This window comes from Zingiber officinale, chromosome 7B, assembly GCF_018446385.1.
Source record: "Zingiber officinale cultivar Zhangliang chromosome 7B, Zo_v1.1, whole genome shotgun sequence".
Lineage (NCBI taxonomy): Eukaryota > Viridiplantae > Streptophyta > Magnoliopsida > Zingiberales > Zingiberaceae > Zingiber > Zingiber officinale.
This window is the reverse complement of record NC_055999.1, coordinates 109,120,349-109,192,437: the sequence shown is the minus strand read 5'-3', so window position 1 is coordinate 109,192,437 and position 72,089 is coordinate 109,120,349. Positions and strand designations below refer to the sequence as shown.

The 72,089-nt window shown below is 36.7% G+C and overlaps 3 protein-coding genes and 2 non-coding genes across 7 annotated transcripts in view; 1 reads left to right on the top strand and 4 right to left on the bottom strand.

Annotated features, from left to right (window-relative positions):
- Positions 1-17,511: 17,511 nt before the first annotated feature.
- On the bottom strand, positions 17,512-17,596 carry TRNAY-GUA. The gene is given in 2 exon segments: positions 17,512-17,547; positions 17,560-17,596. It is a non-coding gene; the product is annotated as a tRNA-Tyr (tRNA).
- Positions 17,597-24,871: 7,275 nt separating this feature from the next.
- LOC122004664 lies at positions 24,872-28,741 on the bottom strand. Its single transcript, XM_042559516.1, has 2 exons — positions 28,539-28,741; positions 24,872-25,319 (listed from the first exon to the last, which is right to left on the bottom strand). The coding sequence occupies exons 1-2, from the start codon at positions 28,739-28,741 to the stop codon at positions 24,872-24,874; spliced, it is 651 nt and encodes a 216-aa protein (XP_042415450.1).
- Positions 28,742-31,717: 2,976 nt separating this feature from the next.
- Positions 31,718-31,801, bottom strand: TRNAY-GUA. Its single transcript is given in 2 exon segments — positions 31,718-31,753; positions 31,765-31,801. It is a non-coding gene; the product is annotated as a tRNA-Tyr (tRNA).
- A 2,336-nt stretch (positions 31,802-34,137) lies between these two features.
- Positions 34,138-42,792, top strand: LOC122006838 (S-adenosylmethionine mitochondrial carrier protein-like). 3 transcript variants are annotated; one of them, XM_042562490.1, is made up of 9 exons: positions 34,138-34,412; positions 34,528-34,622; positions 34,943-35,146; positions 35,243-35,318; positions 36,037-36,132; positions 37,562-37,621; positions 37,718-38,090; positions 41,538-41,673; positions 42,318-42,792. In XM_042562490.1, exons 3-9 carry the CDS (start codon positions 35,027-35,029, stop codon positions 42,504-42,506), a joined length of 1,050 nt encoding a protein of 349 aa, XP_042418424.1. In that variant the 5' UTR covers positions 34,138-34,412; positions 34,528-34,622; positions 34,943-35,026; the 3' UTR covers positions 42,507-42,792. The 3 variants fall into 3 exon arrangements, with proteins under 3 accessions (XP_042418424.1, XP_042418422.1, XP_042418423.1); XM_042562488.1 differs by having other exon boundaries at positions 37,562-38,090; XM_042562489.1 differs by having other exon boundaries at positions 34,525-34,622; positions 37,562-38,090.
- Positions 42,793-72,039: 29,247 nt separating this feature from the next.
- Positions 72,040-72,089, bottom strand: part of LOC122004053 (E3 ubiquitin-protein ligase ATL42-like) — a 1,446-nt gene continuing 1,396 nt past the window's right edge. The window contains exon 1 of the mRNA XM_042558995.1: positions 72,040-72,089. This exon is cut by the window's right edge and continues 1,396 nt beyond it. Within this exon, the coding sequence (XP_042414929.1) occupies positions 72,048-72,089 (42 nt within the window). The 3' untranslated portion in view covers positions 72,040-72,047.

The following is a 72,089-nucleotide window of genomic DNA, read 5'->3' as shown; positions in this document are numbered from 1 at the left end:
ATGCACGTAGGGGGGGGGCTTCGTTTTTTCTCCACCGCCACCCACAGAAAAAGCTTCTTCTTCTTCCCTCTCCGACGTTGTCGCCGGAGCTGATGCCGGCCACCCCCTCTTCTCCACTCCTCTCCTTCTCTTCACCACTGGCTGCTACCGTTCCTCCCTTTCCCTCTCTTTCTCTCCGCCGCCAACAGGGCTGCTTCGTGGAGGAAGCTGCCGCCAACTCCTTTCTCCCTCGGACGTTGCTCGTCGGCGCCGACCGCCTCCTCTTCTTCTCCCTCCGATCATCTCTTCTCCTCACCCACGCGACCCTCGCCTCGAATGTCACCGTCGTTTTCTCCAGCGATGCCGCAGCTCCTTCCTCCTCCTCGCAGCGCCGGCTGTAGCGACGGCAGCCACTCTCTTCTTCCTCCTCCTTGCAGCGATGACAACCTTCTCGTCCCCCTTCTCCTCACGACGCTACCACTGAGCAGCAGCACAGCGCCGCCATCCTCCTCTCGCCGTTGCCGCCGGACAGACCGGCCACTGCTTCCCTTCTCCTCCTCAAGGTGCCGGCCGCAGCCCCCTCTGCTGTTGGCCATCGTCGGCACAGCGTTGCCGCCGTAGACTCGTGCATCTCTCAACCCCCTATGCTGCTGGTTGAGGCCATCCACAGCCAGGTGGCACCGTCTTCGACGGTTGACGATGTCCTCCGGACCATCCTCATCAGTGTGTGCCCCTCCGATCCATCTGGTCATACCTGTTTGATTACGGTCCAGCATACCGTGTGGTTCCTCTCATTTAGATTGTCTCCGGCCTTCGTGCCATTACTGTGTTCGGGTCTTCATGCCTATCTAGCTTGTGCACTATGTTGCAGTGTATGTGTTGATCTCGTCTGTGTATCGTTTCCCGGCCTGCGTGCCGGTCTAGTTTCCCGGCCTGCGTGCCGATCTCGTTTCCCGGCCTGCGTGCCGGTCTCATTTCCCGACCTGCGTGTCGGTCTCGTGTTCAGGCCTGCGTGCCCTAATACCCCCGGCCTGCGTGCCGGTGTTTTATCCCGACCTGCAGCTCGTCTTCCGAGCCCGTGCCGCGTCCAGCTCTTCGCCGTCAGATCCAGCTATATAGCCTGATTTGAGTCATCCACTCTTCCGGGTCGCGACAACTCGAGTCGCGTCCCATCCGAGGGCGCCCCTCTGGGCCAGGGTACGTTCCTCGTTCATATTTCAGATGCATTTTCATTATTTCATGGCTTAGTCTTGTACTCATATATTCGTCGGATCTGCCTCGAGTATCGGGGTACCGGGGGCCGGGTCAACCCGGTCGCTGGCTGCAGGTAGCGTTGACCAGAGGACTTCTGAAGACCTGGTCAACACGGGAGCCATCTCAGCACACCCCCTCCGGGACGTCGCGATTCCGTCAACATTCTCGACACCTCACCTGACGGTCCATCCGACTCAGCTTCCGGACCGGATCATATATGTTGCTCAATAGAAGTTGATATATTATATTATAAGTTAAATGTTGTATATAAAGTGAGCACACGATAATGAGAAGAAGAGAGTTGTAAAAATAATGATGTTAAGATGAATGTACAGGGATGAATAGCATCAATAAATTTTATATTTAAACAATATAAGATTATGATAAATAAATATATTATATTAATAGAGAAAGAAGGAGATTAAAAAAACTTAATTAACAATGATAAAATTTATTTAAATATATATAATGATTTAATAGAGAATAGAGTTTAATAGTCTTGTAAGGTAATTATAGATATTTTAAATAATAAATTTTTAAAAATATATCATTTTCTTCTTTATTATTATTTTTAAAATTTATATATTTCATTTAAAAATCATAACTTATATAATGATAAATTTACACATTTTTATTGACTCCATAGTATTTATGGAAGCACAATTTGGTGAAATATTTTTTAATCTTTTTAGTTTTAAAAATAACATCTCTTAAATAATTTTTCTAAGAAAGACAACTAGTTTAATTTCTGCTCATATTCCAAAGTCTAATAAAATATATATAATTAATTGTTAAAATATCATGATGCCAATCGCGTCATCATGCACTCTTTAATCAAATTAATAATAATAATAATTTTGCAACTAAACTATTACAAAAGCACCGACTATTACAAAAGAATAATTAACTTGAAGATGGATGGTTAATTATCTAAATTTTGAACTCATTGGTCCCTAATTAACAATTATTCTTTATAGTTACTGGACCAAATTAATTGAGTATATATGTAAACAAAAGTTTAGTAGTCATAATTATGCTCCAAATTAGATGCTCTTCCACCTTCATGTAAAAAAATAAGATCATATTATTTAAGTTGATAAAGAATTATATAAAATAAAGCATTATCAAATATATTTATAAAGTAAGTATCCAAAGTAACATCTTTATTTCGAAGAATAAAGTTACCATTAGCTTTGCGCCGCATCAATACTAACTTAGAATTTTTCTAATTATTTTTTAATGATATGCTTCATAAGTAGGGCTGTTTGACGACTGACACATGGCAAAGCGGACCGGTCCATTAAAACTAGGGGCAGTTTTAGGACCTATGCCTAGGACCCTAATTTTTATTGGGATATATTATTTTTAATATATTAAATATATTTTTATGTGTTTTTTTAAGAAAATGAAAAAGAATATGATACATGTGATTAAAGATTTACATGATCTCAATCTCTACTCAAAACTTCGGATTTCGTGCAAAAATCTCATCATGCTTTCAATAGATATAGTCATAAAAGAGATCTTTTTATAACAAATTAAATTTATTTTTAATTATAGATGTTATTTTATAAGATCTAATCTATTAATCTTCAATATCTCTCAATTCTACTCATCTCTTATTACGTTTTTCTTGCGTTCCTTTCTCATTTGATCAACAAGAATATGTATTAGAAATTTTTTATCTTATCCATATAATCTAAAATAAAAATACTAGTTTTTTTTTAGTTCTCTCTCTTCCCTATTTCCAACTCCCCCTCTTCTTTTGCTCATTAAGATTGGAGAAAAGAAACCACACCTAATACTAATACGTTGATTCGGTTGGTGGTGCTACTATGCTCCTTACCTAATTAAATTCAAATATTAATGTATTCATTCATATATTGTGTAAATAGATGATTTTATTATTTTTGAATAATATCAAGTTAAATACTTTTACCATTTTGTTTCCTTAATATGCCTTAAGTTTAACTTTTATTTAGATGTATTTACTATTATAAATTATTCGATTTTACCTTTGTCTCTATTCTATCATTTACAACTATTTTGGTTTAGATGATAAAATATGATTTTTTTTTTCTTTTGCTCTGTGTCTAAAAAGGCTCCCATTTAATTCTGGATAAATAATAATAGATAGTTTGGTATCGTTGGGATTTTTATTTTTTAAGGATTGTATCGTGTTTTTTCATTTTATACATATATATTTTTTATTTATTTTTTATGCTTCACGAATAATGATAAGTTGAGGGAGCATAATTTTTTTCCTATTATTATCATATTCCATTGTTATTTTCTCAATTTTATTTCCTTTTGTAAGGGTTGTTTTTTTTCCAACTTTTATTCAAGTAATTAAACATATATACTTCCATCTTTCTTCATTTTTAAACAATTTTAAATACACTTATTTTTAGTTAAGTGAATTGTAAATTTATTATCTCCTTGAGGTATATTATTATATCTACTCTAGTTTAATATCTTAAAGTCTATACCTCTCTAAATTAGGTTATTAAAATTTAATTAATAATTTTACATCTCAACAAGTGAGAAAATTATTTTATAAAAGAAATATTTTTAAAATTAATATTTTAATTTGTTAAAAAAAATTAAACGGAATAAAAAAGGCTGAGGGGAGTTTTTATTTTTAAACAATATCAAAGACTTAATTTTTTTTTTTCACCTAGAGCTTTAAATAGGTTTGAACTGGTCCTGCATTAAAAAATTATCATACGACGAGACAAGACCGAATGGTCTGCCACACCATCTTGATAAGAAAATCCTCAATCCAAGATAGATTAAGTGAATTAGCTCATGAGTCCCTTGAAAAATATAAAAATAAAAGTTAAAAATTTTAAATTTAGGTTATGGATTAGATAGATCAACTCCGTAATTTGTTAATTTTTTAAAAAATTATATAGAAAAAATTAAAATATTTAAGTTTAATTGTAAATTAGATAGATTAGTCCACGAGCCCAATAAATTTTCTATTTTAATTTTAAATTTTAAATTTTGTTCTCAATCTACGGATTAACTCAAGTTTACTCCGGACTGGCCCACAACCCCTATAGGTCGGCCCTCTTAAACTCACCTTCAAATCAATAAAATATTAGGACAGAGAGTTCCGGTTTGGATACGAAACAGGTTGGTGGCCGACAAGTTTTTAGGAACGTGTCGCTGTGAGAGGGAGAGAAAGGGTGGGAATCGGTTACTATCAGAGTCCCACCTCGTTGGATACAGGGAATTTAATGGCGCACTAGTTTAATCTTAATATATAATGTGGTGCACAACCGACCGTTCATGGGACTGTATGTTAAAATATGGAATATTTCTATGTCTTGGGTTAAAATTTGATACGCCTAAGTATGTTTTTTTTCATATAATCATATATACTAATGATTAATAGTTATTTGTGTTAGTCTAAAGAAGACAAATTGATTGAGATACTAAGGTGAACAAATCATATTTTACTTTTGTGTTAACTTAGTGATGGATTAATACGACTATTAGGGATGAACAAATCATATTTTACTTTTGTGTTAACTTAGTGATGGATTAATACGACTATTAGGGATGAACAAATCACATTTTACCAAATGTATTTTCAAGATTGAGACGACTTGGAATACCTCAAATGATTATAGGCACCCCATATCACCCCGAAAATATGGTCCGGACAGCTAATCGACACTATATCCGTGCCCTATATGTATTCTTAACTAACATCTCTTTGTATTTTGAGAGCCACTTCATTCTGTGCTTCGACTCTTAAAGTTTTTTATTTAAAAGAATAAATCAACTTAAAATAATATATTGATATATGTATAAGTGATAATATCGGGTAAGTTCCGATCAGCACGCAAAGGGTAACAATCTGAACATGTCTTGAAGAGAGGTTTGATGAAATAGATATGTTTAGGAAGATACTACTATCCGGACGTAGACATAAAGGTCCTATGAAACTATATTATTTCTTGATGGGCTTTGGGCTGCACAGTTTGGATTAAAGCGAAGAAATCTCAGTTAAAGTCATCGACTGATAAATTACGTCCCTCTTATTTCTAGTTTTTTATGCTTATGTCCCTCAAATATTTTTATTTCTATTTATATCCCTCCTCCTTTATTTTTGTTCCGGATAAAAATAGTTCCACGTCCCATGCAGGATTCATGGTGCCGCTGTCGGCGGCGAACTGTGGCAGCGCCGCCATTTATGATCGAGCTCACCTGGAGGATCGAGAGATTGTAGGGCATATCTATCCTTTATGGATTTGACGAAGGCGGCTGGCGGTGTGCCGGCAGCGTCCTCGGAGAAAAAGGTGACCCTGCCCTTGCTATGCTCAGTGATGTTGATGAAGCTACTGTGATCGCAAATGGCGGTGTTGTGGCAGTTCCTCGTCGACAGCGGCGCCATAAATCCCGCATGGGCATGGGACGATCGAATGACTCAACCGTCTGATATTTACGGAGTAGTAATTAAAGAATGGATATTATTTAAAAAAATATATAAAGGATGGGAGATGTAAATGTCCCTCAAAATATTTGAGGGACATAAGTGGAAAAAATAGGAAATAAAAAAGACATGATAATATACTTCCCCTCATGAACTTATTGACAAGTTGATTGATCAGAATCAAAATATATTAAATTGACATTTACACTTTCAAAATCATTATAATAAGGGAATTAAAAATAATAAGTGATGATTATATATATTCATCCAAGCGCCTCTTACTGTCGTTTTCTAGATTATATTAATAGAGATAAATCATAAGATTAGTTTATAGTCGACCGTCAAATGGACTAAATGTGGAAGGTGTTTTATTTTTTCCTAAGGACATATGTCTATTGAGAATTAATTTCTTACCATATTATAACAAGTCTATCATCCTAGAGTTAAATGTTCTTTATAAGTTGATTGACCAAAATCAAAATATAGTAAATTAACATTCACATTTTTAAAATTATGTGACAAAAGAGGATTCGCTCACTCCATCATTTCCATCAATCCGTCCCTAAATTAACATGAAGAAGATAAATCACGAATAACTATTAATCATTAATATATCTTAATTATCATCGCACCGTCAGAAAGGACCCCACATTTTCAAAACCAGGTGGGGCCAGAGAAGATCAATAAATTATATCTTAGCTAATATTCATCACTAATGACACAAAAGGCTCTATAGTTGACTGAAGGGAGTGACAAGGTAGATATGTATTTAGTTCAATGTAATTATATTAATAATAGAGGGAACAAGTAAGATGTTGTGACGAAGAAATCACAAAAGAAAAATGAGTGATTCACACTATGGTCTTGTCATTGGCTATTGCCTTTATATAAAATATACACCTTTTAGGAGAAAAATATACATCTAAGAACTCCACTTGAGACATTGAGTTGAAATGCATACCATCATATAACTAGAGAAATTGATCATATAACAATATTTAAACTTACTATAGTAATTGGTTTTGTCAACGTGTCTTCAATATTGTCAGAAGCATAGATACTTTCAAATAATATTTCATAAAAGAAATCAACTACCTGATCTTATGAAATTTTATGTCTATATACTTGGTCCTCGTATGATCCATATAATTTTTTGCCAAATATATGACACTCTCATTCTTTCTTCTTCTTCTTATAACACATGATCTCCTTCTTCTTCTTTAATTTAAATTAGATTTTATTGTTACCCGACTTATACCCAGAATTGCTTTTCCCACGTTCTTGGTTGCCTCTCACTATGAGTCATTCACCTTGAGAAATCTCATCACTAGTTTTCTTTCTAAGATGAAAATCCAATAAAGCACTTGTGACATCTTCCAACTTAAGAGTTTCCTTGCTCCATATCAGAGTTGTAACTAAATTCTCATACATGGGAGATAATGATAGATAATTCAACAACATCAGCGTCTTATCTTCTTCTTTGATCTTTACATTAACACTGATGCAGTGATGAAGGAGGGCCCACCCGAGGGAAGTTAGAGTCAAGAAGGGCAGCCACGATGTGGCAATCAAAGTCAACAGTCAAAGGGCAAGCCTCTGGTGGCTGAGCGGTCGGCTTGTCCGCCCGATCGGACGACTTCTCTAGTCAGGTGGAAGACAGTTTTCTACGCTCCCGTCAATATAGGAAGGGCGGTAGGTTCTCATGTTCACAGCGACCACAGAAGGGGTACCCACCCATATTGACTGTCCGGTCGAACTGGGGAGAGCTACTCAGCCACGCGTCTGTAATAACGGATTGCCCAAGTGGTAGGGCGGTGGCCCCAAGCCGAGCGGCTCTCCCGCTTGGCCAAGCAATGGGATCCCTTGCCCCACTTAACATACCTTCTTGGGAGTCCGTGCCACTGACATGGGGCATGGTCAGGAGGCGAATCATACAATAGAAGATTCTACCGTTGCGTCAGGGATATACACGCCCCATTAAGATAAGGTGTCGGAGATGCTTTACTGGCACGCTCTTTCATAGGACGAGTATGGAAACATGCAAGTGCCTTGGGACACGTGCTTACATGTTTCTATTGTCAGAGTGTATACTAAAAGTCTAACTTTTGTATAAACATTTATTTAGAAATAAGAATCACATTGGTCAAATGTCTATATTTATAAGTTAAGTGTAGTTGTTCAATTAATTTATATTATAGATAACATGGTGTGTAGTGTCACACACAAAAGATCATGTTATCAATTCCTTGTAAATTATAAACAGTAACTCACGACTAAGATGGAAAGGAACAAACCATTGGAATAGTCGTAGTGTAATTTGATATTGGTTTATCTTAACTATAAAATTACACTAGTACACTCTGAGTATATTAAGCAGGACTATTTAAAGTAAGTTCTTTTTGTACTGACTACATAAAAGAACAAGACCGTTGTTATTATGGAAGTGTGTACTCTTAATCTTGATATAATAGCAATCACTTATCAAAGGGTGCGATTTAGTTCGATAAATCAATAGACCCGATAAGTTGGGAAATGATGTTATTTATAGTGTGTGTTATTGATTATAGAAGGAAATTGTGTCCTAGTAATCTAGGTTGATGATGCCCCCAAGAGGAGCTCATTAGTCCGACATGACGATAAGGTTGAGTGATACTACTCTTGGAGCTAGATATTAATTAAGTGAGTTGTCAGTGACTCATTTAATTAGTGGGCATTCTATATCTTAAACACAGGGAGACTAACACACTCATGATAAGAAGAAGCCCAAAATGTAATTTGAGATTGGTGCGATAGTTCGATAATAATTCTTTAGTGATATGAATTATTATTGATGAAATTAAGTTGGGTGTTCGGGGCGAACACGGGAAGCTTAATTTCATCGAGAGACCAAAACCAATTCCTCCTTTCGGTCCCTATCGTAGCCTCTTATTTATAAAGTATTATACCCATATATACCCACCTTCTTACCCATCCTTATGTGACCGGCCAAGCCAAGCTTGGGGCCCAAGCAAGGGTCGGCCAAGACATGGCTTGAATGGGATGAAGTGTGGTCGGCCCTACCTTGAGTCCAAGCTTAGGTGGTTGGCCACAATAAAATTAAAAGGATTTTATTTTTTAAAATTTTTCTTATGTGGAAGCCATGGTTTTAAAAGAGAGTTTAAAATTTAAATCTTTCCTTTTATAACATTCTACAAAAGATTAAGTGAAAGGTTTGATATCTTTCCTTATTTGTAGTTAAAAGGAAGATTTTAATTTTTGATAAAACTTTCTTTTTTTGTAACCATTCTCATGATTTAAAAGAGAGTTTTAAAATTAAATCTTTCCTTTTATACTTTCTACAAAAGATTAAGAAAATATTTGATATCTTTCCTTATTTGTAGATTGAGAGGAAGATTTTAATTTTAATTATAACTTTCCTTTTTGGAAATCATCTACATGTTTTAATAGATAGATTTTAATTTATAAAATTATCTTTTATAACTAACCATTGAGGGAAAATTAATAGAGAAATTTTTTATTTTAAAAATTTCCAAAAACAAATTAGGAAGTTTTAATTTTGTGTTTAAAACTTTCCTTTCTTGGATGATTAAGAGGTAGCCGACCACATTGAGTTTGAAAGGGAAATTTTTTATTAAACTTTCCTTTCATTGGCTAAGAGAATAAGGAAGTTTTTTATAAAATTTTCCTTATTTGCCAAGACCAAGGAATATAAAAGAGAGGGTAGATGTGCCTCATCTTATACCTTATGTTCTAGTTTTCCTCTCTTCTATTTCTTTGGTTGGTGGCGGGCCCTTCTCATCCTCTTCCCCTCCTCCTTTTCTTCTTCATTGGTGGCTGACGACATCAACTCTCAAGGAGCTTGTTGGTGGCCGGATTTTGCTTGGAGAAGGAGAGAAAGGAGGTTTTGTTTCTTAGCGTCCCTTGGAGCTTGGTGGTGGCCGAACCTCATCTTCTCTTGGAGTTCTTGTGGTGGCCGAAACTTGCTTGGAGAAGAAGGTAGCTTGGGTGGTTCTCGTCTCGGTAGATCGTTGCCCATACGACGTCCGAGACAAGAAGAGGAATACAGTAGAAGATCAAGAAGTTGTTGCGTACAAAGAAAGGTATAACTAGTAATTGTTTTCCGCATCATACTAGTTTTCTTTGTATAGTTTTTGAAATACCAAACACAAGAGGCATATGATTCTAGGTTTCGAATTTGTGATTCGAGTTTGTGTTTTTTATTATTTTTTGAATTTGTGATTCGATTGTTCATTTTGGTTAAACCTAGGGTTATATAAGGAAATTAAATATTAAATTTCTTTAAAAGGCTTTGTCTAGGCGGTGGTGGATGATCTCATACCCAAAAAGGCCTAGCGCCTCGCCATATAGTCCTAGAAGCCAATTTTAGAAATTAATATTTAATTAAATTTGTAACATGGGTGGATTTGGATCAATAATGTTAAGCATCATTTGCGATCCAAGTCTAAACCATTAAGAACAAATAAGTTAAATTTGGAATCAATAATGTTAAGTATTGTTTGTGATTCCTAATTTAATTTCTAAAGAACACAATAGGTTGTTAGTAAAGGTTCAGAACTTGTACAAAAATTTTGTACAGGGGAATCGGTATGATATTCCGTATAGCAACCAACAATTGGTATCAGAGCTAGGGTTTGCCTCTGTGTGTTTGGTTTTCAGTTTAATTATACACATGTCATACATAATTTAGGCAGGATAATAGTAGGATGTGCTAACTTTGTAGTTGTAGGCTCCAACTATTATGACTTATAGATATTGTGTGTGATTGGACCCTTGGGCATGTCAAGGGTATTTTATTGTGTATGCATGATTGTAATATTAAATACAGCAGGAGCTATATTAGTTATTAGGATTTTACATTTTTGTTTAGATCTAGATTACATGTACATTCCTTTGTGAAATATAAGATTGATATATGTAAAATTTTATTTTTATCGCGGATCGTATACTTGCAAGACGTGGTACTATTTGTGGACCGGAGACGCAGCGGAAAAAGAAGCAAGATAGATACGGCGACTAGACCTGATTACGTTGGCTAAAGATGGCAGCAGCTAGGATTGACAGCACACGAAGGACAGTGACGGAAAAGGACATAATAGTTGAAAAATTAATTTCCATATTTATTGCTTTTATTTACTGTGATGTGTGTGTGCATAGTTTAAAATTCCTTACCTTAAATAACTAAGTGGGAGAGGGATTAGTAAATAAATTCCATGGTCTCCATTACTGGTTTGTAAGTGATGCAACAAACTTGCGTGTTGGCTCTGAGTGCCTCCCTCCCCATCGAATGAGTTTGTTTGCAGATTATTAAATCAAACATTCATTTTGGATGATTATAGGAAATTAATTAGGAGCGTGTGATCTTCCCCATCGGAAGGGGCACAATCTTATTTAATAGACTAAGTATCAAGTAATGGTATACGCTTAGGCACACTTAATAGTATCCTCCCCATCGAAGTCACTGCTATTAGTTGTGTGACTAAAGGAAAACCAACTATTAATTTGTCATAAAGATAGTTTGATAAGATAATAAAATTAAAACCCCCTCTTACAAATGTTAAGACTTTGTATACGTCCACACTATCGTGGCATACAAAATTCGCGGTGTTTGAGGTAATTTTATTTGTCAAGTTGACAAGATAATAAAATTAATGGGTAAAACCCCTCTTACAAATGTTTGAATTTGTATACATCCACACTATCATGGCATACAAAATTCACGGTGTTTAAGGTAATTTTATTTGTCAGGTTGACAAGATAATAAAATTAATAGGTAAAATCCTTCTTACAAATGTTTGAATTTGTATACGTCCACACTATCATGGCATACAAAATTCACGGTGTTTGAGGTTATTTTATTTGTCAGGTTGATAAGATAATAAAATTAATGGGTAAAACCCCTCTTACAAATGTTTGGATTTGTATACGTCCACACTATCGTGGCATACAAAATTCACGGTGTTTAAGGTAATTTTATTTGTCATAAAGAATGGTTGACAAGGTTATTAATGGGTAAAACTCTCCTCTTACAAATGTTTGAATTTGTATGCGTCCACACTATCGTGGCATACAAAATTCACGGTATTTGAGGTGTTGGTGAATTTAAATGATATTATTTTGAGGAATCAATATTATTTTAAATTCAAAGTTTTAACCAAATATTTGATCAAAGACAGACCAACTATTAATTTTATTTGTCATAAAGTTAAGTTGACAAGATAATAAAATTAATGGATAAAATATCCTCTTAAAAATTGAATTTGTATACGTCCACACTAACGTGACATACAAAATTCATGGAGATTTTGAGGTGTTGGTCTTTATTTTTGTGATTTTTAGGATTTCAAATGTTAATCAATCCCCTAGCTGTTATACTATAAAATAGACTTAGTAGTCTTAATTATGATTGGAAACAAAACTTGGACTTTAAGGTATACTGTCCTATCAGAAATGAGAACAATAAAAGTATATTTTATTCATTAGTTGTTGAAACATGTTTAGTGGTGTTATCTACCGGTACCTGGTATGTAGATATGAGAGCACTGATCATGTCTACAATTCATTGCAGAGGTTCTAGGAAACTCGACAACTATATGAAGGGAAAATCACCGTCTACATGGGCACTGCTGCAAAAGTAGCAGCTGTTGCAGTGGGAGATGTTTATCCTCTGATAATAATAAAGCATGGATTTTGAGAAATTGTCTTTATGTACCAAGTTTAGAAAGAACTAGATTTCAATTTCTAAACTATTCAAAGAACTTGAAATTCTATTTTTTTTATAACAAAGTTGTTATCAAGATAAATAGGAAAGTTTTCTGTTCTGGTACGTTGGTTGACAATTTATAATTCAATAACTTCCACGATGCAACAAACGGTAATTAATAACACATCTTCTAACTATAATAAGAGAAAGCAACATTCGAAAATGAATCAATTATATCTTTGACATCTAAGGCTATGTCATATTAACTTACGTAGGATTCAAAGGATAATAGCCGATGAACTTTTGGGTTCATTGGTGGTGGAAAACTTTCCAACCTGTGAGTCTTACTTGGAAGGAAAAATGACCAAGAGACCTTTTAAGGGGTATAGAGTCAAAGATGTGTTAGAATTGGTTCATTCTGACCTTTGACTATCCAGGCAAGAGGTGGTTTCGAATATTTCGACTATTCGAGATACGAGTACATTTACTTGATGTGCCACAAGTCTAAGTGTTTTGATGAGTTCAAAGAGTACAAAGCTGATGTGGAGAAACATCAAGGTAAAAGTATCAATACACTACGGTAAGATCGTAGTGGCGAGTACCTCTTAGGAGAGTTTAGGAGTCACTTATCAGAAGTCGGGATTCAATCCCAACTGACTACACCTGGTACACCCCAATAGAACGGTGTAGTAGATCGAAGGAATAAGACTCTTATGGAAAAAGTTAGATCAATGATGAGTTATTTAAAATTACCAAATCCGTTTTAGGATAAACTCTGGAAACGGAAGTGAACATAGTACCTTCTAAGTCAAAACCCTCTACTCTCATAGAATTGTAGAATGGGCGTAAGCCTAAAGCATATTCGAATTTAGGGTAGTCCAACACATATGTTGAAGGGAGACACTGATAAATTGAAATTAAGAACAGGAGTTCACTTGTTTGTGGGTTATTCTAGAGAAACGAAAGGAGGTTATAGTCCTAAAAAATCAGAAGGTCATGGTTAGCACCAATGCCTGATTTTAGAAGAGAACTATGTAATAAACTACAATCTCATAAGTAAATTTGTAATAAACCACAATGCTCGTAAGGGTATGGTTGTCCAAGTGTTTTGATATGAAGGACTTGGGAGAATGTGAATATATTCTTGAGATCAAAGTAATAAGGGATCGTAAGAAAAGGATATTGTCCTTATCCCAAGTTTCATACATCAATACTATCCTAGCTCATTTTAGCACGCAAAACTCCAAGAAAGGTTTTCCACCTTTTCGGCATAGAGTACCCTTATATAAAGAGACGTCTCCTCAGACATCAAAGGAGATAGAGGAGATGAAGGTGGTTCCTTATGCTTTGGCTTAGGAAGCCTAATGTATGCAATGCTATGTACGAAACTGAATATCTGTTTTACCGTGGGCATGATTAGCAGATATCAAAGTAATCTAGGACAGAGACATTGAACTACCGTAAAACATATATTGAATTACCTAAAAAGGACTAGAAATTATATGATAGTTTACAAGGCAGATGATTTGTTCCCTATGGGTTATACGGATTCAGACTTCCAATCAAATAGGGGCAATAGTAAGTTGACCTCGGGGTTTTGTGTTTACTTTAGAGGTGGAGCCATAACAATGGAGGAGTGTAAAGCAGAAATACCTTTCAGACTCCAACATAGAAGCCGAGTATGTGGCAATCTCTGAGGCAGTCATAGAAGTTGTATGACTCTGAAACTTCATGATGGGCATAGATGTGATTCCTAGTTTGCCCAAAATTATTACAATTTATTGTGATAATAGTGGTGCAGTAGCAAACTCGAAGGAACCACGAGCCTATAAGGCAAGTAAACACATAGAGCATAAGTACCACCTAATACGAGGAGAGGTTGTTGTCGCCAAGATTACATCAGTAGATAACCTGGCAAATCCTTTCTCTAAGGCCTTTCCAGCGAGAGCTTTTGATCGACATGTTGAGAGGATGGGAATCAGATGTATAGCAGTTTATATGGCAGCATAGTCTTTTAGTATAAGTGGTAGATTGTTGGGATGTATACTAAAAGCCTAGCTTTTTGTATAAACATAAGAATCACATTGGTTAAATGTCTGTATTTATGATAAATGCAATTGTCCATTTAATTTATATTGTAGATAACATGGTGTGTGGTGGCACACAGAAGATCATGTTATTAGTTTCTTATCAATTATAAATAGTAGCTCATAACGAAGATGGAATTGGACAAACCATTGGAGTGGTTGTAGTGTAATTTGGTATTAGTTTATCTTAACTATAAAATTACACTAGTACACTATGTGTGTATTGAGCAGGACCATTTGAGGTTGTTTCTTTTTATATTGACTGCATAAAAGAACAAAACCTCTGTTATTATAGATGTGCGTACTCTTAATTCTGATATAATAACAAGCATGTATACTTAGTATTTATTTCTTTGATCTATCAATGGGTGAGATTTAGTTCGTTAAATCAATAGGATCGATAAGTTGGAAAATAATATTATTTATATGGTGTGTTGTTGATTATAGGAGGAAACTGTGCTCTAGTAATCTAGGTTATGATGTCCCCTTGAGGAGCTCATAAGGATTGTCATATAAACCCTGCAGGTGAACTTAGCCCAACATGACAATGAAGTTGAGTGGTACTACTCTTGGAGCTAGATATTAATTAAATGAGTTGTCAGTAACTCATTAATTAGTGGTCATTTGATATCTTAAACACAGGGAGATTAATGCACTCATAATAAGAAGGAGCTCATAATGTAATTTGAGATTGATGCGGTAGTTCAATAATAACTCTTTAGTGGTATGAGTTATTATTGATGAACTTGAGTTGGGTGTTTGGGACGAACATAGGAAGCTCAAGCTCATCGAGAGACCAAAATCAATTTCTCCTCTCGGTCCCTGTTATAGCCTCTATAAAGCCTTGTATCCATAAAGTCCACTTCTTACCCAAGTAATGGGCCGGACACATCCTTGCTTGGAGCGAAGGGGGCCGACCAAGAATTAATTTGGAGCCAAGTAGTGGTCGACCAAGCTTGGTGTCCAAGCTAGGGGCTGGTCACATAAGAATAAAAGGGAGTTTTAATTTTGTGTTAAGAACTTTCCTTTTATATAGTCATCCTCGTGGTTTTAAAAGAGAGTTTTAAAATTTTAAAATCTTTCCTTTTATAACTATCTACAAAAAATTAAACAAAGATTTTAATTTTGTTAAAATCTTTCCTTATTTGTAGTTATCTATAATGTTTAAAAGAGAGATTTTAATTTTTGATAAAACTTTTCTTTTTTTGTAATCATGATTTTAAAAGAGAAGTTTTAATTAATCTTTCCTTTTTTTTGTAGATGTCTACATGATTTAAAAGAGAGCTATTAATTTTAAAACTTTCCTTTATTGTCATGTACAATAGAAAATTTAGAAAAGAGAGATTTTAATTGTTGTTAAAATTTCCTTTTTTAAAGGGAGACCACAAATAAGGAAATTTTAATTATGTTTAAAACTTTCTTTTTTTACCATGAGCAAGGATTATAAAAGAAGAAGAGATGATGTCTTATGGTGTAACATATATTATTATTCTCCTCTTCTCCTTGCTTGTGGTCGGCTCTCTCCTTCTCTCTTCCCTTAAGGCCGATGACATCTATATTCCCTTCTTCCTCCTTTTCTTCCTTCTAAGGTCAGAGCTTGAAGAAGAAGAAGGAGAAGACAAGAAGTACCTAGGTGGTCGGTTGTTTGAAGGGGAAGAAGAAGAGAAGGAGTTTCCTATTTTGACATCCCTTGGTGACTCGAGAGTCTTGGAGGAGAAGAAGTGGTTTGGGTGGATTTCATCTTAGTAGATCTTCGTCCACGTGATGTTCAAGAGGAGGAGAGGAATACAACAGAAGATCAAAAGGTCATTAGCTACAAAGGAAGGTATAACTCATTAATGGTTTCCACTTCGAATTAATTAGTTACTTTTCTTTGCATGAATTCTGATACACCAATACAAGAGGCTAGCGATTCTATGTTTCGATTTCATGCTATCGATTTTGTATTTTGATTTTGCGTTTCGATCTTGTATTTCTATTGTGGTCTCTGTAGTTAAAGCTAGGGTTACTGTAAGAAGTTAAATATCCAATTTCTTTGAAAGACTTTGTCTAGGAAGTGGTGGATGATCTCATAACCAAGAAGGCCTAGTACCTCGCCATGTTTAACCTGAAGTCAATGTTTGAAATAAATATTTAATTAACTTTTGTAATATGATTTAACTTAGGAAGGTCACATCGGGTAAACTTGGAGTAACAATGTTAACTATCATTTCCAATCCAAGTTTAACTTCTGAAGAGCAACTTGGATTAATAATGTTAAGTATCGTTTGCAATCAAAGTTTAACTTCAGTAGAGCACATGGGTTGCTAGGTAAAGTTCTGTACTTATACAAATTTTTGTACAGGGAAAACAGAACGGTGTTCCGAGTAGCAAACAACACTCCAAGCTCCTTTGCTCCGTGATGAACTTATGGTGATCTTGGCTGCATGGGCACTTCGCTTGGCTCAGCTCTTTGTCGATCGAGCAACATATGCTCGGTCGACCCTTGATGTAGGGCTCTGTTCGGCCACCATTTGGTAGCCCGTCAGTCTTCTCGAGTTGACCGCCTTAACTTTGACCTCCACGTGAACTGCTATCTTCCTCCTTTGATCCACACTTAGTAGGTCTCCTTTATCACCGTATCAGAAAGTGTAGAAAAGTTTTTTAAAATACGATACCATAATAAATACATATAGAATATTTGATTAATAATGATAAAATAAAATTTATTTAAACATAAATGAGAATAATAAAATAGAGTAAAATGGATTTAAGTATATACACGAAGACATAAGAAAATTTATAGAGTTACTCTATTTACTTAGATAATAAGTTGATTATTGTTGTTGTTATAGCAATGAGATGAGTTGTTTTTTTTTAAAAAATTAAAAATAAATAAATAAATAGTAAAACATTTGGTATCATGTTTTTGTAAAATGGAATTTCTACAAAATGTGTGTCAAAATAAAAAAAAACAAAGAAAAAAAAAGGTATTTTTTTGCAATCAGTATCAATTTTTCTATCAATTTGTTTAAAGGAAAAAAAAATCCGACCTGCCGGATTCGAACCAGCGACCTAAGGATTACCTGCACCAACTACAGTCCTCCGCTCTACCAACTGAGCTAAGATCGGCTTTGCAGAACAGGGCGTTGTTATAATATATATTCATTTGCTAACCTATTTTCATTTTCAATATGAGACCATTTACTAGATCCCACAGACTGGCCTTATTGCATAGGCCGTTGCTATTAAAAGATTTGGAGGCCCATTTCTAACCGTGAAATATTTAGCAAGTTCTTACTCTCTCCCATATAATAATCAGTATTCAAAGGTAAGGTCACTTGTAATTTATCTTTCCACACGTGATTGTGAGACGAATTGTGCAGGCTATCCGGATCAAAGTATGACCTTTATGCCACTAAAATCATTGACATTACTATGACTAGAGATATTCAATAATATTTACCAAAATGTATCACTATTGTTTACTATTTTAATTATTAAAATCATTTTAATTACATGAGAAAAAAATAATTTAAAAATTAATCATTAAAAGTGCAACAACAAATTGTGTGTTCATAGCAAAATAATATATTTTACTGTTATATTTCAAATTAGAAAGTATATATAATTTTTAAATCACTAAATGCAAGCATTCATTATCTTTATTATTGCTTCCATACATTGGTGACAGAATTTTGACAACTTAGCTCGTAAGAATTTCTCAAATGGTACATTGTTGAATGAACTCTTTCTCCGTCTCCGTTGCAATTCTTAATCACCTTCCACTCTTTGTATCTCCCAACTAATTGAAAAGTTTACATCCCAATTCGGCAATTCCAACCTAACAAATTAGTAATCACATTACCTATCATACAACTTTGTCATAGTTCATAGTTCATAGTTTATGTATCTATAAAGTCAACAACTGAATTAGGGGTACTCTGGTTATGATGTTGTTACCCATTGACTGAGGTGTCAGGTTCGAGCCCTCACCTGCGCATGCTCTTATCAATTTAAGTCCCTATTTTGGACACTATTGACTTAGGTGCCGCGTTCGAGTCCTCTTATCAACTCTTTATCCGTCGGATACGTGGTACTAAGACTCCCCAAAAAATTCCTTCAGAGGTTTCTGGGGTATGGGGCCGCGGAGCAGTGGGCCCAGTCATGTTAAAAAGTTTACCCTACCTTAGTTTTATCCCCTCGAATGGGTCTAGTGGCTAGCACATGAGGTGTTGCCACCATGAGGTCTGGGGTTCGAATCTCGGCAAAGTCAGGTAAATGTCTCCCTTATGTACTAGAATTTATTCCAAAGGCTAGTAGCCGCCCGTAATTTACCTCCTCTGTGTTGACCATGGAACGGGTTGACGGAGGCGCTGGGGGCGAGCGTATTCGCCTTTTACCACCATGTATCTATAAAGTCTTCTTGGCAAAGCCGAGGTAAATATCTCCCTTATGTGCTAATCACTATTCCAAAGGCTAGTAGCCGCCTGTGATTTACCTCCTCTGTGTTGGCCTTGGGACGGGTTGACGAGGGTGCTGGGGGCGAGCGTATTCGCCTTTTCGCCATCATGTATCTATAAAGTCTTGCTGCCCCTGAGACGGGTCGGCGAGGGCGCTGGGGGCGAGCATATTCGCCTTTCTGCCACCATGTATCTATAAAGTCTTTTATTATGTTTTCTATTCCAAAGGTCAGTAGCCGTCCGTGATTTACCTCCTTTGTGTTGGCCCTAAGACGGGTTGGTGGGGGTGTTGGGGGCGAGCGTATTCGCCTTTATGCCACAATGTATTTATAAGGTATGTCCCCTCGGTTGGGTTTAGTGGCTAGCGCATGAGGTGTTGCTACCATGAGATCTGGGGTTCGAATCTCGGCAAAACCAAGGTAAATGTCTCCCTTATGTGCTAGTCACTATTCCAAAGGCTAGTAGCCGCCCATGATTTACCTCCTCCGTGTTGGCCCTGGGACGGATTGGCGGAGGCGCTAGGGCCGAGTGTATTCACCTTTTGCCACCATGTATATATAAGGTTTTGTCCCCTCGGATGGGTCTAGTGGCTAGCGCATGAGGTGTTGCCACCATGAGGTCTGGGGTTCGAATCTCGACAAAATCGAGATAAATGCCTCCCTTATGTGCTAGTCACTATTCCAAAGGATAGTAGCCGCCCGTGATTTACCTCCTCCGTGTTGGCCCTGGGACAGGTTGGCGGGGGTGCTGGAGGCGAGCTTATTCACCTTTTTTATGCCACCATGTATCTATAAGGTCTTGTCTGGGGTTCGAATCTCAGCAAAGCAGAGGTAAATGTCTCCCTTATGTGCTAGTCACTATTCCAAACGCTAGTAGCCGCCCGTGATTTACCTCCTCCGTGTTGGCATTGAGATGGGTTAGCGGGGGCGTTGGGGGTGAGCGTATTCGCCTTTTGTCACCATGTATCTATAAGATTTTAGGGTCGAAACTCGGTGTGTTCAAGCATGTCTTCCTCATACATTGCCACTTATACTAATGGCTAGTAGTCACCCGTGATTTACCTCCTTAGTGTTGGCATAGGAACGGATTGACGAGGGCGTTGGGGGTGAGCAAATTGTCTTTTGCCACATGTGCATGTGAAATATTGTCCCCTCAAGGAGGTACAGTGGTTAAGACATCGGATGTTGTCACTTGAGGTCTTGGGGTCAAAATTCGACACTAGGGGTGAGCGAATCACCTTTTACCATATGTCATATGTACTTATGAAATGTTTGCCCCGAGACAGGGTTAAGTTAGTTATTGCAGGCAGAACTTGCTATAATGAGTAAAGGTTGATTCTTGACAAAGCTGAATGAATAATCCTCCTCCGTAGTGACTAACCACTGTTTCTCGATTTATCTCCTCATAAATGGTCATAGGATCGACTGTGTAGGGCCGCTGACATGACATATTCCACCTTTTACTATAATGCACCTATGAAATACTTCTTTGTGAGGAGTTGATTACCATTGTAATTTTCATCCTTTCTAACCCCAACGAAGTGATCTCTTACTCTTGTTCTTATGTTACCACCACTATAAGAAAATTACTTTTCCGCAGCGCGCTATTAACAGCGCACATTAAAAGCACACCGTTAATAATATTATTAACGGTGTGAATATTGATGTATGCTGTTAATAGTATAAAACTTGAGGAAAAAAAAAGACATTAACAATGCACATTAAAAGTATGCCGTTAATATTATTATTAACGGCATGCATGATAACGTGAGCTGTGAATAGTAAATAATAATAACGGCATAAAAAAATGACACGCTGTTAATACATCTGTTTATTATCAACGAGTGTGGTACGCCGCAAATGAAATTACAAAAAATGTAATGTTTATTTTATCCAGCCTTTTTCTTTTATTTCTGCCTCTTTCTTTTATGTCTTTCCCAAAACCCTCGCGCCTCTACTCTCCTCGCGCCTCTAATCTTTGCCTCCTCCTCACCGCCTTTCCGCCATCTTCTTCTTCGTGGCTCAACCTCCGAATCATTCAGGCGATTAATCCGTCAGGCGGTGTAATGATCGAGTACCAGACCCTAATCACCTTCCGCCAGACCGACAACAAGATGGGGGGTGAAGACCTACAACATCACCAAGTATGAACCCATCTCTGAGGGTCCGATCGTGTACGAGACGTCGGATTTGGTGACGGAGTTCGCCGATGGTGTGGTGCGGATGCTCAGGTAAGGTGAAGCTGCCCAAGGGGACGACGATGGTGAACCAGGTGTGGCAGATGGGGGCAAAGGTCATGGATGGTGTGCCCCGGAAGGACAATTTCAAGCCTTTGAAGTCGATGGGGAAGGTGGATCTCCTCAGTAGAGAAATCACCGCCACTGGGTCTTCAACATCCAGAAGCAAAATTGTGAGTGAGATTTTAGCGATTTCCATCTTGTTGTTTACTCAAAAACTCCTCTCTGGTAGCAAAAATAACTTCTTAGGGTTCATCGTCGATGTCATCTTGTGCACTGATCTTGGGGGAATTTGTGGGCGAGCTCAGCTATTTCATACCGCCACGACGCCATCCAGAGATCTAAATCTGCAGCTTGGAGATTTCGTTTCAGGCGATGTTTCTTACTCCCTTTCACTTTCTATTTTGATTTCATCCATTCGTTTTGATCCGTGTGCTTTTGATTGAGGAAAGTGGCGATGGGTGCGAGCGAAATGCTTGTCAAAATCTATCCTCAGGAACTCAGGTTCACTTTGGACGTTAATAATATAGAGTACATGTTCTGTTCAACTTGTTAACAATTCCAAAGATTTTATTGCATTCAAGGTTAAAACTACATCTCCTAAGTGATATTGTGTTCATTCAAATGCAGGAATCATCTACCAAGATCAACATGTGATTTCATAGTTACTACACAAGCATCAAAGGACACCCCATCTAATATGCAGTTAAAAGATAAGTTCCTGATTCAGACCACAGTTGTTCCTATGGTTGTATGGATGAGGACATCATTCCAAGTTTTTTCTGAAAAGAAACTGGCAGGTATATCCAAGAGAACAAGTTGAGAGTTGTTCTTGTCAGTCCACCACATTCTCCATAGGTAGAAACAAACAAAGTGGTTTTCAAGCAGGATCTGGCCTTTAAAACTCTTGATTCAGCTTACCCTATTGTAACTATCAAGAGTGAGCTAATTAAGGAAGTTCTTATGGTGAGAGAAACTTCTGTTCCCAACTATCAAGAGTGAGCTATTCTGGACTGTACACACTTAACAATGATAGTTTTTCATTTTGGCTGAAAAGAGAGTCCGCAGACCCTGCATGGTTTACCTCCATGTTTCTTGCCAAATCCTTAGCTATGACATTGGTGTTAGTGGCTGGACTATTGGTCTTGCCCTTGGGAACAAATCCAAGGGTATTGTGCACACCACTCACAGGAACATTGGCATCACCCTCTTCACTCTTTGCACTTTACAAGTAAGTTGCAACTCCCATTCCTTTTCCTTATCAAATCAATTGAGTTTTGGCACATATTTTAACTTTAGTGAATGAAATATCTATAAGTTAGCTATTAGTTCTTGTGTTTGAAGAAATAGGGAACTCTTTGGAGTTTCATTTAGTAGTTTTAAATTTTGAGCAACTTGAAGTGCCTCTCTAGAGGTGTCATATTTGCTATTATAAACTCTTCTAGATCTTACAAACGATGTTGCACATTTTTTTTTAAGTTTAACAAGATAAATGAACAAGAGTAGACTATATTGAGCTCACATTATTAATGTTCATGAATATGAACAAGCTTACATATTTTTAAGTCTACCCTCGTTCCTTCTTTAGTAGCTACCAAATAGATGTACATAGTTAAGGTCTATATCATACTTGCATTATTGCTTTGTCTGATTATTTCCCATGTTCCTGTTTTGAAATTGCTTTGTTTGGTAGTTATTCAAATAGTTTGTTACCTATGTTGAAAATTAACAATTAGATGTACATAGCTACCCTTGTTCCTGTTTTGAAATTGCTTTCTTCGGTAGTTATTCAAATAGTTTGTTAACTATGTTGAAATTTAACAATTAAATAAGATAAAAGTTCTTGCGATACTATGATTTCCAGTTATTTATGTTGTCAAATGGAAAAGAAAGCAATTGCAATTTTGGAAGTATCTCTTTGAATATCAACAAAGTGCTTCATTTTGGAGTTGATTCCTCATGCCAAATCTTAAGCTGAATTGCCTTTTTGTATCAAACGTTTTTATATAAACTTTAGATGCAAACTGAGTTGGTTGAATTTGATCCAATCACAAATTAATTTAAAAATCTTGATGTTACTTTCTTATAAATTAGCTCTTGTTATCATTTTATATGACGATCAAATCTTGATGTTGCTTTCTTATGAATTATCATTTTTTTTTTACAGAAAGAAATACAAGAATGTCCATCCGAATCTATACTTCTTCTCTGAAGCTAGTTAGAGAGTCTTAATTAGCTTCTTAGTGTTATATTATGATACTTGTTCTACAGTACTGAAGGTAGAGAATTTTATTGTATTTTTTCCTACAATTTGTTCATTAATTATTAGAATTTTGCTGAAAAATATATTCAGGTTGACAATCATGAATTCTGGTTCATGGGGTTTCTGAACTACGACATTGCTGTGCACCATATGTACGAAGCTTTGCGCTATATGCAAAAGGAAGCATCGCCGCAACGATAGATCTAGATGTTTCAACCGTGTAACTTTGGTACTCGACAATAGACTTAGGGACTTTCTTTAGTTCATGTCAATATTTATAATGTTGTTTAGAGAAATTGATGAGCTTTGTAAAATGATTATTAGGTGAATAAAAATTATGTATTCACATTTTGATTTTATTTTATAATTTTTTATTCTATTTTAAGTGGTGTATGAATTGGGATAATGTCTAAATTTTAAATTTGTATTATATATTTTAAATAAATATTAGTGAAAATTATATGTATTTTAACCGCGGTGCACAATGCATGCTGCAGATATTATTTTCCACAACGTGCATTGCATGCTGCGGATAATAATATTTGCGGTGTGCAACGCATGCTGCGGATATTATTTTTCGCGGCGTGCGTTACGCGCCGCAAATAATAATATTCGCGGCATGCAAGACACGCTGCCAATAACATAGAACTTTTAACAGCTTTCAATTGTGCAGCATGCAATGCGCGCTGCGGAAAGCGAATTTGCGCGCTGCGAAAAGTCATTTTTGTTGTAGTGCACATGTACATATGAAATATTGTCCCCTCGGAGAGGTACCGTGGTTGAGACATCGAATGTTGTCACCTGAGATCTTGGGATCGAAATTCGATACTAGGGATGAGCGAATCAACTTTTACCACATGCCACATGTGCTTATGAAATGTTTGCCCTAAACTGTTGAAGGCATATACAGGGTTTTATAGTCATCACTCGACTATTGAAGGCGTAGACAGGGGTTTATAGTCGTCGCTCGACTGTTGGTGAAGACTAGGGTTTATAGTCGCTACTCGACTGTTGGTGAAGACTAGGGTATATAGTCGTCACTTGACTATTGGTGAAGACTAGGGTTTATAGCCGCCACTCGATTGCTAGTGAAGGCTAGGGTTTATAGTTACCGCTCGACTGCTGGTGAAGACTAGAGTTTATAGTCACTGTTCGACTTTTAACTTAGCCGAACGACACAAGAGTCTAGAACACTTAGGAGTTTTATTCATTGTCTTCCTGCATCCACAAGACCTACACTTACACAAGTACATTCGGATTTAACCATGCACCTCTCACCCGGTCTTATATAGCTGGAGACGGTTCGCGCTCCAAGGCCGCTCGAGTTTTCACCGATCCTCATCCTGTAGGTAATAGGCTCCCAAGCGGTGCTTCTGAATGACTTTAAAAGGTCCTCCCCATGGAACCTCCAATTTGGTGACATCGTCGACTAACTTCACTCTTTTTTAAACCAGGTCGTTGACCTGAAATGATCTTGGGATCACCCTGCGATTGTAGTTCTTCTTCATGCGTTGTCTGTACGCCATCAGCCGGACGACGACCTTGTCCCGGGCTTCGTCCACTAGGTTGAGCTTCATGAGTCTCCGCTTGGCGTTTCCATCGTCGTAGAGATGCACCCAATCGGACTCTACCCCAACTTCCACTGGAACCATCGCCTCACCGCCGTACACCAGGTGGAATGGTGTGATGTCGGTCACCTCTCTTGGTGTGGTACAATGAGCCCACAAGATATTTGGGAGCTCATTGACTGAGTTGCCTCCAGCATGATCTAGCCGAGCCCGTAAACCCCTAAGGATTTTCTGGTTGATGACTTCCACCTGGTCGTTGCTATGAGGATAGGCCACTGAGTTGAAAGCCTGCGCAATGTCGTAGCCCTTAGTGCCTCCTTGGGTCCTTGTTTCAAGGAAAATAGATTGACGCTCATCTTCTAATAGAGGTGGCTGCTGGCGAAGTGGTGTAAGAATGTCACTCGGAAGTCTTTGAAGCTATGAATCGAGTCGATCGACATTCGTCTGAACCAGCGCTACACTGACCCATAAAGTGTAGTGAGGAAGACCCGACACTTCACCCTATCGGTGTACTGATGAAGTGTGGCCGCGTGGTCGTCCGGATCGTTATCAAACTGAGCCAGGTGGTCGTCCGGATCGATCGTTCCGTTATACTCAGCGATCATCAGTGCGGTGTAGTGCTTTGGGAGAGAGTCGTCCAAGATTCCTTGAGAAAACTATTAATTGATCTGCTCAGGTGAATCATCATTCCTTGGTGCTTTCCCTTTACGTGCGTACCGAACGAGCATGTCATCCGAGGGGCACGTCTCTGTATGTGTCGACCAGCTTCTTACTATGCCCCCCCCAACAGGTACATGATTCGCTCGGTCTCTATATCTAGCTGGATGACTCGTTGCTGAGGTCGCGGGCTCTTGTAACTAGCGATCGGCTAGCACTTATTGCTGTTGTTGCTCCACTATTTTTACCGCTCGGGCTTGTATCAGTGTATCCAGCTCCTTCTTTGTTAAAGTAACTGTGGCAAGTCATCCAGCGTCCTCCATCTTCGCGTTTTGGATTCAGGCTATGTTCCCACAAACGGCCCCAATATGATTCTGTCTGAAAATCGTAGAGACGGAAAGCTGGGAAAGTGGCTACTACGTAAGTTAGGGATGTGGTTACTGTGTTGACTGGATGTAGATCGCGCTCTAATCTACAAGCACAAGAAATGTCAATGCCGAGTCAGGGAAGAGGTTCCCGGCGTTGGCCCTCTGATGCTCAAGTCAGTCATTGACACGAAGAAGAAGATGGAGCAATAATAGCACAAGCGTAAATAGTGAATAATACATACATCCGTCGGTGTACGAACCCCCTTTTATATAATACCATGGTGGGTGATGTGTGCGCTTGTCAAGGCATGAACACGTTCTCCCATTGGTTGCAGACACGTTCCTCAATTGGTCCTGGGCACATGGTCATGAACATGTTCTCCAATTGGTCGTGGGCACGTCCTCTAATTTATCCATCATGCCATCTGCCTATTGTCCATGCCCCGTGTTGGCGGCACCATCTCCCAAAAGTATATCCAAAGACACGTCAGCGTTCCCGCTAATCGACCGAGCGGGATAGCCGCTTGGCCAAGTACTCCTCTGATTGGCCAAGTACTCCTTCGCTCGGAAGGACTCGACTGCTCTTCCATGCGACGACGAGTTTCGATAGTACATTATTACCTGATTGGAATAACATTTTGATCATCTCCAAGCTCCTTTGCTCCGTGACGAACTTCTGGTGATCTTCGCTGCATGGGCACTTCGCTTGGCTCACCTCTTTGTCGGTCAAGCAACATATGCCCAGTCGGCCCCTGATGTAGGGCTCCATTCGGCCACCCTTTGGTGGGTCTGTCGGTCTTCTGGAGTTGACCATCTTGACTTTAACCTCCACGTGAACTGCTATCTTCCTCCTTTGACCTACACTTAGTGGGTCTCCTTTATCACCGCATCAGAGTGTAGAAAAGTTTTTTAAACATGATTAAATAATCGGATATTTAGGTATGATTATGGAGACCGATGTAATAAAATCTATCTATATCCTATCTGATACTATATATATAAGCTTTATGTTTTATTGAGAAACAAAAAATTTTAGCTCGCTTTCTATATAAAAAAATTTAATTTATTACTCAGTCATCAACATGTATTTAATCTTCTTTTCTACACGAAATCCTCATCTACATTTATTTTTTAATGATTTAATAAATATTTTATTAAAAGTTATTTATTAAAAAAATGAGTAATAAAGTAGTAATAGGACGATGGTAAAGTATGAATACTCAACCCTCTAACGGATATAAAATGAAGATGAAAATTAAATACTTGATGGATATGAAGATGAGTATAGGAGTGGATATAATAGATAGAGATAAGTATATAAAATTCTATCCAAATATGATCTATTGTCATCCACCTAGATGATTGCTATAATAAATTCTAGAGTTTTCAGTAGGTACAAAATATCTTATTTGGTATCTAATCTCACTCATGCAAAGGGTTATCATGCTAGAACAAATATCCCTATGAGAGACGGTTAAGATGATAATTTTATCTTTCGTTTAATACGATTAAACCCATTTTGCTCCTATAGATTAGCACGGTTGATTTATATATGGGTGGTTGATTGAAGTCAATTCTCAACGAGATATAAAATATTTTATTGATATCTGACCTTTCTCAATGTAAAAAATCATTATGGTAGGCCTTACGACAAATTTCTCCTGTGAAGTGTGACGACAACCTCACTGTTTTTTTTTTTGTATATTTTATTTCTGCAATATGGTTGAATCCATTTTGAATGCGAAAGCCCTTTAAGTGTTTCTCAAGAGTATTTGTGAGTAACAAACTTATCTAATTATCGATAGGGATGAAATTATCAAATGTGCTTAAGAAGATTCTATAAAAACAACCACAAGGATCAAGTCCTTTTCTCTTTCATACCGATGATCTTTTTGTTAGTTATTTATCATTAATTTCATTGTGTAATAGTATCTTTATCTCGGAGATTGCGACATCAAATCTAAATGAAGAAACCAATAAACAAACCAAATCTATTGTTTTTTTTAGACAAAATCTTAACTCATTGCAGCGAGATTAGATTGTAATTTATTGACAAACCATGGTGATTAACAGAGATAGTCCTATGTTTCAGAGCTCCATGGAGGTCTCCGCGATGCTATCTAGGTGCAGCCGCCACACGCCCACACGGCCGTGCCACCTCCCCCTTCCGACAGGATCTCCGATAGCTACTGTTCGTCGAGCACTCGCATGACCTTCTTCACGGGCGTTGCGGCAGCATTGGTCTCCACCTCCTCCTTCCACTTTATTTTATTCGGACATGGAGTCGAGGGGAGTTTAGTATTTACTTCACAAGTAAAAATACTGATGATGCATATCATGCATATATATATTTAATATATTTACAATATACAAACAGATACATCGAAATATAGATTCGTATCTCGGATGTTTCTACGGATAGTTAGTGTATCATATAGTCATATTCCATTTGTAGGAATAAAATCAAAATGAACTCCGGGAGAGATGGTTGAGTGGTTGATAGCTCCGGTCTTGAAAACCGGCCTCCTCCCTTTCCTCCGCACCGCGCCGTCGTCTCCGCGGCGGGCACCAGGAAGTAAGATTTCCCCTTCTCGAGCTCGGCCTCCGGCGGTAGCGTCACGGCCTCGGTGGCCTGGGCGCCGTCAAGCAACTGCCGGAGAACGTGGCCCGGATGTGCCGGCGTGACGTCGCCGGCGGTCACCGCGCCCCTGAGCTCCTCCATGCGGCCAGTGGAGTGCACGATGCGCACCAAGTCAAGCGCATCGCACGGCAGGATGCAGGCGATGCAACACCGATAGCTTCACGGTCGTCTCAACCGGTTCGGAGGCTCTAGGCAAATTTTAAATTTTTATATAAAATTTATTTTTTTTATTTGTTTAGATAAAAAAATTTAATTAAAATTTTATATTTAAACTTGCTAATAATTTTTTTCCTTGGATAAAATTGTTAAATTATTTATTTTTTTATAAGATATTATTGAACATAAATAAAATTTTATTAATTTTAATTTTGAAAAAAAATTTCAATGACTTTATATTAACAAATATTATTAGTAGTATTCTATAAGTTATTCATACATTAAAAAAATATTTTTTAATATTTTAAGTATTGATTTTAATTTATATATTTTTTAAAGTATTATCTTCTAAGAAAAATTTAAGTGATTTTTCATTTCAAGTTTCAAGTGATTCTTTTGATTTTTAAATTTTAATATTAATAATAAATCTATATAGTTCACATTTTTAATTGAGTAATGTTTTTTTAATATCGGGAATCAATTTGATGTTTAAAAAAACTAATATACTATTTTGCATCAAATCAAAACATCAAATGAATGAATAAAAATATTTACTTTAGGTTCTTATCTGAAAAAGGAAGAAAGAACGCATAAGATAGATCATTAGTAAGGAAAAAAAATGACGTCCTTTAAAAGTATCATTGACAAGAGAAAAGAAAGACACGAGATCATCGAGATCACCGAGTGAGAGAGAAAAAAAGACGTGAAAACACTAATAAGAAAATAAAAAGATACGAGATTATCAATTATTAGAGTGTATATTTTTTTTAGAGATCAATGTGGAAATGAAAGAATTAATTGGGGTTTTAAAATATAAGATATACAATTGAAAAAATTAAAAAATAAATAAAATTAGAATAATTTAAAACTTGAAATTGATAATTTTTAAATTGATCTAAATTTAAGGATGATATATATATATATAACATAATATAATATAAAAAATTAGGACCCCAATTTTATTAGAGCCCTAGGCATAAGGCCTATGCCTTCAGCCGGCACTGGATAGCTTCCCTCATGGCTTCCAAACAAATAGGGGAAGAAGGCACTGAATTGAAAAAACAAACAAACAAACAGGACTTCATTCTGTACAAGCAACTGACTAAAAGACTCAAGAGCTCAAGCTCGGGTTCGCGTTCTATTCATACTCGACCTATTAGCAATTACGCATCGACTGAAAGCCCTTTTGAGTAGGTTGGGTTGGAACGAAGAGGGTCTTCCTCCTAGTTATATCTCACAAACCCTCAAAAAAGACGGGTCAAGTCCATCGGAAACAACAAATTGAACTTTATGTGATTGATAGAAGCCGAAGAGCCAAACTCAAGTAGAAAAATGGCTGCGGCTCTTTGGGCACATAGATGTGGAGAAAGCAATGCATGAGATTTGTGATCGCAACTCTGCTCAATGCAATGCATGAGATTTGTGGATCATGAGGAGATTGTTGACTCTCCCTGTCAACATTAACAACCATGGAGACTGATCAAGGTCACTGGAATCACTGACTTGTTTAATGGAGTGCAGAAACAGAGGCCAACCTGCCAAGGGCAACCCCTAGTGTATTGTATTTTAGCTCACATTTCTTTTTTATAATTTATTTGTTCTAGAATAGTGCTCCCAAAATTTGGAGACTTAAATAAAGCCACTCACTCTTTCCTAAGCAGTGGTGTTTTATTTTATTTATGCAGATCTTGTAGGTTTAGCAGTTGAGTTAGTAGGGGGGCTATCGGGAGGTAGAATTTTTTGGATTATTTTTTATAGTTCAGGGGATGTGTTAGTTGTATTTATAATCAGATCATGATCGTAATCTCGCCGTAAATTATTGTGATCCCTTCATGGGTTCACCGTCCCCATCAGGTTATAGTTTTTGTTCGGAACGGACGGTCGGAGGACACCCTCGCTCGACGCCCAATAACCTGACCACTTATCCATCACCGGAAGCCTTCGGGCGGCCTCCGGCCATCCGTTCCAAACAAAAATTATAACCTGGTGGGGACGGTGAATCCAAGAAAGGATCACAATAATTTACGATCAGATCATGACCATAATCCAACTGTAAATAAGAGTAACATATCCCTTAGATCATAAAAACAGTGGTCCAACAAATTTGTGCTCGATTATCAAGGGCATAAATTATCCAAAGAATGCACAATGATAGGACAGATGTCTCATTCAATTTTTTTATTCATCAAAAGTTTTAAATAATATTTTATAAATCAAAAGTTTGATATCAATTATGTTATATTTTTATTTGATATATACATTTTTTTTTAGTAGGGTAAAAAGAGTATTTTATTTGATTTTTAGCGCCACTTATTCTAGTGATGGTTATGGTTGATGTAATACTGTGAAGTAATTTTTATAAAATTAGAATACTTTCAATTAAATTTGAGTAATTTAAATTAAGTTTTTAAAATGTATTTTGATATAAAATTCGATGTATAGTAATTTTATTTTATATTATAATTAATATTGAGAAAAAAAATTCTAAAATACGATACCAGAATAAATACATATAGAAAATCAAAGAATATTTAATTAATTATTATAAAATAAAATTTATTTAAATATAAATGAGAATGATAAAATAGAGTAAAATGTATTTAAGTATATACATGAAGACATAAGAAAATTTATAAAGTTACTCTATTTAAGTAGATAATAAGTTGATTATTGTTGTTGTTATAGCAATGAGATGGGTTGTTTTTTTTTATAAAAAATAAAAAATAAATAAATAAATAGTAAAGCATTTGGTTTCATGTTTTTGTAAAATGGAATTTCTACAAAATGCGTGTCAAAATAAAAAAAACAAAGAAAAAAAAGGATATTTTATTGTAATCAGTATCATTTTTTTCTTCGAACAAAAAATTTATTTTCAAATTTGTTTAAAGTAAAAAAAAAACATCCGACCTGCCGGATTCGAACCAGCGACCTAAGGATCACTGTGACAACTACAGTCCTCCGCTCTACCAACTGAGCTAAGGTCGGCTTTGCATAAAGTAGAGTTATTATATTATATATTTATTTACTAATCTATTTTCAAGTCAATATGACTAGATCTCACGGAATATTTACCAAGTCTCTTCCCTACAATAATCAGTATTCAAAGATAAAAGATTTGTAATTTATCTTTATAAATGATTATAAAATTTCTATAAATGATTATAAAATTGATCGACCATCCGAGATCAATGTATAATCTTTATACCATCAAAATCATTTACTATTATCTCATAACAAAAAGATAGTGTATTGATCGATTTAAAATCATCGTGATCTTGACATTCGACTAAAGATATTTACCAAAATGTATCTCTATTGTTTACTATTTTAATTATTAAAATCATTTAATTACATGAGAGAAAAATAAATAATTTAAAAATAATCATTAATAGTGCAACTACAAAAATTATGTTCATAGCAAAATAATATAATTTACTATTATATTTAAAATTAAAATTATATATAATTTTAAAATCAAAATGGAAGCATTCATTATCTTACATCGGTGACAGAATTTTGACAACTTAGCTCGTAAGAATTTCTCAAATTGTACATTGTTGAATGAACTCCTTTTATGTCTCCATTGCAATTCTTAATCACCTTCCACTCTTATATCTCCCAACTAATTGAAAAGTTTACATCTCAATTTGACAATTCCAACCTAACAAATTAGTAATTGCATTATTTATAGTACAACTTTATCCCCTCGGATGAGTCTAGTGGTTAACGTATGAGGTGTTGTCATCATGAGATCTGGGGTTCGAATCTCGACAAAGCCGAGGTAAATACCTCCATTATGTGCTAGTCACTATTCCAAAGGCTAGTAGTCATCCATGATTTACCTCCTCCATATTGACCCTAGGACATGTTGGCGGGGGCGCTGGGGGCGAGCGTATTCGCCTTTTGCCACCATGTACCTATAAGGTCTTAGAGTTGAAATTCGACATGTTCAAGCATGTCTTCCTCATACCTTGCCACTTATACTAATGGCTAGTAGTCACCCGTGATTTACCTCCTCAGTATTGGCTTAGGAACGGATTGACGGGAGCGTTGGGGGCGAGCGAATCAACTTTTGTCACATGTACATATGGATTATTGTCCCCTCGGGGAGGTACCGTGGTTGAGACATCGAATGTTGTCACCTGAGATCTTGGGGTCGAAATTTGACACTAGGGGTGAGCGAATCGCCTTTTACCAAATGTCACATGTGCTTATGAAATGTTTGCCTTGAGACAAGGTTAAATTAGTTACTGCAGGCAGAACTTGCTATAATGAGCAAGAGTCGATTCTTGACAAAGCTAAACGAATAATCCTCCTCCGCAGTGACTAACCACTGCTTCTCAATTTACCTTCTCATAAATGGTCATAGGATTGAGCGTGTAGGGCCACTGGGATGACATATTCCATCTTTTACTATAATGGTGGCAAAAGGTGAATACGCTCGCCCCCAGCGCTCCCGCCAACCCGTCCCAGGGTCAACATGGAGGAGGTAAATCACGAACGATTACTAGCCTTTGGAATATTAACTAGCACATAAGGGAGACATTTATCTCGACTTTGCCGAGATTTGAATCCTAGACCTTATGATGGTAACACCTCGCTAACCACTAGACCCATCCGAAGGGACTCCACCTTTTACTACAATGCACCTATGAAATACTTCTTTGTAAGGAGTTGATTATCATCATAATTTTGATTCTTCCTAACCCCAATGAAGTGATCTCTTACTCTGGTTCTTATGTTATCATTGATTTATCATCATGTTTACATTTGTATGTGAAACGAGGGGAGTCAATAGAACAACTTGCGCGCTTATGAACGAGCTCCACAACTTCTTTTTATCCACCTAGTTTTCGTATAATTTGAGTAAAATGTATTTTGCATTTTTCAGGATATGGTTTATAATGCAAGAAGTGCAAGGCTAGGTGGAATCAATTCCCATGCATGTTGAACTATGTCTAAGATCATTGAGAGTTGGAGTGCCAAAATCTACGATGGTAAATGGTAACCGAGTTGGAGTGTCAAGATTATCAAGATTGTCGTATTGTTTTTTGGATTGTGAATCACAAATTCAATTGTAGTTGCGTCATAGTCTTATTATGTCTTGAGGGTAAAAGCTCAATCAATTTGCCTTGAGAGACTCTAGTTCATACATGCATATAGCAAGCATGCCCATATGATAATCGTGCGTTAAATAAATTACAATGTAATGAGAAAAATGCTTTGATTAAGGAGCCAAAAATAGTTGCTCAAAATTATTAGAGGTTTTTGTAAAAACATTTTGGCGTAAAATTAAGCTCGATTTGGGTTAAATTGAACCGGGCAGTACTTGGGTCGAGATTTGTTTGGGTCTTCAAAACCCTTTTCCTTCACTCTGCTCTCGACTCTTTATCTCGATCCGATCAACCTTCGTCGTCGCCGCCGTCCGCCTGAGAGCTGCGCTTGTGCCAGCGCTGGTCGTCTGAGCCGCTGCACGCCGCCGTTTGTCCAGCCTTCGCCACCTGTCCAATTGCCCGCCGCCCCAAGCTCGTGCATTCTTCGGCAGGAACAGCCATTTTCTTCCGTGTTTCAACGCCGGAAGCTATGGCTTGAGACTGTGAGAACGTTTGCTCCTTTCGTGCGAGATCTTGTTTTCTTGCAGCACTACGGGAATTTTGTCAACACAGCATCACTGTAATACGTTGCTTTTCTCTGTTCTTTGTCTCTAGCAGCTTCAGGTGATCGAGTATATATAGGAGTGTCAAGGGCGTGCCCTTCGTCCACCCACAGTGGCGTGTTCCTCTTTTTCCAGTTAATCACCGCAAAGGTTGGTCCTTTTTTCATCGGTTGGACTCGTAAGGAAGGGTTATTACGTTATTGGCTATTTTTCTTGTAATTGCGTGATGATCAGAGCCTTGATAAATAAACTATTTGTGAAAATGATTTAAGATATTAAATTAATGAATTCTTATTAGAGTAATGAGGCTTAATTTTGGGGACTTGGTTTGTTGAATTGTTTCTACCTTTTTGTCAAGAAGATTGCTGTATTTAGGTTGCTTTTTTTACATTTAGCATATGCTGTATTACTTTCAATGAATTGTAAGTAACATGCAGTGCAACCATTTACGGATTACTCCAATGATTTAGGGCTTGGACATCTTATTGAACCAGAACCATAATTGCACAATCCTTGATCCAAAGACGAACTGTCGCAAGTCCAACACTTACCAAATGGGTTTAGATTTCTTCAGGGATAACACATTTCTTGTCCATGTAGTAGCGAGCACCAGCTCCGTCTCAGTTGCCACATCCTTAACTCATCCCCTCGACAGCCTTAAAACTCTCCTCCAGGTACCATTTCTGCCCTTGTTGCCTTTTATGCTAAATGATACTACCATTAATTTTGATAAATTTTATCCCTCTTTGTTGATCAAGTACATGTAACAGATTGCTGCAGGACCAAGCCAACAATTTAGTCTTTCTCAGGTGGTTGACAGGGTTCAAAAAGTCTCGGGATTATCAGGTACTGCTTGATCTAAATTCCTTATATTTTGAATTTAATCATATTAGATTATGGGTCTCTGATCAAGAAAGGTGGAGGATTGATGGTGCCAAGTATACTTTTTTGTTGAAAATACATTATAATAGTTACACCATATTATTACCTTACACTTATTATGCAAAGAGAATGAAAATTGATGTCTTTTTTTAACCAGATAGAATAAAATTTATATCTAATGGGAAGTAATGTTGGATTTAGGAGTTCATTGATTTACACCTACATCACAAGGACTGGAATAAAGCACCCAATGTAGGTATGAATCATCCAACGCTTAATTATTGAAAAGCTTTTGCATGTGGTCAATGGAGGTGTTGACATGTTGGGTGTTGGATACGGGAACAAGGATGCAGATGAAAGCTCTAAGTATCAAGTATTCACACAATATTCATCACCCTTTTTACACCTTGTTGCTTGCCATCTAATGCAAAGTAATTGGATTTTTCATCACATTCAAGTGAATTTTATGGCATGACCAAGACATGATAGGAAACCAATGTGCTAACAAGCAAACTAAGGAAAATGCCTCGGAATGACTTGAACACTACAATTTATATAGACAGACAAATGTATTAGTGCATTATGGGCTTTTAGTTTATCTCTGCCATTATTGCCTATGATTTCCTCATTGGATTCTTATTTTGTTTATTTTTAAAGTGTATTTCTTTTGCCCCCGTTACAGGTTTATACAGTGGTCTTGGATGGTCTATAGTTGGCAATTTATTGGGCTTGGGAGGGCGTTTTGGAACATATGAGATTTTAACTGCTTACTACAAAGGTACCTTACTTAAAGTTTTAAGAAGAATATTTAGCCAGCTAATAACTTGATTATAGTTATGCAAGAATACATGGTATATTCTTTATTTTGCAGTCTCTTGTCTATTGTGCTAACTGAGATATAGCCATACAGGTGAGTAAAGAAATATATATCGTATTGTCGATCAAATAGGAATACAACGTGTGTATTTATAGACCTTGGATTGACTACCTAAAAATTAGGACCTTGGAAAGAGGAATGGTAAATATGGCTGTCTGTTTGAAGTGGAATCGTTTTAGAAGGTGGTGAAGAATTTAAGAAATATAGTGTAGTCATAAAGATGATAAAATTTTAGAAGTGAGAGTAGTTGCAACAAAATATAGTGTAGTCATAAAGACTCGTTTGCTACTGCATGATTCCTTGGGATTGATGAATATTCACTAACTTTGTGACCTATTTAAAGTTCATAATTTGGTAATTATTTCTAGATTTTTACACTTATGAATATTGAGCCTCATAATAAAGCATGCAAGAAACTTTATTTAGTTTGTGGTGCAATTTTCTCTTTTTTTCCATATTTATAACCACAACAAAGAAGTCATGAGACCTAACTATATAAGATCAGCTACAAGGTCTTGTCTCAAAATCGAGCTTTATCGGTTATATAGCTACTAATGTCCATATTTTTAAAGTAACTTTCAATTGTGTTAAATGTTATTTATAGTGTTTTTTATTCTTTGTGCCTTCTATTTTAATTAATTCAACTTGTTTAATTATGGAGTTTACATGTTATCTAATGTGTCCACATCATCTTAATCTGCTTTCTCTAATTTATCATCAAATGAAGTACACCTAACTGCTTATGGACAATAGTATTTTCTCTCTCATAATTTAATATATTCATCTTATCATTCTTCCATTATGCTAACCCTGTGCGCGTGTTGTTTCCTAACTGCCATTTACTTTGCCCCATATGAATGACTAACCATAATTTACCCATAAAGCATGTTCATCACTCTTTTCTTTTCTTGTCTCTTTCTGGTTAATCATCTCTTCCTTAAGTGCCATCTTTTGGCATAAATACTGAGCTACTTTAGCTAAATAAATAGTGATATGTTTTCTCTTAGCCATCTGCATTTTGTGTCTCTTGAGTAGTTTAGCCATTAAGATGTCAACATGACTGATAGAATTTCTTTCGTATTTAACTAGCAGACATCCCTAATTATCTCATTGCAAGATTATGCTTTGGAAATTTTGACAATGTACTACAGTTCAACTAGCCTCGCCTCATACAATATCACTCTAGATGTGGCAGATTATTTGACTGTCGATCACATTTTATATAATTTCTGGATAATGAATTGAATGCGAATATCAATTGTCGAATGCCGTATGAGTATTCAATTTCCTTTAATGTAAACTCTTATTTTGTGTTGGTTGTTTTTGGCAGATGGAAGAAAGAGCAGCCATGTCTACATTCACGAGGCTCTTTTAGCAGGACTAACAGCAGGTGCTGTTGAAGCTGTTGTGTGCACTCCTTTTGAACTTCTTAAACATAGGAGACAGGTCTACTCAGCTTCTTATATAAAAAGCTCTGGTTCTGCAGTGGTTATGCCAAAATCGTCAACCCTTGTTTCAAAACTACTACCAGGCTATACCCCTAATGTCAACTCATGGAATTATACTATTGGTCTCTTGTCCACTCTTCCTACCAATATCAATACCACTCATGGAGATATGCTTGGTGCACTTAAGCAATGCCCATGGTTGCTGACTGGCTCTGGGAGACCTCCACTTGCTTCTGAGGTTAGAGAACCATCTAAAATTGTATCTCTGGAAGGATGGAATGCTTTATGGAAAGGACTTAGACCTGCGATAACTCAAAAATGTGTTTATGGTGGATTTTTCTTTTCTACTTGGCAATTCTTGTACTTAGCGATGCTTGATTGGAATTCTCGTGATATGAACCCACCACCCAGGTATGTCAATGGATATCTTTTAAAGATATGCAGAATGTTTCTGACATTTGTCTTAGTTTGTTCATTTGTGTGGTTGGTGTATTAGAAGATCGTGTATAATCAGCTCCTGGGTTTCTGAAAATTAGATTGTGTATATTGGTGTATGTTCTGGTGTCAAGGGTTCATTTTGTGTGACCTAATCATTAAGGTTTTGATCTCAGAGTTGTCTTTGTTGCATCAGGAAAAAAAATCATGCAATATTTTTATTGAATTTTCCATAGCTAGGGTATGGAATTAACACTTATGTTAACTGGTTGTCCATCCATGTTGAACTAACAGGTTACATAGTTTAAATATGTTGCATTATTATTCTAACTATGTGCTGCTGCAAACATCCATTCAGTCAGATTAAGGGCAGCCCGATACACGAAACTCCCGTCAATGCAGGTCCTGTGGAAGGGGTCATAAAAGAGAGATTTGGTTTCTTGTCAGTTGTCATAGATAAATCTAGAGTGGTAGACCTCTTAGAGATCAAGTATTACACTTAAAGCTGATTGAATAAGAGTGCCCAATAGAGTTCGATCTTTACATCTTGTCATAGGTCATATTGGACTCCACACACTTAAATTTATAGTATCAAGTTGTTTATTAAACTGGTGTTTCACTCATCTGTTCATTCTTTGGTAATTATGGCCTCCACGGGCTTAGCTAAGATGGTAAGTGGATGACAGATTTGTCCAAAGAGCTAAGGGTCGAATCCCTGGGCTAGCAGGGCGTAAATCCGTGCACCGCGGCACAACTCACCCTCCCATCCATCTTACCTCTCACTCACCGTGATTTACTTCCCTCATGATGGTCCTAGGGCGGGCTGACCGGGGGGTTGGGGTGAGCGTAATTGCCTTTTGCCCAATTCTTTGGTAATTATGGACTCTGTTTGCTTCAACCTCAAGTTTTTGTGGATTCTTCTCCATTTCTTTACAACTCGTATAATATCCAATCGTTGTAGTTTGATCAGATTGCAAGCACCAATTGGATCTACATTATTCATGCATAAAGAACAAAGGTTAGAATTGGAAGTTGTGAGAAAAAGTTTCTTCTTTTTGTAAGTGGAGAAAAAAAGTTCTTAAAAGTTATTTTTTTGCGGAATTTAGCTATTACTATTGTTAGATAAAATAGGACGGCATAACCAAGTCTGTTGCTTGCTTCTATATAAAGATAAGTTATGCCTGTAGGGCATGAGTACATAAGTTTTAATCCTATTTTGGATAAAGGAAGACTGTTAGTACGTAGTTCTTAACTTAATGCCTCTTCATCCTACCTTCAATGCACATTGTGTATATCTCTTGCACCTCTAGAAGGAGCTTGCTTATGAACTCCCTTATGTAAACCTGATCTCTCACCTGAGTGCACCCTCGCCACTTTTGTTAGAAGAATTGACACATCTTGAGCATCCTATAGCCCAAGGCAACTATTTTTTATTTGTGTATATAGAGTAGAGAATACAACTTATGTTTCTATAGCCTTAGGCATAACTAATTTTTTAATAGGTCTTGAGATTAGGTTTATTATTCATACTTTATTTATCAGTTGCGAAAGACTAGACTTATACCCATAGTGTGAATTACTTTGAGATGTTCATCATTGCTGCTAATCTCAACTCATTTCATGTTTTGTTTTCCCTGACAATAGATCAGAGTTAGTAGATTCAGATGGGTGTTAAAAATATTTTACTATATACCTTTTTGAAAAAAATTATTTGGAGCAACCTACATATACCATTTGTTTATAGATGAGGAATTTTGGAACACAGTTGATACCCAGTTTGAAAATATTTTTATTTGCTTATATAGGGTAGAGGACACAACTCATGTATCTATAGACCTAGGCATAACTATTTTTATAGTAACTAGTCATGAGATTAGGCTCATTACTCATACTTTATTTATCAGTTGCAAAAGACTAGACTTATATCCATAGTGTGAATTACTTCGAGATGTTCTTCATTGCTGCTAATCTCAACTCGTTTCATGTTTTGTTTTCCCTGACAATAGATCAGAGTTAGTAGATTGGTTGCCAAAGATATTTTCCTGAGCACCTTTCTAAAAAGGTTTTTTTGGAACAACCTCCATAATGTTTGGAGTAGACTAGAGCATGTAAACTTAAACAACATCTATGATCTTAAGCAAAATTCTCTAATTAGGTTTGCGAAGTTTTGCTAGGAGATCATTCAAGTCGGTTGCAAGTGTTGCAAAGTGGACCATTTTGTCTTTGCTTGGCATAACACCACTGGCAGTATAATTCAGATAGTTGATGTCAATAACATTCTTTTAAAAAGAAGTTATATCTAAGGTCACATGCACAAAAAACTAATTCGAAGGTTGAATTTATTATTGAAGTTTTACAATGATGCTATTTTATCTAGTGAAAGTTACCTATAATTATGAAGGGACGACTTTATCTCAAATAAGATATGCAATGAATCCTTGGAAGAAGTTGATACACTTGGTTGGAAACCAATAGAGTTAACTGGAAATTTCCAAATAATAATGTTGTAGATGATTTTGAAGACTATGCTCGTTGTCAAATACTTGCGGGCAAAATAATATATCTCACAGTTATCAAACTAGATATATTATCTGTAGTTGTTTTTATGAGTCACTTTATGTAAAAGCTTGAGAAGTGCTGTTAAGAAGCAATTTAAAGAATTTTGCATGTATTAAAGGATCTGTGGGATAGACGTACTGTAGAAGAAGCTTGGACACTTGAGCATTAGTTCTTTTACCAATTTTGATTTTGCTGCTTTTGCTACTGATAGACCTCCACTTTTGAATTTTGTGCATACGATTGGGGGCAACTTAGTAACATGGAAAAGTCAAAAAAAAAAAAAAGGAAAAAATTTGGCTTCTAGTGTGATGATCTGCTAAAGCACACTATTAAGCTATGACAAATTTGTGAGATAATACAGATGAACTCCTTGATGAGCTGGATTTATAAGTACTGAATCTTCTGATATGAATGTAACTGTCAAGCAAGGGTGTCTACGTTTTAAATAATCTAATATTTTATGAATGTGCTTAACAAATGGAGGTTGTCTGCCATTTTATTTGAGATGTTGTTGTGTCCAAGAAGACCAACATGTCATCTACTTGGTGAACAAATTGCCGAAAGTTTTATCAAGTAATTTATTGCAACTCAAGTTCTGTTTCAATGTAACAACTAACAAGTGATAATGTGGTCCAAGGCATAACCTACTTTTGCTGCCTTATTTGTCAATAAAATTAGTTATGCCTAGAGACTATAAATACACAAGCTGTAATTTTATTTTGGATATGAAAAATAAGAGGATACTTAATTCTTAACTACTATCATCCATAATATTCATATAAGGAATGCTTATGTTATCAAAGCTTCAGTTTGTTAGTAGCATGATAGTGCATTTTCATTTCATTTTTTCTCTAATGTATTCAGGTCAATTGATGAAATTGATCCTGTATCCCCACTTGCTTCAAGCCTTGCTGCTGGCTTTTCGGGAGCTTTAGCTGCTGCTGCTTCTCATTCATTTGACACTGCTAAAACTCGGTCCCAGAGTATAGTCATACCTAAGGTACAAATTCATTGGACATAAATTTGCTAACAATTTACTTCGGATGTCACTATTTGAGCTCTTATAATGTTTGCGCGTTACATTATTTGCTATGAAGTTGATGGCAGAATACAAGTTCTACTATGCAAGTAAATTCATAGTTCTAAAAAATTGCTGATAACCATCTTGATTGACCATGGTGGATTGCATCGTCTGTGTTCAATATGATATTTGCCGATAAATTGAACACATCACTGTAATCCACCCAATCCTTGTAGGAAAATCAACAATCCCATACAACTCACTTAAAATCAAGTGTAAATGGATTGACATCAGTTAACAAATAATTGAAAAAAAAATCTGGAATTTAAATAATTACGAACACTGCTTCAAGCCTTGCTGCTGGCTTTTCTGGAGCTTTAACTGGTGCTGCTTTCTCATTCATTTGATACTGCTAGTATTAATTGCCAAAATACAGCAACCTTGAACAATGGCCATGTTTCTGTCATGTCTTTTTTTTTAATCATAATTTAGAGAAATTTAATACTCTCGCTAAACCTTATAATTGTCAACCTGCTCAGTAAGCCACTTATCCATATCTTATTCATTCATTATGTGTATGTAATATGATGGTACAAATATTAAGTTGACTATTTTTTTGGCAGTATATTGCCATGGAAAGAAAGCTCTTGAGATGGGAAGCTCCAGGAAATTGGCTAGAGAGAGTTGCCGGAATGTCTCCTGCTGACAGGAACATTATGTTTCGCGGACTGTGGCCGCGAGTGCTCTGCTGTGGAATTTCATCCTTCGTTTTTGTCGGCAGCTATCTATTAACTGTCGATTATTTGTTATGACCCTACATGAATATGATTGGATCTTGACTTAAGAAACTGCTCTGCATCAGGCAAATCAGCTAGTTTGTACGTGGACAGGGAAACAATACCAATACCAAATAAAGATATCTCAGATGGTCAATAGCTCAACCATGAGCAAACGCAGCCATTGTATTTCAGAAATTGCTAGTTTTTCTAAACATTTAATAAATTTGCATTTATTAATATTTTTTTTGTAATATTTCCTTTTCTTGTTGGCAATGACCAGACATCTTTTGAGTAAGAACAAATCCTTTTCAAGTAGCAAGGCGGAATCATCCCTGTCCTAAATTGAATCAACAAAGGTCTCTTTTTCTTTTTTAAATTTTTGTTGGCTACGTTATGATATTGCACTATGGATATCTGCCTATTTGTATTTATGTCATACATATTATAAATTCACATGTTACAAATTTGCAAAAAAGTTAAGTTAAAACGTACCACGGCAATTAGATTTGATTGAAGCATGATAATTTTAGAAGCTTATGTAACAACAATGAAGCTTTATTTCATTAGATATAGATAAAGTTGACTATATAGATTTTTTTTATATTATTAGATATTATTTTTTATTATATATTATTATTTATATTTAAATAAATTTTATTTTATTTTTTATTATTAATTAAGTTTTTTAGATTTTTTTTCTTATTTAATGTACATATTTATTAAAGTTTTATATTGCATAACTGAAATATGTATTGATTGTTAAAATATATGTATGTATAATTTTATACCTATTTTTCATAGTTTTTTAGTTTTTATATTTACTTTGACATCCTTATTTCGGTAATTTTCATTTTCCACTTACGAGCTTGAGTTATAGTCTAATATTTAACTCTATATAACATGATTTAATTAAAAGTATTTTAATCGCTCAATGTTTTTTTAAAATTTTTCATTTCAATCATTCTACGTATATTTTAAATAAATTATTTTTTGCAATTTCTTCGTTTTAAAAAAAATTATTAAAATTATATTATTACGTCTAATATTATTAAATTTAAATTTAATATATTTTATTTTAACTTTAATAAATTTTAAATATTAATATCATCTGTGGTGTTGCTCCGCGAGAAACTCAAGAACAACTTTGCCAATATACTTACAAGGGAATTTTCAGACAGTGATAATACCCTCTCCCCGCTGCTGTGCCCTTTATACAATTCTTTTTGACCTTTCATCTTCCTCCCACATCCACATTTATTACAAAGGAGTTACGAAGGATTAAGTAAATACAAGAAATTAATTATTGAGGCTATAATAAATGTGCATAACGTATTAATAAATGTGTATAACGTATTCTTTGCTTGGTTGCCCATTCGAATTCCTTTCGCATTGATGAGCTTTCGCATCAATGAGCTAATGATGAGCATTTAGTGATGGTGGACCAATAATGAGTATTTAATGTACTTAATCATGGCATCCTGATTGATGATTCTTCATACCTATACGGGTCATGATGAGTCCGTCCAAGTGGTGAGTCGGGTCATGATGCTCTGGAGAGAACTTGTAAGAGGGGCTTCGATATGTGAGTCAGATTGAGCCGGATGGAACCCCTCGGATTGTTACTCATCCGAACGGATCTCAATCTACTTTGATTTTGATTTTGATTTGACTGCCACTTCATTTGGTATGCTGACCTAGTGATGCCACGTGGCACATCTTATGGAATGCCACAATATCATATTTTGGATATGTCCATAAAATGATAGAAATTTAAAATTGATCATTGATATAATATTATTAATACACGAAATATTTTAGATAATCCGTCTGTTTTATATACTGCTGGGAATCAATCATCCATCTTCAATAAAGCTGAGAAGGGTGCAATAAATAATTAAGAAAATAATAAAAATAGAAAGAGTGCAAGCGGACAAGTTATATAAATTTAACATGGCAATCAATCATCCATCTTCAATAAAGCCATTTCAATTACATTTCTTCTTTCATTCTTTGTTCTCAATGATAATTTTACTGTAAGCACATGGCAAAAAAAAGGACACGAAGCAAGCTCCAGCGGCTGCTTCAATGGTTGGGGCGGTTGTGAAGGCGGCCCGCAAGTGCACCGGCCAGTGGCCGTAGCGACGACAAGAAGAACAACGTACAACCAATCTTTCTATCTTCAATGTACGACTATGTGAAAGGAAATTTGCAGGCAGAGTGCCTCCGCTAGTCCGCCCAAGATTAATACGGAGGAGGAAATAAATCACGATAGGCAAGTGGATGAACGGATGAGTTATATGGGATAATAATGGGAGAGTGCTTCTGCGTCCGTTTGCTTCATCTTTTCGGCTGCTTCTCTCTCTCTATCACCATGGTAGTGTTGGGAGTAAACCCGTTACAATCTGTGTGATTGTCTCATAAACTCTTTTCCACACTTCTGAGTGAGTACCAGAGTCACAAGAACTTATAATTAAGTAGGTTTGAGCTGATAATCTCAAACTGTCGACTCTAGCGAGCCGAGCCACACGCCGAGTAGATGAGTCATGGACACCGTGAGTTGTCGAACGACGCCACATTGCTGACAGGATGTCGAGAGCTGCAACACGAACTCAGAGTGGATGCCGAGTCCAGCAGAGCGCTGTCTCCTTAAAACAGATTCGGCCCCTCCGCGGTGCTCAGAGGCTTATGTGGACGTCTGTTTCCCAGGATAAAACGGCAAAATCACGGAGTCACAAAGAGTGACTATGTCATCTTGTGCCTCTATGTAGATGACATACTTATCATTGGGAGTAATGATAAGATAATCAAATCCATAAAAGATATGTTGAACTCAAGATTTGGCATGAAAGATATGGGGCTAGCTGATGTGATTCTAGGAATCAAAATTCATAGAACGACAGAAGGACTTGTTCTTAGTCAGTCCCATTACGTGGACAAGATTCTTGAGAAATTCACCAAGGGTGATACTGCGTTGGCACGAACGCCGATAGATACTAGTCAACATCTATCGAAAAATCGAGGTGAAAGTATCTCGCAGATAGAGTACTCTCGAGTTATTGGAAGTTTGATGTACTTGATGAGTTGTACTCGACCAGACTTGGCCTACGCAGTAAGCAAACTGAGTAGATACACGAGTAATCCCGGTGTTCAGCACTGGAAATGAATAACAAGAGTACTGAGGTACTTAAGGTATACTCGTGAATATGGACTGCACTATTCGAGATTCATGGCATTATCGAATTTCTCATGCCACTGCTTTGATGCTTGTTTCAAGCCATACAATGACTTCACCAATCTACAGACCTTGTGTTTCTGTCCTGACACAGAAAACCCCTCAGGTTGGTTCATATAGATTTCCTCTTCTAAATCCCCGTTTAGAAAGGCTGTCTTTACATCCATTTGATGTATTTCGAGATTCCATAGAGCAGCGATAGCCAACAATACTCTAATAGAAGTTATTCTAGATACCGGAGAGTATGTATCGAAATAATCAAGGCATTCTTGTTGTCGGTATCCTTTGATTACCAATCTAGCCTTGTATTTATCGATTGTGTCATCTGACTTCATTTTCCTCTTGAAAATCTACTTGCACCCTAGTGGTTTACTTCCCGGAGGAAGATCCACGAGTTCCCAAGTGTGGATTTGCAAGATAGAATCTATCTCAGATGCAATTGCCTCTCTCCAGTGAGGCCCATCAGACGAGCTTACTGCTTCTGAGTAACTCCGGGGTTCACTTTCCAGTATGAAAGTGATAAAATCCGATCCGTAGGATTTTTCTACTCGAGCTCGTTTACTCCGTCTAAGCTCAACCTCCATTGGTTCAGCATCTTTTTCTTCGTCTTGTGTTTCATATGTCCATTTTGAGGAGCTAGCATCCTCTCGGGTCTTAAAAGGAAATACATGCTCAAAGAACGAGGCATTTCTCGATTCGATTATCGAGTTCTTGTGTATCTCCGGTATGTGTGATTCATACACACAAAATCTATACGCAGCGCTGTTTTGTGCATATCCAATAAATATGCAATCAACAGTCTTTGGTCATATCTTAATCCTTTTCGGATCAGGTACCAACACTTTGGCAAGACACCCCCACATTCGTAAATATTTGTAGGACGGTTGTCTTCCATTCCACAACTCATAAGGGCTCTTATCTATTTTCTTCCGGGGCACCTTATTTAAAAGGTAATTAGCTGTTAACACAGCTTCCCCCCACATGGACTCTGGCAATCCAGAGTTTAATGGAAGAGCATTCATCATCTCCTTAAGCGTTCGATTCTTTCGCTTAGCAACTCCGTTTTGCTGAGGGGTATATGGAGCTGTTGTTTCGTGTTTGATCCAATGTTCAGCACACAACTCAGCGAATGGCGATACGTATTCACCGCCTCGATCACTTCGGACCACCTTAATCTTTCTATTACGCTGGTTTTCAACCTCATTTTTATAGAGAGCGAATTTCTCTATAGCTTCATCCTTACTTTTGAGCAGATACACATAACAGTATTTTGTGTTATCATCTACAAAAGTGATGAAATATTTATTACCACCACGTGTTGGCGTACTTTTTAGGTCGCACACATCTGTGTGGATTAGGTCAAGTGGTTCATTATTTCTTTCAATCTGTTGAAAGGATGACCTTGTCATTTTCGCTTCAACACAAATCTCACACTTGTGTTTTGGGTCAAGGTGGAATGTAGGTATGCTTTGCATGTTTATTAATCTACGCAATACATCGTAGTTAACATGTCCTAGTCTACCATGCCACAAACACGAAGACTCAAGCATATAAATGGAAGAGCTTTCACTTTTATTTATCTTGAGCCTAATGGCCATTACATTGAGCTTAAACAGCCCATCAGTACATAGCCTCTTCCTATAAACACTCCATTTTTGGACAATACAACTCTGTCCGACTCAAAAATAATGCGAAAGCCATGCTTGCTCAACAGTGAGCCGGATACTAGATTCTTTCGAATCTCCGGAACATACAACACATTGTTTAGAGTGAGATCCTTGCCCGAGGTCATTTTCAGCACCACTTTTCCTTTGCCTATGACGTCCGAGGTTGCTGAGTTCCCCATGAACAGTTTATCTCAAGTGACTTCTTCGAAGTTGTGGAGCAGTTCTTTGTTGCAGCACACATGTCTGGTGGCTCCAGTATCAATCCACCATTGCTGAGGATTGGAACCTATTAGGTTCATTTCAGAGATCATGGCACAGAGATCCATATCCTGTTCTCCTACCAGGTTGGTCTCAGGCTTTTTCTTCTTTGGCCTTTTACAGTCTGAAGCCTTGTGACCCATACGATCACAATTGTAGCATTTCCCTAAGAATTGTTGGAGCAATCTAGTGACCCTAGGTTTTGATGTTTGGGCAAAGGTTTAAGTTAGGTTTATTGTTGTATTTGATATGCAGTGTGAGTGTGCAGGATACAGGTACAACAAGGAAGTCCAAGTGTGATCTTGGCAAAGGAGGAAAGTCCAAGGATGAGTCTTGGCGGTGTAAGTCCAAGCATGTAGTCTTGGCAACGTAAGTCCAAGTGTAACTTGGCAATGGATGAAGTCTCGGAGGCGCGACCTCTTGGGAAAGGAAGACCCGACAACAATGACAAGGGCGATGGAAGCTCCAGAAGGCAAGACGTGAAGGATGGGGAGGCATCCGAGGGACGCAAGGCTGATGGAGGAGGCTAGAAGGCTAGGTCTAGGTTGGTCGGGCAGGGACGAGTGCTGAGAGATTGTACTCGGAGTAAAATATAAGAATTAGGGTTTACTGTAGCAGTACTGTATCGCTACTGTAGCAGTCGACTACATGTTTTAGCAGTCGACTGGTGCAGTCGACTGGCAGTGAACAGAATGTGTGAAATCGAGCCGTTGAGGTGTAACGGTCGAATTTCCACAGAGGGCAGTCGACTGCATGTTTTAGCAGTCGACTGGTAGGCGGGGTTTTCAACCCGCGGGCTATAAAACCAAAGCTTGGGAGCTTGGTTTGAGTTGACGAAATTAGACTTGGTTAAGGTCTAATTAGTAGTCTACAAGTGCTCAAGAGTTTTCCTTGTGTCCAAGAGGTCTTGGTGAGTTTGTGGTGAGGTTTCTCCACCCACAAGGAGTTTGAGCTAGCCGGAGGTCTTCCGGGGAGTAATCCACCGACGGATAGGGATCGTCCACCTTACGGATACGCCTTGGAGTAGGAGCTTTATCTCCGAACCACGTAAATGATCGTGTAGCTTGGTTTGCATTCTTTCTTGTCTTGTATTTTGTTTAGCTTGTTTATTTTTGTATTATTCCGCTGCGCAAGCTAACAACGTAGGAAGCGAACGATTTGGGTGAGCCGCTATTCACCCCCCACTAGCGGACGTCAAGGTCCCAACAAGAACTTCTTTTTCATGTTTTGTCCTTTGGGTTGCGTCGTGGAAGATTTTGGATGCTTCCGTTTTGAGCTTTGTCCGTGCTCAACAACATTGGCTTTTACAGTAGCCTGAGAGAACAGTTTTCTCTCCGAATTCTTGTTGTCTTCTTCTATACGAAGGCGAACAAAAAGTTCCTCCAGGTTCATTTCCTTCCGCTTGTGCTTCAGATAATTCTTAAAGTCCTTCCAGCCAGTTGGTAGCTTTTCGATGATAGCTGCCACTTGGAAGGTTTCGCTCAGAGTCATACCTTTTGAGTGAATTTCTTGTAAAAGTACTTGAAGCTCCTGAACTTGACTGATTACAGACTTAGAGTCACTCATCTTATAGTCCAGGAAACGACCAACAATAAACTTTTTGGCCCCTACATCCTCCGATTTATATTTCTTGTCCAGAGATTCCCATAGTTCCTTTGTCGTTTTTATCTCACAATACACAAGATAGAGTGAGTCGGCAAGATTGTTAAGGATGTAGTTGTTGGTGCGGGTAGCACTAACGGTCTAACCCAGGTTTTGATGAATGACAAATAGGTTAAGTTAGTTGTGTTGTTGTCTGACACTTTGATCAAGTGTGCAGGAAAAGTCCAGCTAGGTCGACGGGCTGATCGGATAGCTGGCGAGAAGTCCAAGCGGGTCGACGGGCTGACCGGACGCTTGGCAAGAAGTCCAGCTAGGTCGACGGGCTGACCGGATAGCTGGCGAGAAGTCCAAGCGGGTCGACGGGCTGACCGGACGCTTGGCGAGAAGTCCAGACGGGTCGACGGGCTGACCGGACATCTGGCAGGTAAGTGAGGTAAGTCACTGGAGGGGAGTGACTGTGAGGACGCGTTCCCGGGAAGGGGACATTAGGCGTCGATCCGGCTTAGATCCATTTCGGATGTCTAAGTCGAGATCGTGACTAGATTCCGGTCTCGGAAAGACGGAATCTAAGTCATACTCCTGTTGTTAATTTTTATTACTTAGCGTATCTATAAAAATGTGCTTACAATCTGTGCCGCAGGGTTTTTATTTGCCTCGGACTAACACTGTTTTGCAGGTAGGAAACAGTGAGGGTCCGGGCACCCGGGATGGTTCTGGGCGCCCGGAAGTCCGGGCGCCTGGAAGGTATCCAGGCGCCCGAAGGCAAGTTTTATCCCCAGGACAACGTTGACACTTGGAGCATGCTGGTTGGGAGTGTTACGTCACATTCCAGACGCCCGGAAGGGATCCAGGCGCCCGGAGCAGCATATAAAAGAAGCCCCAGGCAGGAGCTTCAAAATATCTGTGTTCTGAGAACTCTGAGTTCAATCACTCTGCTACTCTGCGCTCCAACAACGTTCACAAAGCTCCGACAATTCACTCTGGTTTTCTTTTAATTCATTATTTGTCGGTATAACTTTGTTTTTCTTTCATTAGCAATATTTGTACGTAAATTGTAATTATCCGAATTGCTAGTGAATTGCCCAACGAAAGTACTGAAGGAGTACGGGCCTTCGAGTAGGAGTCGTCACAGGCTCCGAACGAAGTAAAAATCAACCGTGTTCATCTCTTTACTTCCTTACTTTTCTGCTGCGTTTTAACTCGAGATTTTCGAATCGATATTCACCCCCCCTCTATCGAATATAACGGTCCTACAAGTGGTATCAGAGCGAGGTTCCGCTCTGATTTGGTGCAACCACCAAACAGATAGGGGGTGAATTTTTTTTTTTTTAAAAAAAAACTGATATTATTATCTTTTTGGAAGATTTTTTTTGCATTTAAAATCTAAATTGGTGCAACACCAACTTAGAGTTTCTGTTTCTCCCGCACTGCTAATCCAAGACGAAGTCTTGGGATATTTTTCCAGTTAACTTCATGTGTGTAGGTTATAATGTCTCAACAAGAAGGCTTCAGCACTGTACGTCCTCCTCTATTCAACGGGGATGACTTTTCGTACTGGAAGAGGAGAATGGAGGTCTACATGAAGACAGACTACAACCAATGGATGAGCGTCACAAGGGCTTACAAAATTCCAGTAGACAACTCCGGGAACATACTAGACCCTGAAGACTGGACAAATGATGTGAAGAAAAAGGCATCAATTGAAAACAAAGCTATCAATACTCTACACTGCGGACTAACACGAGAAGAACTGAACCGGGTCGGACCGCATCAAAACGCTAAGGAGCTTTGGGATAAACTGATCGAGCTGCACGAAGGAACAAGCGACGCGAAGGTAACAAAAAGAGATTTGCTGTTAAATAAAATTTTTAATATAAAAATGCAGGAAGGAGAAACGGCAAGTCAGCTCCACGCGAGGGTCAAAGATATCCTCAACGGTCTCCACGCGATAGGCCACCAAATGGAGAACCGAGACTTAATCAGGTACGCGTTAAATGCTTTTCCGTGAAACAATTTGTGGGCATCAATCGTAGATGCCTACAAAATTTCAAAAAATTTATCTAAATTAAAATTGGATGAACTCTTTTGTGAATTAAAACTTCATGAGCAAACTAACGCCGGGATCGAGAAAGGTGTAGCTTTATTTGCAGGTTCCTCTAAAGAAAAGAAGAACAAGCCCGAATCCGAAGAAGATTCCGATCAAGACTCTGAAGACGAAGAACACCTGGTGAACCTGGTAAGGAAAATGTTCACCAGGAAAAAGAGAAGCTTCAGCAAACAGGATCTTCAGAAGATCAGTTCGCCAGCCGACTCAAGAAATGTCACATGTTTCGGATGTAACAAAAAGGGGCACTACAAGAACGAATGCCCAAGATTGAAACTTGACAAACCAAAGTCAACAAAGAAGAAAGCCCTCAAAGCAACATGGGACGATTCCTCCTCAGACGAATCGGAAGGAGAAAAGCACCAAAGTCACCTCGCGCTGATGGCTCGCGAAGCTGAAACGGAAGGCGAATCGGAGGAATCGGAAGACGGATCGAGCCACGAGTCCGTACTCGTTTAGAAGGTTCCAAAGAGGTATACCTAAACTTAAATCGTAAATTCTTTAGAATTATCTCGTGTTTGAATAAAAAATTAGTTAAATTGGAAAATAAAAATAAATCGCTTCTTGAGGAAAATCAAAACCTCAAGGAACAATTAAAAAATTCGAATCCAACTTAAGATCGAACACTTGAGGAGGAGAATTTATCATTAAAAAATGAACTTAATAAGTTAAAGGAAATGTTGGAAAAATTCACAACAAGATCTAAAAATTTAGATTTAATTCTAAATAACCAAAAGACATGCTATAATAAAACCGGACTTGGATATAAGTCAAACTCAAACAAAACCTTTAAATCATTATTAACCCAACACAAAGCAACTAAACAAGCTTGGGTTCCGAAAGCGTGCTTAACCACGCAAGTAGGACTTAATCAATTCTATATACCTAAAGATAAAATACATTATATAAACTTGAATAAATCAGATCAAAAACTAAAATATAAATCTAAATTAAAATCAAAATTCAAAACTCAACAAAATTTAAATTATCACCAAGTTGATTATAACTATAAAAAGAATCGATACAAGCCTAAAATTAAAACTTAAATTAATGGCCAATAATTCAGGGGGAGGCTCCAGAATAGCTGGCACCTCCAAAACTAACTTACCCGACAGGGTAACCCAAAACTAACAAACCCGGTAGGGCAATTAGAATTAGAGACCAAGTTTAACTTGAATCATGGTATTGGTGAAATTTTTGGATGATAGTACGTTAGGGAAACTTGGGCATCGCATGTCTAGAAAGATATGGTTTCGATCTGGTGCATTTGGCCAAGTGGAACTGACCGAAGCTACCCTTAAACGAATCCTAACCAGTTAGACCAAGATTTAGTACTAAGTTCCGTGGATAGGACTATTCAGAAAACCTCGAAAGGTTGGTTACTTCTAATGATGTCCTTGTGACTCACCAAGCTTAGAAGTTTATCCGAAGAATGCCTATTTGTGGAAACCAAAGCTAAGTCTGAATCTAACACAAGTTAAACCAAAAGTCTGTAATCAAACCAATTTCATCTCACAAAATCATAGGATTCCCTGATTGATAATATAGTTCGGGTGAGATGAATAAGGCTTTAAAAATTAATTTCAAAATTTTAATTTTAACTTAAAAATTAATTTCAAAATTTTAATTTTAACTTAAAAATTAATTTCAAAATTTTAATTTTAACTTAAAAATTAATTTCAAAATTTTAAATTTAAAAATTAATTTCAAAATTTTAAATTTAAAAATTAATTTCAAAATTTTAATTTTAACTTAAAAATTAATTTCAAAATTTTAAATTTAAAAATTAATTTCAAAATTTTAATTTTAACTTAAAAATTAATTTCAAAATTTTAACTTAAAAATTAATTTCAAAACTTTAACTTAAAAATTAATTTCAAAATTTTAATTTTAACTTAAAAATTAATTTCAAAATTTTAATTTTAACTTAAAAATTAATTTCAAAATTTTAAATTATAATTTAAATATTAATTTCAAAATTTTAATTTTAATTTAAAAATTAATTTCAAAATTTTAATTTTAACTTAAAAATTAATTTCAAAATTTTAACTTAAAATTTAATTTCAAAATTTTAATTTTAAAAATTAATTTCAAAATTTTAATTTTAACTTAAAAATTAAATTTCAAAATTTTAATTTTAACTTAAAAATTAATTTTAATTTTAACTTAAAAATTAATTTCAAAATTTTAATTTTAATTTTAAAATTTTAATTTTAACTTAAAAATTAAATTTCAAAATTTTAATTTTAACTTAAAAATTAATTTCAAAATTTTAATTTTAACTTAAAAATTAATTTCAAAATTTTAATTTTAACTTAAAAATTAACTTCAAAATTTTAAACTTAAATTGAGTCTAAATCAAATTTAGCTGACATTTTTACAAAACCACTCCCTGAAAGTGAATTTAGCAACTTACGACGACAATTAGGGATGTGCTCAATAGACTAGGAAATTTCAAAAATACTCTCAAAAATGGTTTCATCAAATTATAGGTTAAACTTGTCTGTTTTCAAAACTTTCCATTTTTTAGACTTTCGAAAACAGTTTTGGTCTTAGACTAGTTGTACATCCTTAGAAAACATGTACCCATAGGACTAGTTTTTTTGAGCATCTCACCAACACCTTAGGTTTACCTTGCTTGTGTTTGATAAACATAGAAAGGGGTGAGATGCATAGACCAACTGTCTGGACTTAAGATGCTTATTTCAGTGCATCAGCATAAGTCTGGACGTTAAATACAATTCAGATATTAATCAGATTAAAAGTTCATCAGTCAAATCAAACACTGACTGATTATAATTAACTTAATCTGACTGACCAAGTGAAAGCTACTATCTTTTGATAGTTAGTTAGTACCTAATTGGTTAGACAGCTGGTTAAAGTTAAGTATCAAATTCAGGGGGAGAAATAAAACAACTTTAGTTTTCCAAATTGAATTTTAAACTTAATTTTGAAAATCAAAGTTTAAAAACAACTTGTTTAAAATTGTGAAATTTTTTACAAAAATTTGAAAGTTTGAAAGGTTTTGATTCTAATACTTTTAAACTTTGAAAATTTGATTTTGAAAAACAAATTTTACAAAAACATTCTAAAAATATGTTCTTACTTTTACCAAACTCCTTTGCAAACCAAAAAGTAAAGATTTAAATTTAATTTAACTTTACTTTGAAAATTGTCCTGTATCTAATTCTTAAAATTTGATTTTACTTAATTTTGACATGTTGATTTGAAGGTTAAATTTACAAACTAAGCTTCTCACACTCATTTTCCTTGATTTTGAAAATTGAATCTTTTACAAACTTAGTATTGAAAAATAAATTGCAATTAGTCTTGAAAAATAGATTTTTTTTTCAAACTTAGTTTTGGAATTTTGGTTTTGAAAACTTATGTTTAAAAAGCGTTTCAAAGTTGAAACTTGTTTTAAATATTTTGAAATTTAGACCTTATACACTTATGTTTGAAAATTAAAACTTAGCAATTTTTCTAAAAGCTAAAAGCTACTGCTTTATACAAGTTTTCAAACCTTTATACTCCCCCAAGTCAACTTGATCTTCTCTTGGATTTACAAATTGTATTTTTTTTTCCTTGAATTCTGAACCAAACTCAGTTATTTTTTTTAAGTGTTATTGTTTTCAGTAACTCTACACTATGATTGTTTCCCTTGTTTTTTTTTATGAATGCCAAAGGGGGAGGAGGGTTAGGTGGTTAAGTTAGCTAAACCAATTTGAAAACACAAACTAACTTTAAAACCACACAAATGCATGTTGTTTCGTACATATGCTTTCACTAACTTAACCAGGTTGTCATTCCATCAAAACGGTCTAACCCAGGTTTTGATGAATGACAAATAGGTTAAGTTAGTTGTGTTGTTGTCTGACACTTTGATCAAGTGTGCAGGAAAAGTCCAGCTAGGTCGACGGGCTGACCGGATAGCTGGCGAGAAGTCCAAGCGGGTCGACGGGCTGACCGGACGCTTGGCAAGAAGTCCAGCTAGGTCAACGGGCTGACCGGATAGCTGGCGAGAAGTCCAAGCGGGTCGACGGGCTGACCGGACGCTTGGCGAGAAGTCCAGACGGGTCGACGGGCTGACCGGACGTCTGGCAGGTAAGTGAGGTAAGTCACTGGAGGGGAGTGACTGTGAGGACGCGTTCCCGGGAAGGGGACATTAGGCGTCGATCCGGCTTAGATCCATTTCGGATGTCTAAGTCGAGATCGTGACTAGATTCCGGTCTCGGAAAGACGGAATCTAAGTCATACTCATTTTGTTAAATAATAAAATGTGCTAATAATCTGTTTTGCAGGGTTTATTTGCCTCGGACTAACTGCTTGCAGGAAGGAGTCTTGGATGGGTCCGGCGCCCAGGAGGTACCCGGGTGCCCGGAGGCAAAGTTTTATTGGGAGTGTTACGTCACATTCCAGGCGCCCGGAGCAGCATATAAAAGAAGCCCCAGGCAGGAGCTTCAAAATATCTGTGTTCTGAGAACTCTGAGTTCAATCACTCTGCTACTCTGCGCTCCAACGACGTTCACAAAGCTCCGACGACTCACTCCGGTTTTCTTTTAATTCATTATTTGTCGGTATAGCTTTGTTTTTCTTTCATTAGCAATATTTGTACGTAAATTGTAATTATCCGAATTGCTAGTGAATTGCCCAACGAAAGTACTCAAGGAGTACGGGCCTTCGAGTAGGAGTCGTCACAGGCTCCGAACGAAGTAAAAATCAACCGTGTTCATCTCTTTACTTCCTTACTTTTCTGCTGCGTTTTAACTCGAGATTTTCAAATCGATATTCACCCCCCCTCTATCGAATCTAACGGTCCTACAGTAGTTTCGACATAGGAACTCAGACTCGTTCCATTTGTCGAGCAGAAGGAGGGTGTTCACCTCATCTACACCCTTAACAACCTTGGGAATTTCTTCGGTCAAGATACGTGCCAGACATAGCGTGGTTAAGTAGAAGAACATCTTCTGCTGCCACCGCTTGAAATCACTCCTGTGAATTTTTCTGGCTTTTCCCCGTGATTGATTGGCATATTCCCAATCGGGGCGGAGGAGACTGACACATGTTGAGCCTGTTGCATCTCAACATTTTCTGCAGCCATCGTTACAGAACGAATCTGTTTTAAGTATTGTTGGGAGTAAACCCGTTACAATCTGTGTGATTGTCTCAGAAGCTCTTTTCCACACTTCTGAGTGAGTACCAGAGTCACAAGAACTTACAATTAAGTAGGTTTGAGCTGATAATCTCAAACTGTCGACTCTAGCGAGCCGAGCCACACGCCGAGTAGATGAGTCATGGACACCGTGAGTTGTCGAACGGCGCCACGTTGCTGACAGGATGTCGAGAGCTGCAACACGAACTCAGAGTGGATGTCGAGTCCCGCAGAGCGCTGTCTCCTTAAAACATATTCGACCCCTCCGCGGTGCTCAGAGGCTTATGTGGACGTCTGTTTCCCATGATAAAACGGCAAAATCACGAGCACAACCTAGCACTGGTTGTCGTGACGATCTGAACTAGATCCGAAAACTATCACTATTTCTGTTGAGCAAGAAAATGCCCAACAGAAGGGAAGAAATATGGGGATTCAAAAGAGGAAGGAAAGAGCTCATGCACACAAAGCTTAGTTTTCCACACGAAAACTCACTGAAACTGTGTCTACGCTCACTTCAGCTTCTGTTGTGTCCTCCCTTCATTCCTCTCAATGGTCTTTTATAGACCTTGCAAGCCATCAAGAGCAAGCCTGAGGCTTGCCTGCTTGCTAACAAGCAAGCCACGTTGTGGCTTACATGCTTGCCAGCAAGCCACAACGTGGCTTGCATGATTGTGACAAGCTGCATGCTTGCCAACAAGCAAGTCACAGCTTGTGGCAAGCTTGCCAACAAGCCTCACCACGTGGCAAGAATGCAAGCTTGGCATGTGACGAGTAGACAGGCTTGCCACGTGGCGAGCATGTCGTGGCAAGCAGACAGGCTTGTCACGTGACGAGCAAACGGGCTTGCCACGTGGCGAGCAGTTCAAACACATCACGTCTACTAATTAGCCAGTAAGTAAACAGAGTTTACAAGGGAAGGTTCTGTTGGTTGCTACTCGGAAAGCCTAGAGGTTCCACTGTACAAAAATTTTGTACAAAGGTCTGAACCTTTTCCTAGCTACCATGTGTTCTTTTAAATTAAATTTTGGATCGCCTGCGGAACTTTACACGTTTGATCCAAAACTTAATCTATTTGCTCTTTTAGGTTTTGACTTGGATCTCCTGCGGAACTTAACACGTTTGACCCAAGTCTCCTTAAGTTATTAATTCCATTAAATATTAATTTCCATAAAAGGTTCCCAGTACTGACGTGGCGAGGCACATGGCCTTCTTGGATATGGGAGCAACCACCACCGACTAGACAAAACCTTTAATAGAAAGCTAATATTTAATTTCCTAAAATAACTTTAGGTTAACCAAAGAGAACAATCAAATCACAAGGAAAAGAAAGAAAAAGAACACAACTTCGAAAAACCATATTCGAAACACTAGAACGTAAGCCTCTTGTATTTGGTATTATTTCCATAAATAACTAGCATGATGCGGAAAGAAAAATTACTAGTTATACCTTTTAGAAAAACCTCTTGATCTTCTACCGTATTCCTCTTCTTATCCCGGACGTCGTGTGGGCGACGATCTTCCAAGACGAGAACCACCACGCACCTTCTTCTTCTCCAAGCAAGGTTCGGCCACAAGAAGAACCACCTCCAAGGAAGAAGAACTTGATCACCACCAATGCTCCAAAGGATCTTCAAGATTAGGCTTCCTCCTCTTTCTTCTTCTCCTTCCTAGGTCCGGCCACCAACAAGAGCTCCAAGAGATGTATGGTTCGGCCACCAAAAGAGAAGAAAAGGAGAAAGGCTAGGGCCGGCCACAAGAAGAAGAAAAGAGGGAGAGAAAAATAAAAATATTGTCTCTCTTCAAGGCACCTTAACCCCCTCTTTTATAATCCTTGGCCTTGACAATTAAGGAAACTTATTAAAAATAATATCAATAGCTTTCCTTAATATGAATTAATGAGGAATTAATAAAATAAAACTCCCATTAAATTCATATGGCGCCACAATTTAAAGAGAAGAAAAATTTCCAATCAACAAAAATTTCCTTATTTGTTCTTGTAAATTTAATTTCTCTTCAAAATCCTTCATGGTTGATAAAAGGAAATTTCTATAATTTTAATTTTATCAACATGTGGATAATATTTAAAGAAAATAAAACATCTCTCAATCTACAAATAAGGAAAGAGATCTAATCTTTTCTTTAATCTTTTGTAGATCTATTACAAGAGATATTTTAATTTTAATTCTCTTTAAATTATATCTTCCACATAAAATTAAAATTAAATTTCTTTTTAATTTAGTTTGGCCGCCCTACTAGCTTGGGTTCAAGCTAGGGCTAATTTATACCTAGGCCGACCCTAGCTTGTTCCCAAGCTAGCTTGGCCGACCCATTGGGTAGGTTTAGAAGGTGGGTATAGGTGGGTATAGAACTCTATAAATAAGAGGCTACGATAGGGACCGAGAGGAGGAATTGGTTTTGGTCTCCCGATAAAATTAAGCATCCGTGTTCGCCCCGAACACACAACTTAATTTTATCAATGATAATTCATTCCACTAGAGAACTATCATTGAACTACCGCACCAATCCCAAATTACATTTTGGGCTCCTTCTTATTATGAGTGTGTTAGTCTCCTGTGTTTAAGATATCGAATGTCCACTAATTAAGTGAGTTACCTGACAACTCATTTAATTAATATCTAAGTCCAAGAATAGTACCACTCAACCTTATTATCATGTCGGACTAAGTCCACCTGCGGGGTTTAACATGACAATCTTTATGAGCTCCTCTTGAGGACATTATCAACCTAGTATCTCTAGGACACGTTTCCTTCTATAATCAACAACACACACTATAAGTGATACCATTTCCCAACTTATCGGGTTTATTGATTCAACGAACTAAATCTCACTCATTGATAAATTAAAGAAATAAATATCAAATATCGTGCTTGTTATTACATTAGGATTAAGAGCACACACTTCCATAATAACGAGGTCTTTGTTTCTTTATAAAGTCGGTATAAAAGCGACCTCAAATGGTCCTACTCATACACTCTAAGGTGTACTAGTGTAATTATATAGTCAAGATAAACTAATACCTAATTACACTACGACCTTCCAATGGTTTGTTCCTTTCCATCATGGTCGTGAGCTACTGTTTATAATTTATAAAGAACTGATAACATGATCTTCTGTGTGTGACACCACACACCATGTCATCTACAATATAAATTAATTGAACAACTACATTTATCATAAATGTAGACATTTGACCAATGTGATTCTTATTTCTAGATAAATGTTTACAAAAGCTAGGCTTTTAGTATACACTCCAACAATCTCCCACTTATACTAAAAGACTATGCTTCATATATCCTGCCATACATCTGATTCCTAACCCTTCAACATGCCCATCAAAAGCTCTTGCCTTAAGGACCTCAGTGGAAGGATCAATAGGTCATCATCTGATGCAATCTAGGCGGCAACAACTTCTCCTCGTTATACGATTTCTCGTATTGGGTGGTACTTGCGCTCTATTGTGTTTACTTGCCTTATAGACTTATGGTTTCTTGAGTTTGCTACTGCACCAACATTATTACAATAAATTGTAATAATCTTTGGACAAACTAGAAATCATATCTAAGTCTATCTTGAAGTTATTGAGTCATACAACTTTTAATGGCTACCTCAGAGACTGCCATATACTAAGCTTCTATGGTGGAGTCCAAAAACACCTATGCTTATCACTCTTCCATAGTTATGACTTTACCTCCTAAAATAAACACAAAACCCTGAGGTTGACTTATTATTGTCCCTATCCGATTGGAGGTCAAAATCCATACAACCCATAGGAACCAAATTAACTGCCTTGTAAGCTAGCATATAATCTTTAGTGCCTCTAAGGTACTTTAATATATGCTTTACTGCAGTCCAATGTCCTTGTCTAGGGTTACTTTGATATCTGCTAACTATGCTCTTAGCAAAACAGATTTCTGATCTCGTGCATAGCATACATTAGGTTGTCTAACTGCCGAAGCATAAAGAACTGCCTACATGTCCTCAATCTCCTTTAATGTCATCGGAGACATCTCTTTAGATAAAGACACTCCATGCTTAAAAGGTAAGAAACCTTTTGAGGAGTTTTGCATGCTTTAAAATGAGCAAGGATTTTTTCGATGTATGAAGCTTGGGATAAGTAAAATATTCTTTTCTTGCGATCCCTTATTACTTTGATCTCAAGAATATATACATTCTCCCAAGTCCTTTATATCTAATTGTTTAGACAACCATACCCTTACTTCTGACAACATTTTGATATTGTTTCCAACTACCAAAAATGTTATCTACGTATAGTACAAGAAATACCACAACGCTTCCATCACACCTTTTGTATACACAAGACTTATCCGGTTACTAAATAAATCCATAGGTCTGAATTACTTTGATAAACCGAATGTTCCAAGACCTTGAAGCTTTGCCTCAGTCCATAGACTGATTGAGCTTTACACAAGATGCTCTTAGCCCTTTGCAATGAACCCTTCTGGTTGCTTTATATGGATGCTTTCTTCAAGACTTCCATTAAGGAATGCTGTCTTGACATCCACTTGCCAAATAGATAAAAGAATCCGGATAGACTTAAGCTTGGCTACCAGTGAAAAAAGTTTCCTTTTTCATCAAGCCTTGCTTTGAAGGTTTCAACCTTCCTGCCTATCCCTCTTTTCCTATTATAGACCTTTTACACCCAAAGGCTTTTACACCACTTGGTGGTTCTATAAGCTTCCAGATTTTATTAGAATACATATATTCTAATTCTATTATTCATTACTCTTTGCCAAGATGCTGCATATTTATCTTGGAGTGCTTCGTCATATGTCCGGAGATCAGGTTTATGTCCTTCAGGGATCAAGTCCAAAAACTCTCCCAAAACATGAACCTATTTAGGTTGCCTAACAACCCTCCCACTATGACAAGACACTTTATGCAATTGTGTATCATTTGTGATACGTGTTGCAGTTTTCTTGTGGTATCTCATCTTGTACAGTTGGTACTAGGTTAGACATGTCCTTTATTATTTCCTTAAGAACAAATTTACTTATGAGCACGTGGTTCATTATATAGTCCTTTTCTAAAAATCAGTCATTGATGCTAACAATGACCTTCGATTTTAAGACTATAAACCTACTTTTGTTTATCTAGGATAACTTACAAACAAGTGAACTCCTATCCAACTTATCATTGTCTCTCTTTAACATATGTCCTGGATTACCGAATCGAATATGCTTCAAAATGGGTTTTCACCTATTCAGCAATTCTATATGAGTAGAGAGTTCTAACTTGGAAGGTACTATGTTCACTTTCGTTTTCAGAGTTTATCCTTAAAACAAATTTGGTAATTTTCTGAATAATTCATCATCTATCTAATTATTCCATAAGAGTCCTTTACCTTCTTTCTACTACACCATTACATTGGGGTGTACCAGATGCGATTAGTTGGGATTGAAATCCAACTTCTGATAAGTGACTCTAAAATCTCTCAAGAGGTACTTGCCACTACGATCTTCCATAGTGACTTTTTACTTTAACATTTCTCCGCATCAACCTTGTACTCTTTGAACTAATCAAAGTACTTAGTCTTGCGGTACATTAAGTAAATTTATTTGTATCTTGAATAGTTGTCTATTAAATAGACAAAATATTCAATACTACCTCTTGTCTGGATAGTCATAGGATCACACAAATCAGAATGAACCGTTTTCAACATATCTTTGACTCCATACCCCTTGGACTTAAAAGCTTCTTGGTTATTTTCCTTCCAAGTAAGACTCGTAGGTTGGAAAGATTTCCACTACCAATGAACCCAAAAGTTCATCAGCTACCAATGAATCCTACTCAAGTATAACCTACCTTTAGATGCCAAAGACATAATTGGTTCATTTCCGAAGGTTGCTTTCTCTTAAAATTAGAAGATGTGTTACTAATTTCCATTTGTTGCATCGTGGGAGTTTATTGGATTATAAATTGTCAACCATCATACCAGAATAGATAACTTTCCTATTTTTCTTGATAACAACTTGTTATCAAAATAGACATAATATCTATAATAGTTTAGAAACTGAAATCAGGTTCTTTCTAAACTTGGTACGTAAAGACAATTACTTAAAATCCATATTTTATTCTTATCAAAGGATAAACATCTCCCACTGCAACAGTTACCACTTTTACAGTAGTGCCCATGTGGACGGTGATTTACCTTTCATTTAGTTGTCGGGTTTCCTGGAACCCTGCAATGAATTGTAGACATGATTAATGGCATCTTGTATCTACACTCCAGGTTCTGGTAGATAACACCACTAGGCATGTTTCAACTAATGAATTAAATATACCTAAATTGTTCTTAGTTCTAAGAAGACAGTCTACCTTAATGTCCAAGTCCTATTTCCAATCATTACAATTTGGACTACTAAGTCTTTTCTATAGTATGACTACTAGGGATTGACAAACATCCTAAGAATCTCAAAAACATTTGGTCAAAATCAACTCCTTAAAATCTCCATGAATTTTGTGTATACAAAATCGAAGAGAGATTTTATTCATTAATTTTATTATCTCGTCAACTTTACTTTATGAATAAAATTAATAGTTGATCGATCTTTGATCAAATATTTGGTCAAAACTCTTTGAATTTAAAATAACATTGATTCCTCAAACAATATTATTTAAATTTACCAACACCTCAAACACCGTGAATTTTGCATGCCACGTTAGTGTGGACATATACAAATTCAACATTTGTAAAAGGAGGGTTTTACCCATTAACTATCTTGTCAACGTATCTTTATGACAAATAAAATTATCTCAAACACCGTTAATTTTGTATGCCACGTTAGTGTGGACGTATACAAAATCAATCATTTGTAAGAGGGGTTTAACCCTTTAATTTTATTATCTTGTCAACCTAGTTTTATGACAAATTAATAGTTGGTTTCATTTGGTCACACAAATAATAGCAGTGACTCCGATGGGGAGGATACTATTAGATGTGTCTAAGTGTATACCATTACTTGACACTAAGTCCATTAATAAGATTATGCCTTTTTTGGGGAAGATCACACGCTCTTAATTAACTTCCTATAGTCATCTAAAAATGGAAGTCTGTTCTAGTGATCCACAAATAAGCTCATCCGTTATGGAGGAAGGCACTCAGAGCCAACGCGCAAGCTTGTTTGTATCACTTACAAACCAGTAATGGAGACCATGGGATTTATTTAAAAATCCCTCTCCCACTTAGTTATTTATAAACGAGGAATTTTAACTATGCTAGCCTACTAGTCATGTATACTAACATGCACACACAGCACAATATAAAAGCAATAAATAGAAAATCTAATTTTCAACTATTATGGCTTTTATCTCTAGTTGTCCTCCGTGTGTTGTCATCCCAAGCTGCTGCCATATTTGGCCACCGCCACCGGGTCTAGCTGTCGCATCCATCTTGCTCCTAGTTCCGCTGCGCCTCTGGTCCTTAGAAGGTTCCACGCTTTGCAAGATTCGATCCGCGACATAAATAGAATTTTACATTTTGATCCTATATTCCATAAAAGGAATGTACATGTATCTAGATCAAAAATAAAATCCTAATAAAACTAAATACAGCTCCTGCTATATTTTAATACAATCATGCACACACAGATAAATGCCCTTGACATGTCCAAGGGTCCAATCACACACATAATAACTATAAGCCATAATAGTTGGATCCTGCATCCACAAAGTTAGCACATCCTACTATTTACCTGCCTAAATTATGTATGACATGTGCATAATTAAACTAATACCAAATACACAGAGGCAAAACCTCGCTCTGATACCAATTGTTGGTTGCTACTCGGAAAGCCTAGAGGTTCCACTGTACAAAAATTTTGTACAAAGGTCTGAACCTTTTCCTAGCTACCATGTGTTCTTTTAAATTAAATTTTGGATCGCCTGCGGAACTTTACACGTTTGATCCAAAACTTAATCTATTTGCTCTTTTAGGTTTTGACTTGGATCTCCTGCGGAACTTAACACGTTTGACCCAAGTCTCCTTAAGTTATTAATTCCATTAAATATTAATTTCCATAAAAGGTTCCCAGTACTGACGTGGCGAGGCACATGGCCTTCTTGGATATGGGAGCAACCACCACCGACTAGACAAAACCTTTAATAGAAAGCTAATATTTAATTTCCTAAAATAACTTTAGGTTAACCAAAGAGAACAATCAAATCACAAGGAAAAGAAAGAAAAAGAACACAACTTCGAAAAACCATATTCGAAACACTAGAACGTAAGCCTCTTGTATTTGGTATTATTTCCATAAATAACTAGCATGATGCGGAAATAAAATTTACTAGTTATACCTTGTAGAAAAACCTCTTGATCTTCTACCGTATTCCTCTTCTAACCTCGGACGTTGTGTGGGCAACGATCTTCCAAGACGAGAACCACCACGCACCTTCTTCTTCTCCAAGCAAGGTTCGGCCACAAGAAGAACCACCTCCAAGGAAGAAGAACTTGATCACCACCAATGCTCCAAAGGATCTTCAAGATTAGGCTTCCTCCTCTTTCTTCTTCTCCTTCCTAGGTCCGGCCACCAACAAGAGCTCCAAGAGATGTATGGTTCGGCCACCAAAAGAGAAGAAAGGAGAAAGGCTAGGGCCGGCCACAAGAAGAAGAAAAGAGGGAGAGAAAAATAAAAATATTGTCTCTCTTCAAGGCACCTTAACCCCCTCTTTTATAATCCTTGGCCTTGACAATTAAGGAAACTTATTAAAAATAATATCAATAGCTTTCCTTAATATGAATTAATGAGGAATTAATAAAATAAAAACTCCCCATTAAATTCATATGGCCGGCCACAATTTAAAGAGAAGAAAAAATTTCCAATCAACAAAAATTTCCTTATTTGTTCTTGTAAATTTAATTTCTCTTCAAAATCCCTTCATGGTTGATAAAAAGGAAATTTCTATAATTTTAATTTTATCAACATGTGGATAATATTTAAAGAGAAAATAAAACATCTCTCCAATCTACAAATAAGGAAAGAGATCTAATCTTTTTCTTTAATCTTTTGTAGATCTATTACAAGAGAGATATTTTAATTTTAATTCTCTTTAAATTATATCTTCCACATAAAAATTAAAATTAAATTTCTTTTTTAATTTATTTTGGCCGGCCCTACTAGCTTGGGTTCAAGCTAGGGCCGGCCACCCAATTTTATACCTAGGCCGGCCCTAGCTTGTTCCCAAGCTAGCTTGGCCGGCCCCTATTGGGTGGGTATAGAAGGTGGGTATAGGTGGGTATAGAACTCTATAAATAAGAGGCTACGATAGGGACCGAGAGGAGGAATTGGTTTTGGTCTCCCGATAAAATTAAGCATCCCGTGTTCGCCCCGAACACACAACTTAATTTTATCAATGATAATTCATTCCACTAGAGAACTATCATTGAACTACCGCACCAATCCCAAATTACATTTTTGGGCTCCTTCTTATTATGAGTGTGTTAGTCTCCCTGTGTTTAAGATATCGAATGTCCACTAATTAAGTGAGTTACTGACAACTCATTTAATTAATATCTAAGTCCAAGAGTAGTACCACTCAACCTTATTATCATGTCGGACTAAGTCCACCTGCAAGGTTTAACATGACAATCTTTATGAGCTCCTCTTGAGGACATTATCAACCTAGTATCTCTAGGACACAGTTTCCTTCTATAATCAACAACACACACTATAAGTGATACCATTTCCCAACTTATCGGGTTTATTGATTCAACGAACTAAATCTCACTCATTGATAAATTAAAGAAATAAATATCAAATATATGTGCTTGTTATTACATTAGGATTAAGAGCACACACTTCCATAATAACCGAGGTCTTTGTTTCTTTATAAAGTCAGTATAAAAGAAAACGACCTCAAATGGTCCTACTCAATATACTCTGAGTGTACTAGTGTAATTATATAGTCAAGATAAACTAATACCTAATTACACTACGACCTTCCAATGGTTTGTTCCTTTCCATCATGGTCGTGAGCTACTGTTTATAATTTATAAGGTACTGATAACATGATCTTCTGTGTGTGACACCACACACCATGTCATCTACAATATAAATTAATTGAACAACTACATTTATCATAAATGTAGACATTTGACCAATGTGATTCTTATTTCTAGATAAATGTTTATACCAAAAGCTAGGCTTTTAGTATACACTCCAACAGGTTCAAAGGGTAACACCTACCTATCCTATACTCGACTCAACTGTCGAAAACTATCACAAATCCTTGTTTTCATTCATGTGGGGGATTGTTGGAAAAACTTGAATGAAAACACGGCGTGTGGGTTGTAGTCCCACAACGATTAAAAGCAAGGCTTTCCGACTGACTTGGAACAAAGGAGGTTGAAAATCCAAGGCCCGGATGACATCAACTCGAGAAGTCCAAATCAGTCAGGACACGATATGTTTGCGAAAGGTAACTTGTTGGCTGACCTACAAGACAAGGAAGATCACCAACTTACCTACACGCCACATGGCAAGCCTGTCTGCTCGCCACGTGGCAAGCTTGTCTACTCGCCACATGGCAAGCTTGCATTCTTACCACGTGGTGAGGCTTGTTGGCAAGCTTGCCACAAGCTGTGACTTGCTTGTTGGCAAGCATGCAGCTTGTCACAAGCAAGCATGCAAGCCACAACGTGGCTTGCTTGTTAGCAAGCAGGCAAGCCTCAGGCTTGCTCTTGATGGCTTGCAAGGTCTATAAAAGACCATTGAGAGGAATGAAGGGAGGACATAACAGAAGCTGAAGTGAGCGTAGACACAGCTTCAGTGAGTTTTCGTGTGGAAAACTAAGCTTTGTGTGCATGAGCTCTTTCCTTCCTCTTTTGAATCCCCATATTTTCTTCCCTTCCGTTGGGTATTTTCTTGCTCAACAGAAATAGTGATAGTTTTCGGATCTAGTTCAGATCGTCACGACAACCAGTGCTAGGTTGTGCTCGTGATTTTGCCGTTTTATCCTGGGAAATAGACGTCCACATAAGCCTCTGAGCACCGCGGAGGGGCCGAATCTGTTTTAAGGAGACAGCGCTTTGCTGGGCTCGGCATCCACTCTGAGTTCGTGTTGCAGCTCTCGACATCCTGTCAGCAACGTGGCGCCGTTCGACAACTCACGGTGTCCATGACTCATCTACTCGGCGTGTGGCTCAGCTCGCTAGAGTCGACAGTTTGAAATTATCAGCTCAAACCTACTTAATTGTAAGTTCTTGTGACTCTGGTACTCACTCAGAAGTGTGGAAAAGAGCTTCTGAGACAATCACACAGACTCGGCATCCACGCTGAGTTCGTGTTGCAGCTCTCGACATCCTGTCAGCAACGTGGCGCCGTTCGACAACTCACGGTGTCTATGACTCATCTACTCGACGTGTGACTCGGCTCGCTAGAGTCGACAGTTTGAGATTATCAGCTCAAACCTACGTAATTGTAAGTTCTTGTGACTCTGATATTCACTCAGAAGTGTGAAAAAGAGCTTCTGAGATAATCACACAGATTGTAACAGATTTACTCCTAACAAATAGCTCTTGTGAAAGAGGAAGACTCGCCTAAAGAAACAACTTTGGGAATCTTCTTACTCTTCTGCTGCTTGTCTCGGTTTGAGGTTGGAATTCACGGAGAGGGAAAAAGGAGAGAACTTTTAGTTGGATGATATATCTATTTTTGCGTCCCATGAATTTTCAAATGGACCCACAAGTTTTTTGCATGGGTGGAGTTTTTTATAGGCCTTACAAATTTTTCAATGGGCCGGAGTTCAAGTACGGCTAAGCTGTTAGCCCACAAAGTTTTGAATGGGCCCAATTAGAATTAAAAAAAATTAATCACGGAGTAAATTAGAAACGTTCATAAGTTAAATTGAATTAATCGATTGAATTTGGAAGTTCAGTTACGTTTATTAAAAAAATTATTATTTTTTAATATTCATCAGTTATTTTGATTTATTACATTCCGTCTCAATTTAAAATTTTAAAAATTAATTAAACTAATAAAATTAAATACGCAGTTGCTGCTGTATTGTAAATTGCTAAATCGATATTTAAAGAAAAATTCTTAAATTTCTGATTCTACATATTATTAAGTGTATTTTAAAATAGATCGATTAATTAGAAAACAATAATAAAATTTGATTGAATAAAGGCACCATTTAAAAAGTTCGTATAAGGGGAATAAACGGTTGATTAACCAAGTGAATTTAATAGTTCGGTTTAATTTATTTAAAATTTTATTAGTATGATTATTATTATTATTATTAAATCTCAGTCATTTTGATTTACGAGGTTCGATCTAAATTCAAGGAATTTAAAAATCAATTAAACGTATAAATTAGTTGTGATTGATAATGTTTAAAGAAAATTTCTTAAAATCTTGATTCTCAATGACTGATGTTACATATCAGTATGCGTCTACTAAAATAAATTGATTAATTAAATACTGGATCGAATTAATTAATTTTTTATTGATTCAATAGATTCAATTTTCATAACAAAGTTTGATCTAAATAAATTAATCGGCCGATGTCATGACCTCAAGCTGCCATCATCGATCGTGCATACTGATGAATTGTAAGAATAGTTAACATTTTTTTAAAAAAAGTTATTTGAAATAAAACAAGTTGTTAATATTTTTAAATAAATTATCTTTATAAACATGAGTTAGCTAGAATGTAAAAACCGTGTCACTTTCAAATTAATTTTATATCTGTTGAATATATTATTAGATAATATCTCCTATTGTAATATTGTTGGCTCTTGAAGGAGATCTCAACAAAGAATCATCAATGACTCCGGTAACTCATTTTTTATAATTAATTTTCATTTATTTGAGTTTGTAACAATTTACTTGTGAAATAATTAATTACCCATATATGTCCCTACTCAATTTCAGTGTTAGAAGAACTTTAACCCTACTATTACTACTAAGAAAATAATCTCATGCTCAATAAATAAATAAAATAAAAATGATACTTCTAAAATATATGGAGTATATAATTTAATTATTATGAATTTAATTATTAGTTTTAGTTAATTATTAACGAGGGGAGGGCAAAAGTCAACCAAGATGATCTCTTCCTCTCAAATAATTGCTATTATATTTTCATCGAGGTAGAGGCATGTCACTACACTTGTTGTATTAGAACCTTAACATTAAAATAATCTTATGTGTCAATTCTAACTTTAATTAACTAATTAATGATCTTGTTATAAATAACACGATGACATCATGATCGAGCCCATTTTATCAAATAACATCTCTAACAATGTAGTTTTTTCAATGAAACCTCCACCTAAACCACAAAGCTCCATGTTCTTCTTCCAATAGAATCGTAGCATTGTATATTTTTGTTCCTCGGTTAGGTGCAAGCGTCCACTCGAGATGACTTAGTCTGATCATTTTAAACAACTCAATTGGGCTTGACCACACTTTTTTCTAAATCATGTTTAACAATCTACCAAAATAACTTCTAAACTAAGTGAAGAATCTTCTAGTTTATCATCAACTTTTAAGTCGTATTAAACAAGACTATTAATCTACCAATTCTCATACTATCCAAAAAATATATAGAGCGAAAAAAAAATATTATATATATACAAGAATGGTAGACTGGACATCTTTATATGATCGACTATGAGCAATGTCAGACATGGATGATCTGACACGATTAAAATTGAATTTTTTAATCTTTTCTCATCTGCATGCAACTCTCTTCTCTCTCTCGCATGTAAGGTGATGTTGATTTTTACAAATTAGCACTAAGGTAGTGTTGATCTTTAAATACTAGCTCCAACGTACTAGTTTTTAAAGACCAGCACTTGAAACCAACACCAACGTACTAGTGCTGGTTTGTATAAACCAGTATCAAGGTGGATGATGTTGATTTAATGGTGTCAGCACATTAAAGCTGGTCTTTAAAGATCAACATCATCTAATTGGTGCTAGTTTGTAGGTTATTACAAATCAGCACTACATTACATGTAGATGAGAGAGTGATTAAAAAAAATATAATTTTGACGATGTCAGATGGCTCACAACCGCTCATATAAAGGTGCGTAGATTATCATATAAGAAGAAAGTGAATCTTTGCTATCCAAAGGTTGATTAAGTTAGGATTACAATAATGGTTAAGAGAGTTAATTAATCATTGATTAATTAACTGCTATTACATGCTGTCTTCTCTCTTAATTAATGAATATTTATAACTCCAACTGCGACCAGCTGCCCTTTAGAAGTAATTAATCCCAAAGACTTTTGATTAAGACAATAAATACTAAAGTTGTAGATGGAAGAAGAAGCTTGTCGATGGTGTTCTGATATAAGAGTCCGCTAGGTACGACAAACAAACATATCTCATCCATCACGCCTTCAAATTAACAACTCCGATCCGTTTCACCTTTTAAGCAGTTGGTTATCGATTACTTTTGACTAAGAGTATGTAACGGCTAGACATTAGGTTTGCGGTGGCCATCTGACTGCGAGTTCTCGGTGACATTTGATGGTGAACTCATGAGAGTCGTTTAGATGCGATCGAGCTCATTGCCAATTGCGGGAGAGGGTTGTTCGTTCAGTTTTTATCGAGAATCAATTCCTATCCATTATAGTAAGTTCTGTTTCATAATAGCCAACTTAATCTTATCTCGGGGTGGAGACGATCGAGCTCATGCCAATTGCTTAGCCGGCCGGAGCTTAGCTTCTGGTTTAATTACATCGTTTGTAAAAAGCCGTTAATCAAGGGATCAAGACAAAGACCTCCCCAACACACGTGATGATCCCCGGGAAACACGTGCCCCCTCATGCTTGCATGCTTTGAACGCATCTCTCCTTCCGTTATTTACGTTATAGACGTGAGTAATTATATTTTATTTATTATTTAATTAGATGCATAAAAATGAAAATGATCTTTATATTAACAACCAATATGGACTATTTAATTCTTACACAGAGTGCTAGTTAATTATAGATAAATTATCGATGAACACATGTATTTTGAACTGATTGTAAGGGACATCTTGAATAAAGATAATCAATTTTTACTATAATATAAACTATTTAATTAATTGTAAAAATATAGACATTCACAATTTGAGTCTCAATATAAGACTAAATATTTACCGCTAGAATCTCAACTATGATGAGAATCCGTTTATTTAAGGATTAGTTAAGTCCAATAGAATATAATCATGATTTACTATTTAAGAGCCTCCCTAATATATATGTCCACCTCATCAATCAAATATTTAAAATTATAAAATTAAATATTTTACAATTTAAATATTTATGGATCTCACCCTTAAATATTTCAAACTTCATAATTAAACATATCACAAATAAATATTTATGAATATCACCCCAAAAAACAAAAAAAAAAAAAGAAATCGGGCAAAATTTTTTACCCATGATTTCTAATATTTCAATCTTCACCTCCGGTGAAAATTTGGAATTTAAATATATTTGAAAAAACAAACCCTCTCCAAATATCACTCTCTAATCCTACATGATTAGGTTTAATGATGTTTTTTCTCTGAGTAATTGCGTCAAACACCTGTAATGCCGCCGTGGCTGCTCTCTGTCTCCGA

Excerpts from the sequence above, each read along its gene's own strand:
- LOC122004664 (XM_042559516.1), bottom strand. The coding sequence starts at position 28,741 with ATGGAGGAGCTCAGGGGCGCGGTGACCGCCGGCGACGTCACGCCGGCA. Across the intron at positions 25,320-28,538 it reads GGAGGAAAGGGAGGAGGCCG|GACCCAAGGAGGCACTAAGG; the intron begins GTTTTCAAGACC and ends CCTTGAAACAAG.
- LOC122006838 (XM_042562488.1), top strand. The coding sequence starts at position 35,027 with ATGGGTTTAGATTTCTTCAGGGATAACACATTTCTTGTCCATGTAGTA. Across the intron at positions 35,147-35,242 it reads GCCTTAAAACTCTCCTCCAG|ATTGCTGCAGGACCAAGCCA; the intron begins GTACCATTTCTG and ends TACATGTAACAG. Across the intron at positions 36,133-37,561 it reads TTTAACTGCTTACTACAAAG|ATGGAAGAAAGAGCAGCCAT; the intron begins GTACCTTACTTA and ends TGTTTTTGGCAG.